At 40.0% G+C, this 59,110-nt stretch overlaps 3 protein-coding genes across 3 annotated transcripts; 1 reads left to right on the forward strand and 2 right to left on the reverse strand.

Annotated features, from left to right (window-relative positions):
- Window positions 1-1,456: 1,456 nt before the first annotated feature.
- LOC146645635 (PAN2-PAN3 deadenylation complex catalytic subunit PAN2-like) lies at window positions 1,457-9,245 on the reverse strand. Its single transcript, XM_085393411.1, has 22 exons — window positions 8,918-9,245; window positions 8,655-8,824; window positions 8,449-8,566; window positions 8,250-8,327; window positions 7,917-8,172; window positions 7,487-7,775; window positions 7,215-7,311; window positions 6,977-7,087; window positions 6,726-6,845; window positions 6,504-6,632; window positions 6,191-6,390; window positions 5,923-6,065; window positions 5,638-5,744; window positions 5,443-5,541; window positions 5,217-5,345; window positions 4,823-4,960; window positions 4,676-4,735; window positions 4,337-4,585; window positions 4,049-4,192; window positions 3,771-3,950; window positions 3,566-3,659; window positions 1,457-3,233 (listed from the first exon to the last, which is right to left on the reverse strand). Exons 1-22 carry the CDS (start codon window positions 9,182-9,184, stop codon window positions 3,049-3,051), a joined length of 3,363 nt encoding a protein of 1,120 aa, XP_085249537.1. The 5' UTR covers window positions 9,185-9,245; the 3' UTR covers window positions 1,457-3,048.
- A 25,342-nt stretch (window positions 9,246-34,587) lies between these two features.
- Window positions 34,588-47,103, reverse strand: LOC146645636 (uncharacterized). The gene is made up of 6 exons (XM_085393564.1): window positions 46,946-47,103; window positions 46,332-46,536; window positions 45,716-45,881; window positions 35,962-36,579; window positions 35,758-35,825; window positions 34,588-35,247 (listed from the first exon to the last, which is right to left on the reverse strand). The coding sequence occupies exons 1-6, from the start codon at window positions 47,047-47,049 to the stop codon at window positions 35,155-35,157; spliced, it is 1,254 nt and encodes a 417-aa protein (XP_085249690.1). The 5' UTR covers window positions 47,050-47,103; the 3' UTR covers window positions 34,588-35,154.
- LOC146645637 (uncharacterized) lies at window positions 36,550-42,168 on the forward strand. The gene is made up of 10 exons (XM_085393563.1): window positions 36,550-37,567; window positions 38,904-39,003; window positions 39,309-39,455; window positions 39,688-39,869; window positions 40,113-40,249; window positions 40,371-40,464; window positions 40,729-41,061; window positions 41,250-41,424; window positions 41,514-41,638; window positions 41,837-42,168. Exons 2-10 carry the CDS (start codon window positions 38,919-38,921, stop codon window positions 42,161-42,163), a joined length of 1,605 nt encoding a protein of 534 aa, XP_085249689.1. The 5' UTR covers window positions 36,550-37,567; window positions 38,904-38,918; the 3' UTR covers window positions 42,164-42,168.
- Window positions 47,104-59,110: the final 12,007 nt, after the last annotated feature.

Consider the following 59,110-nt stretch of genomic DNA (forward strand, 5'->3'; position numbering starts at 1 on the left):
GTAGGGCCGCTTGAGTGGCCCGCCAAACTCGACAACACCTGTGTAAATTCATTTCTTTTGAATTAATCCCTTCTTCTGAAAAAGAACCTCTCCTGGTTTAAATGGCACTTTGGATTTCCTTACTTTCTGTTCCGCTCCCAACCCCAAATAGATGCTGACAAGCTGACACAGTAACATGGAAGAGGAAAAGAAGTTGGAAGGAAAAAAAAATAAACCTAATGCCTAACAATGAAAAATGTAAAATAAGATCAATAATAATAATAATGATAATAACGGTAAAAGATGAAGCAACAAGTTTTTAGTTTCTTGTTTATTCCAAATGATCATCCAGATGTATGTGACATGTGATGACAAACACCATGTTTGTCATCACATGCTTAAACTCATCATATATTTTTACATATGCTGAACAGGCAGTCAGACATGCTGTCACTGTGGGGTAGATAACTGCATGAACACCATACGGCAGGGGTCTCAAACTCCAGTCCTCGAGGGCCGCCGTCCTGCAACTTTTCCATGTGTCCCTGTTGCACAACCCGTTCTCACTCCCGACGCGTAACACACCTAGTAGGTCATTAGCAAGACTATAGAACTTGACTGCATGCTGAGTTGGAAATTCAGCCATTTGATTCATGTTACAGCAGCTCATGAGTGAATGAACATGGTGCAATAAAAGTATTTTTAGAAGTATATGTTTCCAAATACATGCATTTACTTACTCGATGTTACAATATTTCTGAGAGCTCGTTTTTAAGCCTCCCAGTTATCAGTTTTGTGATCACACTATTGCTTTAACATTATTGAGACTACACAACACATTCATCCCTGACCTCCTCATATCCAGCTGAACAGGATTACTATACTGTGTAGATTTACAAATTCTTTCGTGGAACATCGAAATCCATTGTGTTGTGTAGATTTTTAACATATCTCCTGGATCATTACTAACTGTATGTTTGGTTTTCCTTGTAGAGTTGTTGTAAGACCAGACAAGGAGCTCGAAAAATTTTATGGTTCCCAAAACAAAACAAGCCAAAAAAAAAAAAACAATGAAAATAATGACATAAACCTTTAAAAACAACTGTGTGGAAACGGTAAGAGTATGCAGATCATCCAGCAGAGGGCACCATTATATCAAAAAATCGTTCAAATGTGACTTAAAGATTTATTAACCCTCTCAGGCTCAAATTAAGTTTTTGTTGCTAATGTACAAAAGAATACCTCCAGTGGTACTTCTGAGGGGAAAAAAAAAAACTCATAAAATATGTATGTGGGGTAATCAGGTTGTTTAGCTTTTACTTGTTGCAAATCTGCAACGCCTGCCTTGACAGGGTTAAATTAAACACATCTATTAAAGTATAGTTACTACTTTTCAAAGGTGGTGGCTGTAAATGCTGCACTTGAAGCACAGTCCTTACCAGTTAGGGCTTTTTAAAGAGCTCGAGGTGAAATATTGAGGACATTTTTTTCCCCAAAAAATGTTACATGTGTCATTTATAGAAGAGAAATAACAGCTTTTGAAAAATTAAAAATCGATCTGAATTCTGAGAAACCTAAAAAAATAAAAATAAAAATCCAGCTGTAAAATGAACAGTGCAACAGATTTCACAGAAGCTGGTGAAACAAACAAACTAAATTCATTGTGGTTGGAATCTGTTTTAATCAAGATTTGCATGGATTCATGCACATTCTCCACTTCCTGGTATCAAACAACAAACATTTTACAGTTGTTACACCCCAGCCCAGGGAAAACTGGCGTGCAACAGAAGAAAAATAAAAATAAGGAGAAATGCCCCCACACTCCCTGCTCTCAAGGAAGACGAACCAACAAAAAACAGCTACCACGGATTTCACAACAGCCTGTCAATTTATCAAGTCCCAAAAGGTAGCAGGCGTCAGGGTGAGCATGGCCAAAACAACAAACAAAAACTCTAGAAATGAAATGCAGCTGGCTTACCTTCACAGAAAACCCCAAACGAAAATTACAGGTGTCTTACCTGCCTCCCTAACCAAAAACAGGAGAAAAGGTTCCCAAAGAAAAATGGCTTCTCACCCCTACAGCTACCAAGTAAGACAAAGTATCGACAACTATTTACATCTATATACAACAAACTATTTACAACACAGGGGGAGATCGCAACAATCCATCCATCCATTCGCTACCGCTTATCCTTTTCAGGGTCGCGGGGGGTGCTGGAGCCAATCCCAGCTGTCATAGGGCGAGAGGCAGGGTACACCCTGGACAGGTCGCCAGTCTGTCGCAGGGCTAACACACAAGGACAGACAACCATTCATACTCACATTCACACCTAGTGGCAATTTGGATTATCCGATTAACCTATCCCCACAAACTGCAAGTCTTTGGACGGTGGGAGGAAACCGGAGTACCCGGAGGGAACCCACGCAGACACAGGGAAAACATGCAAACTCCACACAGAAAGACCCGGCCTGATGGTGGAATTGAACTCAGGACCTTCTTGCTGTGCGGCAACAGTGCTAACCACCGTGCCACCGTGCTGCCCACAACAGCAACAATGACAAACTGAAATATAGGGCTTAAATACATAGAGGGAGCTATCAGGGAACAACAGGAGGGAAACACAGCTGGGGCAAATCAGAACTGACGAGACAAGGAAGCGTAAACTGAACACACTGAGATAAGACAGACCTTCAAAGTAAAGCAGGAAACACATAACAGTCACGCCTAAACAAAACACTGACAACATTGGATTGTAACACAGTGCTCAGGATGACTTCATTTACATGCAACAATTTTGTTTTTTTCTTTTAAAGAAAAAAAAAAAGGTTCAAATTCATATTTTGAATGATCACTTTCCCCCCTGTAAACCTCTCTGAAATAAAAAGCTTATATTTAGATATGATAAAAACAACTGAGTCACTGACTCAAAGCAAATAACTATAAAATATGATACAAAATAAGCAGCCCGAGCATCTTCAGGTCATGGTGTTGCTCACAGTCCCATCACAGAGGGAAGCACAGCAGCACCCGTGGATGGAAGGAGAGTGCATTCAGTCCACTCAGACGGACTATCTCATGTCCGAATCCGGGACTTTCCAGTTCAGCTGGAAGCCTTTGTCGTAGACTTCGTAGAGCACCTTCATCACGTAATGATTCCCTCCTTCCTGATACAGCTCCAGGTACTTCCTGTAAAGCTTCAGGGCTGTGCATGAGTCCTCCGTGCTGTCGTGGGTTTCTCCCTGGATGTTGAGGCCTGTGGACATGAAAAAAAGGTCAGGAATGATTAAAATGAAAGTGTTAAGCTTCAGATTACAGTGTGGATATGAGGAATTGACACGTACGCTTTAGTGCATGAACTCAAAAAAGCCTCTAAATACTTTGTTGTTCAGATTTAATTCCAAGATGAGTTTGATGACAACTAAAACATCATGAACTATACTGACTTCGGTAATATGAGCGGATTATCCAGTTTACATATTTGGATCCTAATCCCTCTCACTGTAATAATGTGATTTAATTCGATTAAAGACTCATATTTGGATTATTTGGATTAGATTTTTGTTTTTTTTGTTTCTACTAACTTACCAAGAAAATACCAAGCAAGGAATTTCAGAGAAATCATCCTCTTGTAGGGCAATCGGAAGAGGTGCACGGTGTCGATAACTTGATCTTTGGGAACCTTAAGAAACAGAAAATAAAAAAAATTAAAATCAAAGCACATCTATAAAAAAAATCACATCTTGAAACTATTTGAACTAATTTGAAATTTAAAACTGATGAAATAACGTACCACTAAATTAATGACACGAAAGTCATTCTGCAGGCCGTGGCCGACGAAGCGAACTCCTGCATCGATGAGGAAGCGTAGCTTCAGGTAGGTCGACTTCAGCGTGGTCACGTGCTTAGAGGATACTGTGGCATCCAGGTCTCCAGGTTCGATTCCAGAGTATTTTGTCAAATAGTCGACCACCTGGAAGAACAAATTGACAAGTTAGCGGGTGGATCCTTGAAACATTATATATTCATTCTTTTAGGTCATCGTGGTCTTTTCTCTCTGCAGCTTCTCACCTGCTCCTGAGTGGAGATGTAGTCATCGATGAAGGGGACCCCCTCGTTGGGCCCCTGACCCCTCACACAGGTGATCCTGGCCACAGACATCTGACTGGGCGTGATGGTCGATTTGGTGCCGTCACTATGCAGCACTGCTTCCTCCTGCAAACGCACACATTCAGGGGTCAAATTTGTTTTAAATACTTGAGTCAGATTAGCTGAACTACTGAAAATATGTATTAGGAATATTTAAAATTGTTTTCGATCCTATATTATAATAAATGATGGTATCATAGCCAGACTTACCTCACTGAGTTTTACAAACTCAGCGTCCAGCCCCACCAGGTCACCAGCCTGCGGCATCTCACTGACTGTGAGTGGGATGAAAGTGGCGTCTGTCTTGCTCTGCTTCTGAGTCCGATATAAGTCGGATTTGACTTCAGACTGATTGTGCTGAAACTCACTGCAGAGGTCGTATTTGGTGTGGTAGTTTCTCTTGGCGTAACACAGGATGGCTGGCACTTTCCAGCTCACATCAAACTGTGCAGCCTCAGTCTGAAAACAAAAGGAGAAACATTTTTAAATGACTGCACACATTAAAGTTAGCATGAATAAACAAGCAGGAATCTTATCTAGGATCCTTACCTGCTCAATCGGCTCAATGAGGAAGTCATTGAAGAGGTACCACTGCTGGCGAGAGACTCCCTGAAATAATAAAATCATTTTGAATGTTAAAAATGAAACTTTTTGTAGTCAGCAGATGTCAAATTTTCTTATCTAAGCGTCACTCACCTCTTTTCTTTGATGGTAGGTCTCACCCACTTTGATGTGTGCGACCATATTACCACCCGCGCCAGCGTCCAGGATGTGCGGCACCGTGGCCACCAAGTCATACAGAGAAGCTCCCTCCGCCTGTTCAGCAGCACTTAACTAGTAACAGAAAGTGCAAATAATTGTAAGATAAACTTTTTTATTTCACAACAGTTGAGAAATTCATGTGTTACAGAAACAAAAACACTAAAACCAACCTATAGTTCAATATCTACAGATTAGTGTAATAATGTTTTAAAAATATTGCTCCTGGAAATATGGTTTTAATCTTGAAGTGAAATTTTAACTTGGTGATGAAAAGTTACTCAATTATTTCTTCAAGTGCAAAGATCAGCTGAAAATCTAAAGTCCTCACCTCCTCGCCCTCAGGCCAGCTGCTGATCTCCAGTCTCTGACTTTTGCTGAGGGACATCTTGAGAGTGGCGGGGATCCACACGTGACGCTGATCCTGATCTGTCTTCTGCATGGATTTGTTGAAGGCGTACTATAAAAACAGAAACATGGGCAATCATGTAAATAATGAACAGATAAATCATTACTTTCTTTTAACTGTATTTAAACACGGTGAATCAGTGGCTTACCTTGGCCTGAACCTTCCAGAATTCAGCCTCTTTGCTGCTGTTCACCTCACAGTTTATCACCAAAACATCTGGGAGACGTCGAATGTTGCGTGTCTGCACCTACAGTGTAACACAAAGAAATGATTACCCTGCACAACAGGTAACAACCAACCATAAATGAATTGTCATTATGAGTGAATGAAAGCTGTAACTCACTGTGGGCTGATACTTGTCACAGTTTCCACACCATGTGTGAGATCTCTGCTGCAGGCAGATGCTTTTCTTCAGGATCTCAGCAAAGTCGTGCTCCTTTATTCTTTCTCCTGAAGTGTCAAAGTACAATGAATATCAGTGTATACATCAAATCAAGCAGATATTTCCCTCTGCTCATTCAAAAACTAAATTAATTCAAACCATTATGTAATCATTAATAGTTCAAGTTTCAAAGACAGAGTAATTCACAGTCACAGATATCCATGCTCTCAGTGCTCTCAGACTCACCTTGAGAGTTGGGGTAATGCATGTTGAACAGCAACATGAGGGAGGAGTAGACTGTTTCTATGCCACAGAGACACAGGCTGCGGTTCTCAACTTCAGAACAAAACAGCTCTCTAATGACAGAGTCGCCAGGGGAGCCCAGAGAACTGCAACACAAACACAAATCACAGTTTCAGAAACCAGAAGGAAAACTCTGCATTTATAAACAAACATAATGATAAGACTGGGACAGTGTCCAGTAAGAATGCAGGTCAACAACGATGTGTTTTACCTGCTCCTGGTCGTCCTGTAGGCCCGTGGATCCTCCTGCTCCTGTGTCTCCTGGAAGAGCTGGTAGAGGATGAAGTGATTCCATCTCTGGATTAAGCGACCTAGCTCGACTGTTCCTGTCGTCTCCTCACAGTTTGAGAGGATCAGGCCCATCTCTTTGGCTTCAGGGACGTTTCGAAGTGCTCTGAGGAAGTTGCTGGCCTTAAGGAAGAAGACATTAGAGGTTACTTTGGGCAGTCACAACAAAATGAGATTTCAAAGTAAGAGCCTTGCAATCCCCAACAGATTGAAAACAAAGAAAGAAAGAAACTTACCTGACATGGATCTCCTTGTGACAAATCCAACATGTGGAAGAGGAAGCCGAGTTCACAAGCCAAACAAAACTCCTTGTGGCACAAATGATTCTGAACAAGGCAGCGAACTGGCTCCAGGAAGTATAACACCTAAGATGCAAACATAAAAGACCCATGGAACATTTGACAAATTGTCTCATATTAAAAATTAAATGTACACATTGTGAACCTTCAGCTTCTTACCTGGATCATGCAGTTACAGTAGGCGTTGGGAATCTGCGGCTCCAGGCCAGCAAACAACGTCCTGTTGTAATGTTTGAAGTCAAAATCTTCCCGTCCACGTTTAGAGTATTTAATTGTCACCTGAAGCACAACAAACACATCTTCGTCACATGTTTGGGAAATCAAAGCTTGTAGCAACACTCTAGAAATTGTTACATCTTAAAATTAACTGTATCTCTATGAACACCAGGGTGAAACGTAGCAAGTCCAACCTTTCTGTACTTTTCGGGAACAGTGTGAAGGAGCGGCTCTTCATCACTCTCTGTTGGAGATTCAGGGATGTGGTTGTAATAACCAGGTGACCCTTCTTTATTTGCAGGGACCTGCAAACAACAAACAGGGAAAAAAAACTTAAAATACACCACGTGGAGATGGGTTTAACTTTTTTTGTAAATTTATTACAATATTGTAAAAATTACAGTTTAAAACAGCAATAAGTTTTTTACATACCTGGTTACAGAGGCAGGCGGAAGGATTTTCCACAAAACTGTTGAAGCCAACAGTTTCAATAGTTTGTGGGATTTCTGGGTCCATCCCAGGAGCCCACCTGTTGAAAAGAAACATGTTTTAGATGGAAACCTTTAATGGGAACTACGTGAGACTAACCATTTATATCAACTGGGGAAGACTCGACATTATCTTACAAACTTTTATTGAATCTGAAAACAATATTTATGAACGCTCTAATGCAAACTCTTCAGTCTCGTTAGTGATTGTGTTACCTTGAGCTGGGTGTAGCCTGGGCAGTGGGGATGGGAGAGCAGGGCTGCAGGTTATGATTCCAGGCCAGCTGAGGCTGTGCATCCACAACGCAGGGCTCTCTGGAGTAGACGTTAAACATAACGTCCCGAGTATCGGACCAGAGACGCACACATCCCCCCGAATCTCCAAAGGCTAAGGCTTGTTTGCTGGATGAGACCTCAAAACTTGTGAGAAAGTGGCCGTTTGTGTTGACGTGGAAAATATCCGCCATGTTGGCGAGGCCAGTGGGCTCACAGAACTGACACTCACCTGGAAAAAGACACAGAATGCAGGCAGTTATAGCAAAGCCACAAATCACACAAAGAAATTGTGTGTCACATTTATTGGCCAAACATAGTAAGACTATGCTACAGAAAACTGGACTAAAGAATCCTGAAGCCAGCTTCATACCTGTCTGTGAGATGATTGCGAGCCGTGACGTGTAGGTAGGAAGGAAGCGCACGAAGAAAGGATCCACATGCACCCAAAGGGGGGTTGCAGCTCGCATCATGCGGAGGTCATACACCATCAGGAAACGTTCATTCAGCCCTCGGCTGGAGAACCCACTCACAGCCAAAAGGTTTCCGTGAACATCAAAGTCTGACAGGCCGCCAGGAAATGCGTCAAACTTTTGTGTCCTAAATGTGCGTAAGTCTCGAAGGGTCACCTGTTATCAGCAGAGGGTCAGTGTTAGAGAGATATAAACCAAACCTCATCAAACTGATCCAATCAGGTGATACTTACTTTGCCAGAAGGGTGCCCAAAGACGAAGAAACGATTGGTCTGACGCATTATTGTCACTCCAGGTGCCTCCACTCTGAACTGAAAGGACAATCAAGACAGCAGACAGTCAGACACTCGCTGTGAAGTCAGTTGTATGATGTGCCAGTGGTGTAAGCATAGATAGTTGTGGATTTTGATAAACATAAGCCTGGTGTCTTACTTTTTGAGTTTCTTGAAGTGTGTTCATGTCAATTTCAACCACATAGTTTTGTAATCCCCCCATGAGCAGCATGTTATCAGTCATGAGGAGACTGTGCATATCAGCTCCTTCTTCCATCCTGCAAAGCACCAAAAATGGCCATTAATTCAATAACATAAGGAATAATTTCACAGCTTCAGGTCATCAACAGTCAATGTAACACTTACCGATAATCAAACATGACGAGGCCTCCACGAGTGTAACATCTGAGGTTGCACTCAGAAAGGAACAGCATGCCTGTGTCCAAACTCTGTATGTGTCTGATGGCATCAGTTGCGTGCACTTGGAAAGAAGAGTAGTGTGCCATCGTAGGTCCAAGGAAGGATTTTACATGACCCTAAGAGAAGGGCACAAATATTATTACAGAGTGCAACGTTTAAGGTGAATGTAGAAGAAACAAACTCTGCTGAAGCATCATTTTGGCTCTTACCGTGTAGTTTCCCATCCAGAGCATTTCCCGCTGCAGGTCAAAATGTGTTGCAGTGACGGGGATGCCAGCTTCTGAAACTTTACTGTGCAGCTCAGAAAAAATCCCCTTCCTTACGTGCACAGGCTCAGGAACGGTCACAGCCAGCTCCTGTGTGTACACTCCCACGTCTTGGTGGAGGTTTGGATTCAGATATGAGTTCATGGAGGGCTCCAGTCCCCCAGGAGTCCACTGAGGAGACCAGTGAGGAGTCCAGTGAAGAGAGTTCATAGTCCTATGATGGTTGGCCCAGTATTCACCTAATCTTGTGCTGAGAGCTTCAAAAATCTTCTTCAGCTAAATCAGCCTGCAGAGGAACTGGAACTTCTGTAAATAGTAGTACTTGCAGGTTTAATCCCAATCTCTTGAAATGCAGAAAACTGGAGTCCAGATCTAAAGTCTGATGGATAGAGCCACGTATTTAACCTCCACTGGGATTCAAGGCGGTCCTAAGAGTCGTTGACTGTCCCTGCATTAAACGTTAGGCTCACAGGTTTCAGGGTCTGAATCAAGGTCAGTGCGGCTGAGTTTACATGAATACAGGTGTGAATTCTTTGGGAGACGTGGGCATCGTGTCATCATTAAGCCCACATTAAGGTGTCAGAGGGGGGTCGACCCAGTTTTTGCCTGAGCGTATTGTTTCTGAATTGCACCAAGATAATGAGTTTGATCAGACTGGGAGGACCTCGTTTAGCACGCTTAATCCACACCTTGATTAACAGCCGTCGTCAACAGGTCGTCAAAAGCACCAAATTCCTTGATGTCCGAGATGCACCAGATGTTGAGTTTGATTCTTCTGAGCTTCTCCAACAAATTTGCTGCATGTTGGACAACAGTTATGTTACACATATTGTAACAAACTAACCATGATTTAATCAATTAAATGGTCCTTTAGCGTGACTGTTGTTAAAATTCACTGGATTAATGTCAGAGTTCAGTCTTGATCCTGTGTATCCAGGTAGTTGTTGTTCTGAAGTGGTGATCAAAAAGTTGTGGAAATGGATCCATATAGATGAAAAACATTATCATCAGTGGTGAATTCAACATTTCAGTAACAATTAAAATAAAAATTGACTGGATTAATCTCAGAGTTCAACATTGATTAAATGAAATTAAAGTTTTAAACTTTACAGGCTTTATTTTCTCATCCACTTAATGAAAAATACAACTTTTGGTTTAGTCCTAGCTGAAACCATATAATCCAAATTTGATGCTCTCATTGGTTGAGTCAGTTTAATTGAAGCTAATAGTTGACTGTTGATTAAAGATAGTTTCAGCTATTGTCTGTTATCTGTTTCAGTGGTATTGATTAACCTTGGAATGGTGATTGTTTGGTTTTAATTAACAAAGGACCATCAGCACTTATCCAAACTGCATTTGTGTGAATAAAATAAATGACAACCAACATTCAAAAACACAAAAATGAGCACTTTTATTGATTTCATCATGTTCCTGTTTCCATCAGCTTATTCAACAAACTAGCTATAACAAGTTTATGATCTTACAATAAAGACACTTAAGTCATTTTCCTCAGCCTGTGCTTTTCTGAGTCAACTTCCTGTTTCATGTTTGACCCACTCACCTGTGTCACAGCAATAGAACATGAAAATTTAAGCTTTTTAACTTTTTTAGCAAAGAATTTAACTCAGGAAAATAAACCCTGCCTTAATTCAGCTTTTAACATGTTTAGTGTTACTAACAAAGAAAAGATCCACAGACATGATTTGGGCCGAAACAAAAGAAAAACTCTTTTATGGGGCAGGCTTGTTGGAGACCAGGCGGGGCTCATTTATGATTCACACCTTGATACCAGCTTGAAACCTGTGACCCTAAAAACAAAGACAAGCTCAACGACTCTCAGGACCACACCAACCATAAAATTAAACAACAGTTTGTCCCAATTTTTGGAAAACATCTTTTGCTTCTGGAGTAAAATAAAACAAATACTATAAAGATTAGTTTGAGTTTCAAACACAATTTGTCTAAATGTTGAAAAAGCCTGAATATTTAAATACTGTTTAAGTCTTCTTTGATCTTTTATTTCACAGTCTGACTTACACTGCAGCTGCCATCTTGTTGCCCTCCAGGAAAAATAAAATACATAAATTTGTATTACATGAACATTGCCAAGTCATTTACTGGCTAATAACTTATATTTATCAATTACATTTAGTACATTTAGGATCTCTGAAGGGTAACATCCTCTAGTGTCTCAAAAATGTTTTTACTTGCTGGTTTGACACAACCTGAGCTGTGATCTGATGAATGTTAACATTCAGTTCAACCTTTGTCCCATTTATCTACATTATATTTCATCCATATGCACAATGAAACAAATTGTTTATACTTTTCTCATTTTACTCAGCTTTTCAATCAGGTCCCAATCAGATATTCTTTCATTGATGTTTTGAATATGAGAGAGGGATCGAAATAATAATGATCGAAAGGTTGCGCTCCCGCTCTGTCTCTCTGTTTCTGCTCATCAGGAATAATTCTGATCAGTTATGGAACAGCAAAACTGAGCTGAACTTGTCGATCTTGCATTCACTGTAATGTACGGTTATGTTGGTTGTTGCTGTAGTTTCCCTGCTTTGTTGTTCTCTTCTTGCATGTTTTTCCCCTGGCAGGTGATCCAGTTAATTTTAGTGTCTTTTCTCTCTGTTCCATCTATTTTCTTTCCATCTCCTTTGTGGAGCCTCTTCCCAACTTCTCTCGTCTATTGAAACTGTTGGCTTCAACAGTTTTGTGGAAAATCCTTCCGCCTGCCTCTGTAACCAGGTATGTAAAAAACTTGTTTCTCTTTTAAACTGTCATTTTTACAATATTGTAATAAATTTACAAAAAAAGTTAAACCCATCTCCACGTGGTGTATTTTAAGTTTTTTTCCCTGTTTGTTGTTTGCAGGTCCCTGCAAATAAAGAAGGGTCACCTGGTTATTACAACCACATCCCTGAATCTCCAACAGAGAGTGATGAAGAGCCGCTCCTTCACACTGTTCCCGAAAAGTACAGAAAGGTTGGACTTGTTATGTTTCACCCTGGTGTTCATAGAGATACAGTTAAATATGATATGTAACAATTTCTAGAGTGTTGCTACAAGCTTTGATTTCCAAAACATGTGACGAAGATGTGTTTGTTGTGCTTCAGGTGACAATTAAATACTCTAAACGTGGACAAGAAGATTTTGACTTCAAACATTACAACAGGACGTTGTTTGCTGGCCTGGAGCCGCAGATTCCCAACGCCTACTGTAACTGCATGATCCAGGTAAGAAGCTGAAGGTTCACAATGTGTACATTTAATTTTTAATATGAGACAATTTGTCAAATGTTCCATGGGTCTTTTATGTTTGCATCTTAGGTGTTATACTTCCTGGAGCCAGTTCGCTGCCTTGTTCAGAATCATTTGTGCCACAAGGAGTTTTGTTTGGCTTGTGAACTCGGCTTCCTCTTCCACATGTTGGATTTGTCACAAGGAGATCCATGTCAGGTAAGTTTCTTTCTTTCTTTGTTTTCAATCTGTTGGGGATTGCAAGGCTCTTACTTTGAAATCTCATTTTGTTGTGACTGCCCAAAGTAACCTCTAATGTCTTCTTCCTTAACAGTAGCATCCCCAGGCTTCTACCTTTCTACCTTTAAAACCCGGAGAGCAGCCAAATGGCTGGTAGGCTTTTAGCTAAGCTTTAGCTTCAGCCAAGTGGAAGCTAAATTGGCTAGTCATTCATATGTATATTAGGTTGTTACCTGGGAATTCTGGAGGGAGGGGAGTGGGGGTTTGAGTGGATTGAGGAATTTCCCCGCGAATCTTGTTGACTGTGCCGAGGATGGTGGTTTTCCGTCTAAGAAGTTTTTGCGCAAGTGAAAGCGATGTGAAAAAATTGTCCGTGGTAACATTTCTGCCCTTGTCTACTCCTCTAAGAGTCGTTGACTGTTCCTGCATTAAACGTTAGGCTCACAGGTTTCAGGGTCTGAATCAAGGTGAGTGCGGCTGAGTTTACATGAATACAGGTGTGAATTCTTTGGGAGACGTGGGCATCGTGTCATCATTAAGCCCACATTAAGGTGTCAGAGGGGGGTCGACCCAGTTTTTGCCTGAGCGTATTGTTTCTGAATTGCACCAAGATAATGAGTTTGATCAGACTGGGAGGACCTCGTTTAGCACGCTTAATCCACACCTTGATTAACAGCCGTCGTCAACAGGTCGTCAAAAGCACCAAATTCCTTGATGTCCGAGATGCACCAGATGTTGAGTTTGATTCTTCTGAGCTTCTCCAACAAATTTGCTGCATGTTGGACAACAGTTATGTTACACATATTGTAACAAACTAACCATGATTTAATCAATTAAATGGTCCTTTAGCGTGACTGTTGTTAAAATTTACTGGATTAATGTCAGAGTTCAGTCTTGATCCTGTGTATCCAGGTAGTTGTTGTTCTGAAGTGGTGATCAAAAAGTTGTGGAAATGGATCCATATAGATGAAAAACATTATCATCAGTGGTGAATTCAACATTTCAGTAACAATTAAAATAAAAATTGACTGGATTAATCTCAGAGTTCAACATTGATTAAATGAAATTAAAGTTTTAAACTTTACAGGCTTTATTTTCTCATCCACTTAATGAAAAATACAACTTTTGGTTTAGTCCTAGCTGAAACCATATAATCCAAATTTGATGCTCTCATTGGTTGAGTCAGTTTAATTGAAGCTAATAGTTGACTGTTGATTAAAGATAGTTTCAGCTATTGTCTGTTATCTGTTTCAGTGGTATTGATTAACCTTGGAATGGTGATTGTTTGGTTTTAATTAACAAAGGACCATCAGCACTTATCCAAACTGCATTTGTGTGAATAAAATAAATGACAACCAACATTCAAAAACACAAAAATGAGCACTTTTATTGATTTCATCATGTTCCTGTTTCCATCAGTTTATTCAACAAACTAGCTATAACAAGTTTATGATCTTACAATAAAGACACTTAAGTCATTTTCCTCAGCCTGTGCTTTTCTGAGTCAACTTCCTGTTTCATGTTTGACCCACTCACCTGTGTCACAGCAATAGAACATGAAAATTTAAGCTTTTTAACTTTTTTAGCAAAGAATTTAACTCAGGAAAATAAACCCTGCCTTAATTCAGCTTTTAACATGTTTAGTGTTACTAACAAAGAAAAGATCCACAGACATGATTTGGGCCGAAACAAAAGAAAAAGTCTTTTATGGGGCAGGCTTGTTGGAGACCAGGCGGGGCTCATTTATGATTCACACCTTGATACCAGCTTGAAACCTGTGACCCTAAAAACAAAGACAAGCTCAACGACTCTCAGGACCACACCAACCATAAAATTAAACAACAGTTTGTCCCAATTTTTGGAAAACATCTTTTGCTTCTGGAGTAAAATAAAACAAATACTATAAAGATTAGTTTGAGTTTCAAACACAATTTGTCTAAATGTTGAAAAAGCCTGAATATTTAAATACTGTTTAAGTCTTCTTTGATCTTTTATTTCACAGTCTGACTTACACTGCAGCTGCCATCTTGTTGCCCTCCAGGAAAAATAAAATACATAAATTTGTATTACATGAACATTGCCAAGTCATTTACTGGCTAATAACTTATATTTATCAATTACATTTAGTACATTTAGGACCTCTGAAGGGTAACATCCTCTAGTGTCTCAAAAATGTTTTTACTTGCTGGTTTGACACAACCTGAGCTGTGATCTGATGAATGTTAACATTCAGTTCAACCTTTATCCCATTTATCTACATTATATTTCATCCATATGCACAATGAAACAAATTGTTTATACATTTCTCATTTTACTCAGCTTTTCAATCAGGTCCCAATCAGATATTCTTTCATTGATGTTTTGAATATGAGAGAGGGATCGAAATAATAATGATCGAAAGGTTGTGCTCCCGCTCTGTCTCTCTGTTTCTGCTCATCAGGAATAATTCTGATCAGTTATGGAACAGCAAAACTGAGCTGAACTTGTCGATCTTGCATTCACTGTAATGTACGGTTATGTTGGTGGTTGCTGTAGTTTCCCTGCTTTGTTGTTCTCTTCTTGCATGTTTTTCCTCTGGCAGGTGATCCAGTTAATTTTAGTGTCTTTTCTCTCTGTTCCATCTATTTTCTTTCCATCTCCTTTGTGGAGCCTCTTCCCAACTTCTCTCGTCTTTCTCTTCCTTGTCCACCGATCTAAAACATGTTTCTTTTCAACAGGTGGGCTTCTGGGATGGACCCAGAAATCCCACAAACTATTGAAACTGTTGGCTTCAACAGTTTTGTGGAAAATCCTTCCGCCTGCCTCTGTAACCAGGTATGTAAAAAACTTGTTTCTCTTTTAAACTGTCATTTTTACAATATTGTAATAAATTTACAAAAAAGTTAAACCCATCTCCACGTGGTGTATTTTAAGTTTTTTTCCCTGTTTGTTGTTTGCAGGTCCCTGCAAATAAAGAAGGGTCACCTGTTTATTACAACCACATCCCTGAATCTCTAACAGAGAGTGATGAAGAGCCGCTCCTTCACACTGTTCCCGAAAAGTACAGAAAGGTTGGACTTGTTATGTTTCACCCTGGTGTTCACAGAGATACAGTTAAATATGATATGTAACAATTTCTAGAGTGTTGCTACAAGCTTTGATTTCCAAAACATGTGACGAAGATGTGTTTGTTGTGCTTCAGGTGACAATTAAATACTCTAAACGTGGACAGGAAGATTTTGACTTCAAACATTACAACAGGACGTTGTTTGCTGGCCTGGAGCCGCAGATTCCCAACGCCTACTGTAACTGCATGATCCAGGTAAGAAGCTGAAGGTTCACAATGTGTACATTTAATTTTTAATATGAGACAATTTGTCAAATGTTCCATGGGTCTTTTATGTTTGCATCTTAGGTGTTATACTTCCTGGAGCCAGTTCGCTGCCTTGTTCAGAATCATTTGTGCCACAAGGAGTTTTGTTTGGCTTGTGAACTCGGCTTCCTCTTCCACATGTTGGATTTGTCACAAGGAGATCCATGTCAGGTAAGTTTCTTTCTTTCTTTGTTTTCAATCTGTTGGGGATTGCAAGGCTCTTACTTTGAAATCTCATTTTGTTGTGACTGCCCAAAGTAACCTCTAATGTCTTCTTCCTTAACAGTAGCATCCCCAGGCTTCTACCTTTCTACCTTTAAAACCCGGAGAGCAGCCAAATGGCTGGTAGGCTTTTAGCTAAGCTTTAGCTTCAGCCAAGTGGAAGCTAAATTGGCTAGTCATTCATATGTATATTAGGTTGTTACCTGGGAATTCTGGAGGGAGGGGAGTGGGGGTTTGAGTGGATTGAGGAATTTCCCTGCGAATCTTGTTGACTGTGCCGAGGATGGTGGTTTTCCGTCTAAGAAGTTTTTGCGCAAGTGAAAGCGATGTGAAAAAATTGTCCGTGGTAACATTTCTGCCCTTGTCTACTCCTCTAAGAGTCGTTGACTGTTCCTGCATTAAACGTTAGGCTCACAGGTTTCAGGGTCTGAATCAAGGTGAGTGCGGCTGAGTTTACATGAATACAGGTGTGAATTCTTTGGGAGACGTGGGCATCGTGTCATCATTAAGCCCACATTAAGGTGTCAGAGGGGGGTCGACCCAGTTTTTGCCTGAGCGTATTGTTTCTGAATTGCACCAAGATAATGAGTTTGATCAGACTGGGAGGACCTCGTTTAGCACGCTTAATCCACACCTTGATTAACAGCCGTCGTCAACAGGTCGTCAAAAGCACCAAATTCCTTGATGTCCGAGATGCACCAGATGTTGAGTTTGATTCTTCTGAGCTTCTCCAACAAATTTGCTGCATGTTGGACAACAGTTATGTTACACATATTGTAACAAACTAACCATGATTTAATCAATTAAATGGTCCTTTAGCGTGACTGTTGTTAAAATTCACTGGATTAATGTCAGAGTTCAGTCTTGATCCTGTGTATCCAGGTAGTTGTTGTTCTGAAGTGGTGATCAAAAAGTTGTGGAAATGGATCCATATAGATGAAAAACATTATCATCAGTGGTGAATTCAACATTTCAGTAACAATTAAAATAAAAATTGACTGGATTAATCTCAGAGTTCAACATTGATTAAATGAAATTAAAGTTTTAAACTTTACAGGCTTTATTTTCTCATCCACTTAATGAAAAATACAACTTTTGGTTTAGTCCTAGCTGAAACCATATAATCCAAATTTGATGCCCTCATTGGTTGAGTCAGTTTAATTGAAGCTAATAGTTGACTGTTGATTAAAGATAGTTTCAGCTATTGTCTGTTATCTGTTTCAGTGGTATTGATTAACCTTGGAATGGTGATTGTTTGGTTTTAATTAACAAAGGACCATCAGCACTTATCCAAACTGCATTTGTGTGAATAAAATAAATGACAACCAACATTCAAAAACACAAAAATGAGCACTTTTATTGATTTCATCATGTTCCTGTTTCCATCAGTTTATTCAACAAACTAGCTATAACAAGTTTATGATCTTACAATAAAGACACTTAAGTCATTTTCCTCAGCCTGTGCTTTTCTGGGTCAACTTCCTGTTTCATGTTTGACCCACTCACCTGTGTCACAGCAATAGAACATGAAAATTTAAGCTTTTTAACTTTTTTAGCAAAGAATTTAACTCAGGAAAATAAACCCTGCCTTAATTCAGCTTTTAACATGTTTAGTGTTACTAACAAAGAAAAGATCCACAGACATGATTTGGGCCGAAACAAAAGAAAAAGTCTTTTATGGGGCAGGCTTGTTGGAGACCAGGCGGGGCTCATTTATGATTCACACCTTGATACCAGCTTGAAACCTGTGACCCTAAAAACAAAGACAAGCTCAACGACTCTCAGGACCACACCAACCATAAAATTAAACAACAGTTTGTCCCAATTTTTGGAAAACATCTTTTGCTTCTGGAGTAAAATAAAACAAATACTATAAAGATTAGTTTGAGTTTCAAACACAATTTGTCTAAATGTTGAAAAAGCCTGAATATTTAAATACTGTTTAAGTCTTCTTTGATCTTTTATTTCACAGTCTGACTTACACTGCAGCTGCCATCTTGTTGCCCTCCAGGAAAAATAAAATACATAAATTTGTATTACATGAACATTGCCAAGTCATTTACTGGCTAATAACTTATATTTATCAATTACATTTAGTACATTTAGGACCTCTGAAGGGTAACATCCTCTAGTGTCTCAAAAATGTTTTTACTTGCTGGTTTGACACAACCTGAGCTGTGATCTGATGAATGTTAACATTCAGTTCAACCTTTATCCCATTTATCTACATTATATTTCATCCATATGCACAATGAAACAAATTGTTTATACATTTCTCATTTTACTCAGCTTTTCAATCAGGTCCCAATCAGATATTCTTTCATTGATGTTTTGAATATGAGAGAGGGATCGAAATAATAATGATCGAAAGGTTGCGCTCCCGCTCTGTCTCTCTGTTTCTGCTCATCAGGAATAATTCTGATCAGTTATGGAACAGCAAAACTGAGCTGAACTTGTCGATCTTGCATTCACTGTAATGTACGGTTATGTTGGTGGTTGCTGTAGTTTCCCTGCTTTGTTGTTCTCTTCTTGCATGTTTTTCCCCTGGCAGGTGATCCAGTTAATTTTAGTGTCTTTTCTCTCTGTTCCATCTATTTTCTTTCCATCTCCTTTGTGGAGCCTCTTCCCAACTTCTCTCGTCTATTGAAACTGTTGGCTTCAACAGTTTTGTGGAAAATCCTTCCGCCTGCCCCTGTAACCAGGTATGTAAAAAACTTGTTTCTCTTTTAAACTGTCATTTTTACAATATTGTAATAAATTTACAAAAAAAGTTAAACCCATCTCCACGTGGTGTATTTTAAGTTTTTTTCCCTGTTTGTTGTTTGCAGGTCCCTGCAAATAAAGAAGGGTCACCTGTTTATTACAACCACATCCCTGAATCTCTAACAGAGAGTGATGAAGAGCCGCTCCTTCACACTGTTCCCGAAAAGTACAGAAAGGTTGGACTTGTTATGTTTCACCCTGGTGTTCACAGAGATACAGTTAAATATGATATGTAACAATTTCTAGAGTGTTGCTACAAGCTTTGATTTCCAAAACATGTGACGAAGATGTGTTTGTTGTGCTTCAGGTGACAATTAAATACTCTAAACGTGGACAGGAAGATTTTGACTTCAAACATTACAACAGGACGTTGTTTGCTGGCCTGGAGCCGCAGATTCCCAACGCCTACTGTAACTGCATGATCCAGGTAAGAAGCTGAAGGTTCACAATGTGTACATTTAATTTTTAATATGAGACAATTTGTCAAATGTTCCATGGGTCTTTTATGTTTGCATCTTAGGTGTTATACTTCCTGGAGCCAGTTCGCTGCCTTGTTCAGAATCATTTGTGCCACAAGGAGTTTTGTTTGGCTTGTGAACTCGGCTTCCTCTTCCACATGTTGGATTTGTCACAAGGAGATCCATGTCAGGTAAGTTTCTTTCTTTCTTTCTTTGTTTTCAATCTGTTGGGGATTGCAAGGCTCTTATTTTGAAATCTCATTTTGTTGTAACTGCCCAAAGTAACCTCTAATGTCTTCTTCCTTAAACAGTAGCATCCCCAGGCTTCTACCTTTCTACCTTTAAAACCCGGAGAGCAGCCAAATGGCTGGTAGGCTTTTAGCTAAGCTTTAGCTTCAGCCAAGTGGAAGCTAAATTGGCTAGTCATTCATATGTATATTAGGTTGTTACCTGGGAATTCTGGAGGGAGGGGAGTGGGGGTTTGAGTGGATTGAGGAATTTCCCTGCGAATCTTGTTGACTGTGCCGAGGATCTCCGTGGATCGGGTTTCCTCCGAGGCGTGGGCACCTATAAGCAGAGTTTTGTCTTTACCCTATAAGATTCAAAATTATTCAAAGTAACACTCAGGTTCAGCAGGTTAGTTACAGCGCCGGGAGTAGCTTGGGAGAACAAGGAAACACAGACTGCTTCAGGTTGCTTTCCCAAAATCAACTCAAAGGTTTATTCATCAGACAACAGTTTATATAGAGGAAAAAGGTTCGTGTGTCAGCAGATTCTCAGTTCAAACCGGTACAGACCAAATAAGGAAGCGTCTTCCTGCCCTCTGAGCAAAGAAGTATCCTTTGTATAGTTTATCAGTTCAGCTACAATTTATGATTATCCCAGCAAAATACACTCCTAGACATAGAATACAGAGTTCTTTCATTAGTGAATTCTGAAACAAACCACCTGGCCTTTAACAAGCTCTTTTCTAGGAGATAAAGAAGGGAGGATGGGAATAAGGAAGTGATCTCTGTGGTATTTTCGACCTTGGTACCAGCCTGTGATTCTTACACATTAATTCTTGGGTCACAGAGAAAGAGAAAAACAACTAGTAAATGGGCCTTATTGAGTAACAGTTTTCCTGTATAATATCACTATAAAACAATATCCTGTAAATGCTACCATGGTATCAAAATATCACAACAGTTCCCTCCTTTTATCATGAAATGATAACATAGTATAAAGACAGAATGTAATAACATAATCTAAAGACAAATCATAAACATAAAACAAATCATAAATGTAACTGGTCCTTCTTTGCTCGATCACTGCGGGTGGACTTGTCATCAAAGCGTAGGTGTTGCATGATGTCTTGGAAGCGGTTTCGTGCCATAGTTCCAATTATCTGTGGGTTTCCCAGGTTTGCTGACCAGCAGTCATTTAGAGATGGAACCCTGTTAACCCCCCGCAAGATGACAATTGCAATAAATGCCATTAGTTCAGGGAGGTCCATGAACCAATGAACATGCTCCATGCACCACTCAGCAGGCCATTTGTAAATATGTGTACAAATGGTTGGTTTTTTGTACTGTTTTTATCAATAAATCTCAGCAACAAAGGACATACACCCATGTGTGTTGATTTCTCCCTAAGATGGCAAACTGAAACACTCCAAGTTGGTGACTTTTGGAGATTTGTTTCCCTGGATGATTGAGAATGCATCAAGATGAAACACAAAAGGAAGCTCACCGCTTTTAGCAGCTCCCCCACCCCCTCAATCACACACCCCCACTCCCCTCCCTCCAGAATTCCCAGGTAACAACCTAATATACATATGAATGACTAGCCAATTTAGCTTCCACTTGGCTGAAGCTAAAGCTTAGCTAAAAGCCTACCAGCCATTTGGCTGCTCTCCGGGTTTTAAAGGTAGAAAAGCCAAATGGCTGCTCTCCGGGAGTTTAAGTTATGGCCAGCAACTTCCTCAGAGCACTTCGAAACGTACCTGAAGCCAAAGAGATGGGCCTGATCCTCTCAAACTGTGAGGAGACGATAGGAACAGTCGAGCTGGTGTTAGATTATAACTTAACTTCAAAAAAGACACTGGTCTGACCAACCAGTGAAGACACAACAAATTTAGTGGTAAAAAGAGTCAAATTGTGACATGTTTTCTGCTGATTGATTAATACAAGTGATTACTGAATGAAGGAAAATCCCATTTTTGGGCTTTTAAACATGATCTTAAGAATTTTAACATGTACCTGTGTTGTCCTGTCGACTTGGCGGGTCATGAGTGGATTATATGGTGAGAAAAAACAAAAAAGGGGGAGAGAAGGCTGACACAGGGCCTGGTCCCGTTGTTTCGCCCCTATCTGAATAACGCAGCCAAAATAACATCATTTTCCTGTTCGTTTGTTTTTGTTTTGTTTTTTCTCTTTATGTTTGATTACAGGCTGCTTTGTCGGCCCGGAAAGCCGAGGCTGACCCTGGACTCCTGCTCCCCCCCCCCTACCATCTTTGCTCTCTCCTCTACCATCTTTAATGTGACCCTGACCAAATGCTACAGCAGCTGGACCCACAACAACAACCTGAAAATGTCAACAGTGCTGCAGGAAAACGATCTCATGCAGCGGAGATGGAGAGCGTTAAATCCAAGGCCCGTTTCACTACACGGGGGAGATTTCCAGACAGCTTCAGCTGACAGAGCTGTGACGAGACGCCCATTAAGCCCGGAGGAAAAGTGAGGCCAAGCAAGACAATGCTGACCTTAACAACTCTGCATTAAAACTGTGCAGGACAGTGACGGACCAACACGGATGATCGGGCAGCAAAAAGGGCGTGCCAGAGACAGGAGGAGTAACTGAGGTCAGGAGGCACCTCGGAATGAACAAAAGCACCAGGAGAAAATAAGCTGAAGGCACAGGTGTCGGGGCTCGGCCAGGAGCTGACCTCTGAGAAGAGCCGAACAGCAGAGCTGTAGAAGGCCGTGGAGCAAAGCAAGGGAAACATCAATGGACTTCAATCTGACTTGTACGGAAAAGACTCTGAGGTTTCTGCCCTCAGTAAGAGCTCAAGGCATCAGAGCAGGAACTGAGCATGGCTCAGAAGGAGCTGGCTGATAATCGAACCAATCAGGCTTGGAGTCCCAGAGACAGGACTTGAAATCAGGCCGGAGCTTGCTGGAGCAGGAGGTCGCAAAAACCTGACGAAAAAGCTCCAACAGCAGGAGCAAGCCCTGAAGGAGGTACAGAAGCAAAAGGGTCAAGTTAAGGAGGAGCGGAACAAGGAGAAGATGCAGGACACTGGAGAAAAGCACTGCCTCAATTGGGGCCAGAACCAGTATGGACAGAACTTTGAGCAGCAGCACCAACGGATGCAAACGGACTGAAAAGGAGGAGGGCAGGACCCCAGGGCACGCTTCAGGCCGTGGTTTACCCAGAACACCAGAACAGGAAAGTGATGAACACAAACACCCACACAAACACACACATCCACATGCACTGACTCAGAATGAAGTGAAACACACATATGCACTCGTTGATTGAGTGAGAAATGACACACACACACACGTGCACAAATCGAAATGCTGATTCAATTCACTGAGAAATGACACACACATTCACAAGCTTGTGCAATGAAGAGTGATACACACACACACGCTGATGCAATGAAGAATGCTTTCCTAACAAATGCTGCACACAAACATCCAAATACGGAGTCGGTTACAACAACAAGAACCCATTGATTGTTTATTGGTTAAATGCATTTCATGCCACCCAGAGGGCATTTGTGTAGATTTAGGGGACAAGGTCTAAAGCAGTTGGGTTGTGAAAACAATGTCTGTGCGTGATGTCTGTTTATGGCTTAAGGCCTCCACTGAATTGTTTACTGTGCTTCACACAGCCTGATAAGGAGCAGTGGTACAGAGTGAAAATGATGAATTAACGGGGTGAGTTTTATTTCGGAGAGAATATGAAAAGGTTGTGTTGATTTGACTCAGTTGTTTACGTTTCTGCCAAAGCAAAGCATTTGTGTGCAACCAGTGTCCACTATTGAATTAAGTCAATCCAACATGTTTTTGTCAGTGCAAAAAGGAGTTACGGTACCTGTATGCTTACACAATATTGTCCCGGGAGGGAGAAAAACTTTCTGGTGAAGTTTTGGTTGATCTTTGGGTTTTGTTTGACACTAGGTTGATTCTATCAGTGAGGTTTGGATTGTTCTCTTTCTCTAAGAGAGAGAAGGATGGTTTTATGCTTGGACATGTTTGCAATGGGCCCCAGTATTTGTTACTATATGAGTATTTTATTGTTTACGTTTGTTTTTGCTTTTGTTACAGTGCACTGAGATAAGAACATCAGAGAGGTGTGATCCACCAGTGATGATATTTTGGTATTTTGTGAGTTCCTGATTTAACAAATCAGCTCTTTAATCCAGGCCTGAGAGATTGAACTTTAAAGCGCTATAAAATATTCTTACTGAAAACAGTCGCAAAGTATTTTTCTCCATGATTATAATGGGCTTGGGAGAAATTCACTTATATGGGACACTGATCGAATGAGAAGTCCTGAGCTTAAAAGGATTGCAGCGAGTCAATCCAGTCCAAAGAAGGAAAAAACAAACAAGGAACTGTTTCCTTTAAAATGATGACGTCATCTTGCTGGTGATGGAGCCTCGAATAGGTTGTGCGTGAGACTCCATTATCAGCAATATCTGGTATGAATGTGTGTGGATGTATGCATGTGACTGGACTGTGACGGACTGACGACTAAAAGTTTTAACTGACTTGGTACTGAGACAAAAACGGTACTGACTTTAGGATTAGTAGATGTCCACAGACAATTCACCCAGCCTGTAAAAGAAGGGTGGATGTTTTGTCTTGCTTTGTTTTGTTTTTGCAAGGACAGAGGGTTGACAGAGACTAAGGGGGGAGGCTGTAGCTTCACAGGAGTGTGAACTGCAGACTTAACCCTTTGGTTGCTAAAGTGAAGAAAAGGTTTGATTCCACTCATGACTGAGCATGTTATTATTAACTATGGCGGGCCACTGTAAAGAGTCAATCAACTTTTATAGAGGTAAAAAAAAAAACTAAAAAAAACCCTCCATTGAGGTCTATGAATAACAGGGGAATGATAGACTTGCCACACTCAAAATGGAGATATGTAATGATAAACACTGGTCCCCGCCTTTTGGGTGCTTTCTTGAAATAGTCAGCAATTTAAAAGTAAGATAGAACCGACAGGGGCATGTGCTGAGGGGTGGTGCTGCACAAGAACAAGAGCAAGATAAAGAAAAATATTCTGTTTAGCTTTGAGAAATTCAAATTAAAATGTACCATTACACTCAGAGGATCAATATGAAGTTCGATATATGCTAATTTCGTATGAAGTACATGACTGGTGACTGTTCTGTCCTGAGCTTTTGTTTTTACAGCACCCGCTTGACCACACCAACAGTTTCTCACCACCGAAAAGGAGTACTTGCAAAGAATAGAGAATGGGGAGGAATATCATCAAAACTGGGAAAGGTAAGCCCCAAAGGGGGTGATAACGACATAACTTTCACTTATGGTCAAATTCTTAAAATTTGGCCCCGAACTTGAAAAATTCTTCAAACATTTAGAGACAGAGTGGAGGTTTAGATAAACATAATGTCACAAACCACATAAGGATGGAGCACTTGAATCGATAAGATGGTGCATTGACACGCAGTAAAATGTGGATCATGTTGATTATGTTTATTCCAGTGTGCAGAGCAAGGTTATTATTATTAAAGAAAACAAATGAAATAAAGAAAACTAGAAGTGAAAAAACATTTGCGTTAACGGAAATAAAATCAAAACAAAAATGGAAAACTAACTAAAACTGTAATGAATGTTCACAAAACTAACTAAAATTGACTGGATTTATAGCAAAATGTGTTTAGTTTCATTGATGTGTGCGTGCCCTGCAATAGAAGTCAAGGCAGTACGTTAGTCGAGTCGTCTGTGTTGCTGCTCCGTCCACGCGCAGAATCATGTCAGGAAAAGTCGGGAGAAAGCGCCAGAGTCCAATTTGGGATTACTTTGAATATGACTGTTTTTTAGATATAGCAAGTGTCTTGTAGTGGAAAGAGACACAATGTCCTCCTGAGGCCCAGGGAAAGAAGAAAAAAAAAAAAGGAAAAGTATTTTCATTTTTTCTTTTTCTTTTTCTTTTTCTTTTTTCTTTAAGATAAATCAAATGTTGGGACGGTAAAAAAAAACACATTACAAAAACAAAATTGTTTTTAACTAATTTTATTTAAATTCTACAACATGTGCACTACAGTGCACAAGGGGAGTTCATTGATCACGAATGTGAAACTAACAACATTCAAGAGCTATTTAAGAAAATTAAAAGCTCCACTGAAATTTTTGTAAGCAGGATATTAAAACGTATTTATATAACAATATCATAAAAATGTAGATCAGGGATCAACTTAGTAGTCACTGACACTTCACTAGCTGTAAGCCATTGGTTCAGGAACAAGTGATTGCACTGGGCTTTCTATTTCACAAAAGTCAATTCATTTATGATATCTGAGGAAGTACTGTGATTTTTTATTTGGAGACACAAAGGAACATTTGGCACTTCCCACATCTCACATATGTTTTACTGTTGCACCCAACCATTCTACAACTGAAATGCTTTGGACTGTTAACCATTTCAGGCAAGTGGAGTGAACCATATTTTGCTACACTCTCATCTGATTGGGGCCTCCTTTTCTTGATTTTTGGAGAGAACTCTTCATTACTGGTATTATTCAGGTCTTGTTCACATGTTTGTCCCAGGTTTCTCAGCCAAGAGGAGCTTGAACTCCAGATACTGTGAGTTCTTTTCGCACATTGAGATCACTGATAACCTTTAGCAATGACGTGATCTTGTAGAAACAATTAGGTGTCATGGATTCAGCTATAAATGCGACTCTTATTTTTTACTTTACTGGAAAACATTTCTGCATTTTACCCATATTTTATTTTTAACTCAAAATCAAAAATTCCAGATTCTCCTACATGTTGGTTTTGGACCAGATAGGACGACAGATTTCAGGTGGCCCTGTGTTTTTCTCTATTAGATCTGCCACTGCATCTCGATAATCTTTGTGTGGCTCCTCCTGGGTTCTCACCCTCTCCTATCTGGCTCACATGACTCTCATCTTCTGAAGAATCTATGTCTGAATCTCGCTCAATTATTCTGTTAAGAATTCTCTCCGCCTTTGTTAAAGAGTTGTCTACTAGGAAAAAGTGAAATAAATATAAGTACAAAGTCCTGACGTGCACTAGAGTACACAGTAATAAATTAGTCATTTCCTCTGTGAAACTAAATAAGCTTAATTCTTAAAGACCCCTCAAATTATTTACTAGATGTTTATTTTTGAAAATTAATAAAAATCTGAGTTTAACAAAACATTTTAAATGTAAATATCAAGCTTACCTTTCTTTCTTCCAGAAAATGTGCTTGTGGGCATGCCAGCCATTTTGAAAAACAATTGGCAAGGCCACACCCCCACACATGTGATATAATTTTAAAGGTACTGTTGTCCTCTTTAAGAAACATCAGGACTTAGATGAGTGGCAAGTAGAGTATGAGAGCTACAAGCAAAAACTAAATGTGTACTACAGTGCGCAAAAATGAAGTACTGGGTCATCAGGGGGTTATGAGGGACATTTATAAAACGAAAAATCCCACAAACCTTGAAGTGCACTTGAAAAGCTCACACAAGAAGGTTAACTTATCTTGAAGAGCTCATCAGGGGGAGCACACTCCCCCTCCTTGAAGAGCTCCCCCACTCAACCCGCATCCCAAGACAACAGGACTGGGACATCTAAATAACTGTGTGAGTCAATCGCCTTCAAAAAGTTTATCAATTCACTTGAACCAAAATTAGGCGCACCCAGTGCTGCAAGAGTTAATAGTCTCAATACCCAAGGATAAGCAGAAGAGCATGACTGATATGATGGAACTGGGATTTGGTTACACTTAATTTTTGCAAGACACTACTAAAACTATAACTGGCACTAATCAAAACTAAGCTGAAAACTAATGATTTTCAGAAAATAAAAAAAACTAGACTAAACTAGCAAAGAATTGGTAAAAACTAATTACAACTGGTATAAAATTGAAAATCTGGAGTTGAAACTAAATAAAAATAAAAACTAATGAAGATTGCAAAACAATTAAAACCCTGGTGCAGAGATTGGCAAATCTGACCAGGAAACGTTATAAAATGGATTGTCGGAACAGTCAGCGTTAAAGTCACCTTTGACAGTCCAGACTAAGATGGCGTTGAACATCTTCAGGGCGGAAAAGGGTTGGTGTGACCAAGGTGTGGTTTGGCTTGTTGTATGTATATTTCGAGATCATATGGCTCTGGATGGACCAGTTACCAGGGCATGGAAGGAGGACAGACTCAGGGAGTTTAAGTCAATCAACCATGAATCCAGCTCACCAGATTCATCACTGAGCCCCACCGTCACTGGGGTCTGACAGGGTGGCGCTGCATACTCTTCCTTTAATGTCACTATTTTCAACCTGTTAATTAGAGTGCTTAACCATGAAGTAAACTACGTCCACAACAAGTCAATACAGCTGTAAAGGTGGCCAATTATTAATCTATTACCAATCAATAACAACAGATAGCTTATGTTTTATGCATGCTTTCAGTCAACCACACACCCAGAGGATCTCCAATCCCAGAAAATTCCTTCTCCTCATTTAAAACACCTGCAAAGCCAGGCTTCTACCTTTCTACCTATAAAACCTGAGAGCAGCCAAATGGCTGGTAGGCTTTTAGCTAAGCTTTAGCTTCAGCTGGGAGTTTAAGGGACAGTAGGTGGAAGCAAACACATGATTTTTGGGGGGCAAATGTGAGAGTTAAAAATGGCTAATTTGTTTTTGATGTCTTTTCTCAATATGAGTGGTTTTAATAATTTTCAGACACACCTTGCAAATGTGCTTATAATGAGTTGGCACTCGGCCTTTTGAAGGTCATAAGCTTCGTTCGGCGTGATGGTCCGGACTGATAAAGTGTAGGAAATGCCTTGAGTGCAGAGGGCTAAATGCAAACACGCTTACACACACATAGGATATGATTAGAATAAGTCCCTGGGACATTCTGAATATTCTAAACCAAATCTGAATCACTAGAAGGTCAGTAGTTAACAACATTAGATTATTAGGGTTAGAAAGAGAGGTGTTTTGGTTTTCTGTCTCTTACAGAGAAAGGAACAGACACCAGACGAGGTCACAGAGATGCGAGGATCCTTCGCAGCAGAGACAGACACAGTGACTGCCGAGACACCAACTGGGTCCAAGTGTCATGGCGTTTGGGCTCCAGCTAGTCACCTCAAAAGGATGGATCCCATAAACACAGCAATAACCATGAAGGGGTTGGCGGAAATCCAGGAACACCAGACCAACGAGGTTCGAGAGGCTCTTGGGGGAAAAGGGGGACGCGTTCCTGTTCCTTTTTCTGGAGGATATACAGGAGACACAGGACCCGAGGATACACAGATCGTTGTTTGAAATCGGGGCGGAATAATCCCCTGATCTGTGCCACGACTGAAGAGTTGTCTAACCCCTGAGGTTGAAGACAGAAGAGCAGAGGATCACCCAACTGGAAGACACTGGTAGCTGCAGCAATAAAATAAAGGCTAAAAGCTCCTTGGACAGAAGTTCTAGTCTGAGTACGTGTGAAGGGTATAAGGTAGCACCAAATAAAGCTGTGGGAGAACTGGGGAGTGTCATCTGTACCGGCTACTGTTGTAATAATAGTTTTTCTTACATCTGAAATGCGCAAACTCAGAGGTCATCTCGCATGTGGTTCGCCCATCAGGGGGACAAAGGGCCTCAGGAGTGAGAAGAGAGGAACCCGGCCACACTGGATTACAGGGTGTTGGTGAGCTCATTATTCTAACGAGCTCATCAGGGGAAGTGTAAAATTATAATATTATTTTATGCCATGTTATACCCCTAATTAAAGGTTGTGAATTATTATGTAGTCTTAGTTTGCATTATTCTCCTGAATTAGAAGAAGCTGATAACTATTGCATTTGTTAAACTGATTTGCATTACATTAGACTGCTGACTTATTGTGGATGAATGATATTGTTTTATGATGTTATAAGAAATACTGTTCGCAGAAAGTCATCGCCTTATTTGTCTGATTAGAAGAGAACGGAACATGCTGGAGTTTTCTGCCCCATCTCAGCAGGAGCAGATAAACGGGGAGCAAAGGTCGTAGCTTAGGCACCGTGTGAGAGAAAGCATGTGAATGTTTAGGCTTTTATGATAAGGTGGGGGCACCAGAGGCTATAAGAGTTTGATTAATGCTCCACCATTTTGAGATCTGAGGCTGTCTGCATACAGTGTCCATCTCCCACGCGTGTGACTATTAAAATCATCGTTTGACTTAACCCGGCCGGACCAGTGTTGTTATTGTGGTTTTTCCTCTTGTCTCCATCCCCAATTTTGAACTCGTAACAGTGGATATTTATTTTATTTTTCTCTTGGTGTTGTCGTAATACTATTTACTTTATCTTAATGTGTACTTAATTTTGTCACCATGTGTATTTAAAAAAAAACAACAACAACATGATTTTTATTTTGTGTTATCAGTGCTGTCCTGGGGAGATATGAGGTCTCGTGTGACTTAAGGCTAATTCAGCTAATTGTTATGCATTTGTTTTAAAAAGTTTGTCCCTGATAGGGCTTAATCATGCCATGTCTTTTATGTTAAAATCTTTGAGTGTATAGGTCCCAGGGAAAGGGTTGTGCGGATCTTCATCTTGGACTGCAGCAAAGGAGTCGTCCAAAAAGTCCACTGGGAAGTTGGATGAAGAGTGCATGGAAATAGCTGTTTGTCGCCAAGGAGTCCTCTTAGCTGCATTGGACATGTTTCAAGGGGAGATCTTTGCTTACCCTCTTTTTCTCCAGAGGAAGTTGGCAGCTAGCGTCCCAGGACATATTACGTTCCTTTGCTCCAATGTGGCCTGTAAATATTTCCCCTATTTAACCAAGGTGGCTCAGCAGTGCCCTGAGCTGAGGAACCTCTTGTCAATGCGTCCTTTTCTCTCCGTCATGCATGCAAAGGCTCACACTTGGAAATGCGAGGTATAACAAGTAAACAGTTTCCTGTCTAGGGCGGCCATCACAACGAAGTACATGTCTAAAGCAGGTATGTGTCCGTGTCTGAGATTCCACTCAGTCTCCTGCTCATTAATTCTTATTTGTATACTAACTGAAATGCAGGGCGAACAGACATGCTGACCCTCCTGGCTTTGGGCTGGAACAAAAGGAAAGTGGAACAACTGGGCCGCACTTTGAGCCAGAGATATCTAAAGGTGATTTTTTTTTTTCAAAAACCATTTTAATGTGTGTGGTAATGGGGGAAAAACACCAGTACTCTTTTAATGTCAATATGAATGACATTTATGAATGTATTCTTAGATCATAAGGATCCTTAGAGAACAAGTGGAGAGCCTGAATGCGACCAAAAATGAGCTGGGTGTGGATGACGACACACTGCAGCAATGGGTGGCCGATGTCTAGAAATGGGCTGAAGGTGATTCTCAATATAATACACTCGTGTATAACAATAGGACCCACCATGGCCTCATTAAAGAACTTAAGGAAGAATTAAGATCTTTCTGACAGTGTCAACAAACAATGAAAAATAAGCCTTGTAAAAGCAGAATTTATGGCAGAGTTGTTGCGTTTCATCAAATTGGGTTGAAATGATGTCGTACTAGTTGGTTTTATAAACCTGAACACCAACATACTTGTTATCTAATGATAATGCAGCACATGAAGGCTACAGATGTGAACGTAAGCTCTTGATTTATAAATATCCTTTTTAAACAAACTCCCAGTATCTGAGCAGTAGTTGAATGTTTTGTTCTTGAATCATAATATGCTACTATGTTTTCCCATCTGATGTTGTTAAACTGTAGCTGCTGCTGACCTCCGGACAAAGAGAAAGGTCTTTGAGAAGGTGATGGCTGTGAGGCGCCCGAGAGAGGAGGAGATGATCCTTTGCAGAGAGATGCGGTCTCACTGGACAGTGTTGCGAATGTGATCTGTGGTGTTGGGGACAATCTCCTCAGACTGTAAGCACATCTTTTATTTATTAATTTTTTGATGAATCGATTGAAAATAAGAGCAGATGCTAAAGTCTTACTGGATCTTTTACCTATATCTAGATTGCTAGCTAACACTGCCTTCTCCCTTTAAAAACTATTTTTAATTACAGGATCCTAATTCCTTGTGTTTATGAGGTGAGGTTTTTTTTGTTTGTTTGTTTTTTTTACTTTACTCATAATTATTATTTGTTTTGTTCTTTTTACAGCCTCCTTTGTTGGCATGTCGGAGGATGCACAGAAGGGACTCTGTAGCCTGGTTTTAAAAAAACAAAGTGAACTGAAAGCTGAAATGCTCAAAGTAAAGGACGTGTACAAGAGAATCCTCAGCCACCAACCACTCCTGGAAATGGACTCGGAGGAGGAGGAGGACATTCCAGACGATGCCACTGAGAGTGATTTGAGCACTTCTGATGAAGACCGATTGTGTCATCATTGATGTTATGTTTGATACAATAAAAAGTTAATCACATCTCTGTTTAATGTGATTTTTCAACAGACATTTTACATTTTGAGAAGAAAAATGGAATTTCCTTGGTGCAGTTGTTTACCCTGAATCATTCTTTCCCATCTAATTTAATGACTAGTGTACATGTTCAGATACGATAACATAATTTAATTTATGGGATGCTTTCTGGGCTGCTCAAATTATCACAAAATTTAAAAGCACCAGGCAGCACACTCACAAGTAAATTTTTTGTTCAGTGTTTTGTCGAAGAAATCAACAAGTACAATTGAGATGTTTGCTGTAGTGGTGTGTTTGTTAAGAAGCATGCCAGCACACTGGTGAACTGACAGTCCCAGAATGCACCCGAGCCAGTGACTCGCCCCAGAGCAAATGGAAATTGCTTATCTAGAAAGACAACCGTCATCAAAGAAGAAGTAAAAGAGTAGGAAATGAATGGTAAGGAAAGGTACTGTGGGGTAGGAAAGAAAGGCCAGAGCTGTGCAAAATGACCTCCAGCAGGCCACAAATGTGCACGTCTGCTCAAACGGTCAGAAACTGACTCCATGAGGGTGGTATGAGGGCCCGACGTCCACAGGTGGGGTTGTGCTTACAGCCCAACACCATGCCGGATGTTTGGCATTTGCCAGAGAATACAAAGATTGGCAACTTTGCCACTGGTGCCCTGTGCTCCTCACAGATGAAAGCGGGTTCACACTGAGCACTTATGACAGTCTGGAGACGCCGTGGAGAACCTTCTGCTGCCTGCAACATCCTCCAGCATGAGTTTGGCAGTGGGTCAGTTTTGGTGTGGGGTGGCATTTCTTGGGGGAGCTGCACAGCCCTCCATGTGTTCGGCAGAGGTAGCCTGACTGCCATTAGGTACTGAGATGAGATCCTCAGACCCCTTGTGAGACCATATGCTGGTGCAGCCCGCCCATTCCCCAGACCTGAATCCAATTGAGGACATCTGGGACATCATGTCTCGCTCCATCCACCAACTGCACCACAAAATGTCCATGAGTGGGCAGATGCTTTAGTCCTGGAGTCTGGGAGGAGATCCATCAGGAGAGCATCTGCCCAGGTGTTGTAGGGAGGTCATACAGGCATGTGGAGGCCACACAGACTAGTGAGCCTCATTTTGACATGTTTTAAGGACATTACATAAAACCAGATTAATGATTCTGTATCGCATTGATCAAGGAACCAACCCAATAGGAGCTAAAGGAATCCTCTTGACATTACTTCACTCAGTAAGTTTATGTTATGTTTAATGTGCATTTTCTTCATCAGTTTAGAACATAACATGTTAGCGCTCCCTGGTCCTTTTTGGAGACAGATCCTGAGACAGCAGGCAGCTATGGAGAACTCGTGTCAGCTGTGGTAATTAAGGAATACTTTGATTTAATATTGATTTCATGACAACTATCCTCAGGCACATATTCCTGGATATATATAATGACATAAGTAAACTCCCATTTTAGAATCATTGCCTTCTTTGATCTGACTTATTGCCTCAGACTTTGGCCCTGTGTCCCCAAAAGTATAGAAAATCCATGACACTGAGTAAGAGGCCTTTATCATGTTATAAGTGAGAGAGTTTGGTGTAACAGTGGTTGAACATGCCAAATCAATCCACAACATACTGCCATTCCCCAGCTGTAACCTGCATATGCATCAAACCAAAATCCAGTATCATAGCCACATGATAGACATACAGATGAGGTTAAAAGGGTTGTCTCATTTTGCCAGATAGCTTCATCCCAAAAAAGATAAACATTCTTCAAAAACAAAAGTTTGTGAATATTTCCAGTATTACCAGGCCTAAACAAACCTGTTAAACTTATCAAATTATTGTCATAGATACGAACCTATTGATTGAAACAGAATAATCCATTGAAGCCTCCATCATCATCCAAGATCACTGTTACTGTTCAGATTATTTTATCTGTTTTCCTCTAGAATGTTTTGAAAATCAGCATTTGATCAACAGACTTTTTAAAAGTTTATTTTGATCCTATTGTTTACGTGTGTAATTGCATTTGTATTGAAATTATGACAGGAAAACCCTTAATCAAATTGTATCTTTGATATCTAATAATAATATTAACAATAATGTTACATATGTAATATGTACACAATAATAATGTGCAAACAAACAAGAAAAATGGCAAAAAATGTCAATTTTCTCTAATACCCTGTATATATATATATATATATATATATATATATATATATATATATATATATATATATATATACATACATACATACATACATACATACATACATACATACATACATATATATATATATATATATATATACATATATATATATATATATATATATATACACATACATACATACATATAAAAACCACATATGACCACAACTCCAAATGTGAAATTGTCACTGCATGTAAACATGACATATTACAAAAAGGTAGAAACATATAATATACAATATGTTCTGAAGCTGGTACTGGTGCAGTTAACTTTGCTTTAGGCTCCCATACACAGTAGGTGTTACTTACTATACGTGCAGTGCAGTATTACTTTAACTTGTAACATGTTATAGTAAGCAAGTCACTTCTATATTTATGAGGATGTAGACAATAATGTTGGCTGATACAGTATGTAAAACTATGAGATATCGAGTGCAGGGAAGATATTATTGATCGATCAGATTCATGAATGTGTTAGGTACTTAAGCCACAATTAGAGAGTGAAACAGAGACTGACACTGGTTGAAATGTATAGTAAATATTTTATTTTGAACTTTTATGCTGAACTACAAACTGTGAACTGTGCGATCTCTGCAACCTGTGGTGCCTGGTTTACTGTGTGTAAAACTGCGCAGGTTCCCATGTGTCATCTCACACTTTGCCACTGTCAGGAGAAAAACATAACAAACAACAACGACAACCACACACAAAATAGGTGTAAACATGTATGTTTACAGATGGTGAGGGAGAGGGGGAGAGTTTTCAGTAAAAGGAGACGTGACTGCATCTTCAACCAATACTGAGCCTGCATAACCCTGAAAGAGACAGACAGAGGGGGGGGGGGGGGGGGACACTAACCCCCAGCAGTCTGGTCCTATTACAGCATAACTAAGGGCTGAGCTGAACCAGCCCTAACTATAAGCTCTATAAAGAAGTAAAGTCTTATGCCAACTCTTAAAAGTGTTGACCATGTCCACCTCCAAAACTCATAATGGACTTTGGAGGTGGACAGCTATCAAGCTCCTCACAGAAGCTCCCAATTTACTTTAGTCCAAATACATGAATTCAAATTGAGTTGATAACTATTTATCAACAATATGAATGTCTGTTCCCGTCCAACAAAGTTGTTACTACATACCATGTTGAGCAGGGCTTCCACTTGACTTTAACTTCTTCTTTTTCCTGAAAAACATGACATAAACAAACAATTAATTCAGAAAGACATGCAAGTTGCAAACAAAAAGGAGCTTATAAACATTTGTGTACTATTGAATGGCTCAATATATTATACAATTAGTTTACAAAAACACAAGAACCACTACAATGCTTGTACTGCCAGCATCGAGTGCATGTCAGCAAAGCAACACTGCTTACATTGTGGCTCACAAGCAAAACTAACTGAAGCAGATGTTACTGAATGGGAAGGAGCACCTCCACATCAATCACTCCTTCTGAGCATGATGTCAGGAGGACTTTAAAGAACGTAAACATCAGGAAGGCAGCACGACCAGGTCGTATCAGGTGGTATGTTCTTATTTAATGTCCTATTTAGAGCGAAATACAGACTCAGTGGCTGAATTAGTGTAGATTCATCAAATACAAAAGCTTATGGATAGTCAGTCAGGCACAGTTCAAATCCGGGAAGTGCAAAGACGCAAACAAATCTGCACAGCAGCAGGCTAAATTACTTACATTTACAACTCTCCTGTCTACTATCTCTTCATATTTGAAAATCTCCTGTGTGCGGTGTTTTCGGCTTTCTGAAAAATAACAAATGAAATATTTACATGAGGTCTGTAAAACTGGAGAAAATGCAAAAATTAAGAAAAAGAAATCTTAACAAACTTAACGAACCTGTCATGTGTTTCGTACATTTACAGTACCATAACATCTAACCTTTCCTTGTCCTTTTTTTGTTTGGGACATCCGAGGTGTACACCGTAGAAATTGAGGGAGATGCAGGATGTGGAGATGGAGAGGAGGATGCAGGAGGAAGCAGAGACAGAGAGGAGGATGCAGGAGGAAGCAGAGATGGAGAGGAGGATGCAGGAGGAAGCAGAGATGGAGAGGAGGATGCAGGAGAAAGCAGAGACAGAGAGGAGGATGCAGGAGAAAGCAGAGACAGAGAGGAGGATGCAGGAGGAAGCAGAGATGGAGAGGAGGATGCAGGAGAAAGCAGAGACGGAGAGGAGGATGCAGGAGGAAGCAGAGATGGAGAGGAGGATGCAGGAGGAAGCAGAGATGGAGAGGAGGATGCAGGAGGAAGCAGAGATGAAGAGGAGGATGCAGGAGGAAGCAGAGATGAAGAGGAGGATGCAGGAGGAAGAAGAGATGGAGAGGAGGATGCAGGAGAAAGCAGAGACAGAGAGGAGGATGCAGGAGGAAGCAGAGATGGAGAGGAGGATGCAGGAGGAAGCAGAGATGGAGAGGAGGATGCAGGAGGAAGCAGAGATGGAGAGGAGGATGGTCCAGCTGCTGGTGTAGAACTTTTAGCAGGAGGTGAAGCTTGTAATTCTGCAAAATTGTAAATATTAAATATTCATTAAAATGGGTTGAAAAAATGTACAGTACACATAAACATATAATAAGTAGTGATTTGCATGTTTTCAGTTAAGTTTTTACTAAAGTTACAACTTGTAAATATTGGCATCAAATATGTCATCTCACACACTCACTGACCCAAATCATTCAGTACAAGTGCCCTCTAGGGTAGTGTGACATCTGTAGTGCTTTTCTACATTGTACATTAATAAATTAATGAGTGTGACTATAAATCCAGATAGCTAATGACTTTTTTCCTCTGATGACACTACTTTCCTGACTTTGTAGTGCATAACATTTGACACACCTAGTGACAATTTGTATTATTATCCAATGTGAATGTGAGTGCGAATGGTTGTTTGTCCCTGTGTGTTGGCCCTGCGACAGACTGGCGACCTGTCCAGGGTGTACCCTGCCTCTCGCCCTATGACAGCTGGGATAGGCTCCAGCGCCCCCCGCGACCCTGAAAAGGATAAGCGGAAGTGAATGGATGGAACATTTGACACTTCAAGCTAGTACTATGACTTAGGAGTTTTGTACAATGGTGATGCTAACTACCTCAGGGAGGTAATCAGGTAACCTCTTAAGAAGTATATAAGTTATTTAAGAATCTTGGTGTTCATATTGGTAACATTATAACATTTGTTATACTAGAAAGTCTCGAAGAGAATTATCAGGTCTGGTTTTCGTGAAGATTTTTAAAATTACATTTGTACACAGCAAAATCCGAAGTGTTGATGTGAGTTAAAATTACTGGTGTTAAAAATTTCGAGTTGAAAAGTGTTGGTTTGAGAGTTACAGTAACACTAACGGTGCTGAAAAAGCTCTGTAGCCGGAGTTATTTCAAAGAGTCAATACTATAACACTCATTTGGAGTTGATTTCCACATCCGGGTTTTTCGCGCTCATGGGCATGAGGAGTCCGCCAGAAGTTTGCTGTCAAGATCGAGGAGGTTGTTCAGGTAAGAACTATACAACAAGACCTATGTTATTTTATCATTATTAAATATTGTAACTAACTAGCCTATAACATTATTTATCAGAAGCATGCAATATTTTCCTAATGTGGAGTGTATTCATCTGCGGTAAGAGATGGGATTCGTTAGCTTAGGTAGCTAAACTATCCTCTATAACAAGTTAATATTGCAGCGAAAATAAATGCGTGCTCAATATAATTCTCAATTCTAGTTAGTTCTAATGTCATAAGAGAAATGCTTTCCAGTGTTCAATGCTTATTAAATGAAACGAGGGAGGAGTTAGCTATCCTCTGGATATGTTAAATGTAATGTTAAAATTTGAATTTGTGGTAGCCTAGCTGGCAGCTAAGACAAATGCGTTTAGCCCACTGCTTTTAAGGGAAGCGAACATTCGCCTCAGAAATATCCTATTTAAAAGTGAACTAAACAATCACATGGAGACGTTCAAGTCAAGTTTTGGAAAGCGTCAAGATAGGCTAATTACACGTGCTACCAGCGAGTTTAGCAGTAGCCTAAGCCTACAAATCTTTGAAGTGGCAGGGGGTTATGGAATTCTGTTAGATGTTAGTGACCAAGCAAGGCGCGCTGCGTTTGTGCATGGATTGCTTGCTAACGGTTAGGATATATCATACATGTTGTAGTAGGCCTAATCTAAGGGAACATTTTCCCCTTTTCTACAGTTTTAGTGAAATAGGCTACCATCCAGTGTTTAAGACAAAGCGGTATAACGACTGAGGGTCGTTGACGTCGCCTCCACTGATAATCCTAGCATGTCGTGTCACAAAACAACCACCACAAAGTAGCAACTAGCCAGACGGCTGTGCATGTGTCAGAAACTCCCGATATAAATGTAAGACTTGCACTCATTAATTTACAGTATAAGGGATATTTGTTGTCATAAGTGAAAGCGTGATGAAGGCAGGTGTGCGTTCAACAGGAAATTTTATGTGGATTATCATCCTGACATGGTTTAAACAGAGATGCTTTTCCCCAAGTAGGCTACAGCGATTTACTCGCAACATAGCAGAACTAAGTATCTAGCCTGCGTGCAGACGAGAAGATCGCCGTTGTCGTCTTATAAACATGTGGATGGGTGGATAATTCATTGGATGCTATTTCTGTGTACCCAAGTTCAGCTATTTTAGTGCGCAGGGGGAAGCCAAATTATGTTCCTGAGGTTGAAGTGGTCTGTCACCCCTTCACAGATCATCACACAATGTATAGCCTAATATTTTCTTAAAGTTGTCCGGATTTGTTGCCACTTAAGCTATGGTTTAAATATATGGTAAAAAAATATTCTGTGCCCCCTTCTCTCCACCAGGTGCTGTTGTAAGACATGTTGCTGAAAGTGAAATACCTCAATGTAAAGAAGTACATTAAATTGCACGCAGGATTCACTTATCTAGAATTCATCAGTGAAGGTAAGATAACCTGGCAGAACAAAATTTGTTGCACATGTATCAGTTCATCATGTTTGCATCTCATCTATTTAAAAAACGAATTAAATGTTAACACGTTTTATTTTAATGTGTGACATTAAAAACAGTACAGAGCAGTAGGCCTAGGCCTAGGCCTATATTGTTGCTGCAGACTTGTCTAATTTAACCATTTTAAAGACAGGTAAAACAGCTGTTAATAAATATTAGCTAAATAAAAAAGTCAAAATTAGTTTTTAAAAAAGTTTTTCAGGCGTTTTAGGTGACATTATGCTTATCTTTTTGTAAAGCCAAAACCAAGTTTGGACTTCCGGATGCTGCTGACCTTGATATTTTCGATGAAACTGACACAGCTGTCGAAGAAGACATTTTTCTGGAGTTACTGGAGGCCCAACCAGACCTATGCCTGACAATACGTGAAAAGATTTCAGATGAAGGTAAATGTTATCATAACTTAAATTTTCATAGTATAGCCCACTCAATGTAGAGCCAAGTTCTTTTGCTCTTGATGCAGATGACATTGACCTGTCTTCATGCAATATACATGACAGTGGACAGGGCTGGGCCATATTTGTATAGAATGTTGTCTGAACATGAACATTGAAATTGTGTTATTAATGGCATTGTGGAGTAGCCTAAAGAAAGTTAACCAAATCATCTCTCCCAAAGATTTTTGTCCTTTAGCTCATTCCACACCATCCTCCTCGGATACATTATCTTCCCTCACGGACACTATATCACTTTCATCAAGTGACAGTGACCTCAGGGAAAAGGGCATTCCTGCAGGCCGCAGTAGATCCAGCAAAGACAGTTCTGCACCAAATGTTTCTGTGTCAGAGGCTGCAAAAGAGGTAATTGAGAACAGAAAATGTCTTTTGTATTTTTGAGTTGACACCATTTATACTGTAGATTGTTATACAAATTGAAATTCAAAACATGGTGGTTCCCAACTTGCCCTGTATGAAAAAATGTTAGTAGAAGTTAGTGCTTCTTGCTAGATATGTCTTTCACAGGTTTGTTGACATTCCTCTAAACTTTCACCTTTACTGACAAACAAGTTTTTATTGTTATTATTTTCCCTTTTATATGAGCAGATGGTTAAAAATGCCTTGACTAGGAAACCTGGTGGAGAGGAAATTCTTGAAGAATACAATGCCGAAAATTCACTGAGCCACCGCACCCGGCGGCAGCTTGTTAACATATTGGCAAGTGATATGACTGAGAGACATGGGTAAGAGTAATAGTACCTAATAAAAAAGTAAAGATGGGCCATATGGAATATTCTTGTAATGTATACTGCAGTAAAGACACATACTTCTGATTTAACATTGTCAATTGTATTTCCTCTATAGCAGAATTCCCTCCCGTAAGCAAAAGGAGAAATATGCCCTTGGAATAATTACACTCTTTCCCTCATTGAAGGATCCATTTTCTCCAAACGGCTATGTAAGTCATGCAGTGATTGTAAAACAGCACATTATTTAGTTTTCATCATGGAATAATTACATCAGCTAAATGATTTAAAAGAGAAATCTTAATTCCTCTTTCGTAATAACTATTGTCATAAAACTGTATTGAAATTGTGGATGTTGTTTAACATGTATTGCACCTGTTACATGATAATAGTCCTTGGGTTTCTTTTTGCTGAATCTGCAAAGTCTGTAAGATCGCATTTGATGTTTATTTTTCATCTATGTTTAAATGTGACAGGAGCATTTCTACGACGGAGTGAAAGGCACTGGATATGTAGCGTGGCGCCTCAAAACCATGTCCAGGTCTACAACCAAACGGCCAGTGAAGGAAGTCCCAGTGCATCAAGAACAAGGGCCTAAGCGCAGAAGATTAGCAACCACATTGCCTCAGCAACTTGATGGAGATGCCTGCAAGGAGGCCATCTCATTTCTTGTTCACTCTCCTGATGAAGCAAGTGTATTTCAGAAGATGAAAATGACGTTCCAACATCGCCAGGATCTGGTGCATGATCCACAAAGAACTGCAGATGTCTTCAAAACATTTCCACGCTTTTTGGATGTCAAAGGACTAGTAAGTCAAATCACTTGATATTTTCAACTGTTAATCCTTTTTTTTTTGTTTTGCTGATGTGGATGGCAACAGTAAAAGATGTGATCATTGGTCATCCCAGTCAGGCTATATCCCATATTGGTCAAAATCACATTGCAATGTAAACAATGTTGAGCACTGTCTTTATGTCCTGTGTGTATGATGAACAGGTCAATCAAGACTTCCTGCTGCTGTTTGGTGCTGAAACAGCCACCAAGTTGCTTGAGAAGTGGGACATGTCATTCAAGCCAAAGGTTATTAAAGAAGCCAAACAGCTGACTCAGTCAACTGACCTGTGTCGTTTGATAAAAGCTGCTGAGAAACCAACAGAGAGTGATGCAAATGGTAGGCGTCGCACCATGCTTGTTTGATTTTAATAATATTTATTTTTACCTGTCATTTTGAAATTGTTTTATAAATTCAACCATACACAGACTGGGACAGTGACATGGCCTCTCTGCTGCTACTCCTTCAACTTTTGCCACCCACAGCTGGACGAAAGAGGAGAACCAAAATAAGTCCAACTGATGCAGCACACAAAATGGTGCACTTTCACAAGGTAAATATGTTGTCTCACTTTTTAAAATCCTACAAAACACTTTTTCAGTTTTTGCACTTTTTAGTTTTCCTCTCCATGAAGTATGTGTCTTAGTATTTTGTAATAAGTTAGCAAGGCACATAATGTCAAACTGAATGAATGGTTCATAGTCAGCAAGTATAAGCTAGGCCTATATGTCAATATCTCATTTGTTTTTAGTCATGCTGCAGCATTGATGAACACTTGCAAGCAAGAGATGGTAAACAACCATACATCCTCGCTGTTGGTCAAACCCAGAACAGCATTGACACCTTCTACATCGCAGTGGACAAACAGCTCATCCCCTGCCAAGCCACCAGCTCACTCAGTGCTTTTGATGAACTTTTCAAATCCCACTACGTGTTCAACTTATCTTACGACGAGTCACTGGTTCATCTCTACAGTTTTGTGCAGACCACCATATTCAACATTGATGCCACCTCAACAGATGAGTCACCACGTGTTCGTGAGTTGCGTGCCAAAATGTTGAATGAGAACCATGTTTAAATGTTTTATCTGTCAAACTCTGCATAGCACCAGTCAGGCTTTGATAAGTCATTTGCGACTAGGTCACAGTTTTTATCCAAGCACCAAATTTAAGTTGGCTTGTTCACAAGATGGTTGCAGCCGTCAGTTCACTACATATTCTGGTTTAAAAAAACATTTAAATAGTGTTCATGATGAAGATTGTTGTCAAAGTGGTGATGCAGAACCCTCAGAGTCATTTCAAGCTGATTTTGACAGATTACAAGATACAGACATAGCAGTTGCAGGAACAAGTGTTACTCAGAGCCTAGAGGTTGGGTGTTCTGAAAACAATGGGTCAGGTCAAAGAATTAAAAAAAATTCTGAAGCAATTTGCACTAAAATTATTGGTAAACTCAATGGTAGTGGTTTGGCAAATAGTTTTGTGTCATCACTTGTTTGTGATTTGGAAGATTTTGCAGATGGACTGCACTGTGAGTTTAAACATAAAGTACTGAACGTTGTGCCAACAGAAAATCCTGTTAGATCTCCAGTGGAAAAATGTCTTGAGACTTTTGACAATCCAGTTGAGAAGTTCGACACTGAAGCTAAAAGAAAGTCATATTTCCGTGAAAAATGGGGAATTGTGGATCCAGTGGAAAAGACTTTAGGAATACGCTATGATACAAGGTTAAATAAAAAATCAGGCACTTATGACCAGGTACCAGTAAAAGACACTTTTGTGTACATTCCAATTTTGGAAACAATCAAATTTATATGTCGCAATTCTTATATTTGCGAGCTGCTTGCTAAACTATGTGTATCAAAAGAAGACAGATATGAAGACTTTTGTGATGGGAGTTACTATAAGTCTCATCCATTGTTTTCAAAACCACAGACTTCTTTGCAAATTCAGCTTTATTATGATGACTTTGAGACTGCTAATCCACTTGGTTCCAAACGTGGTGTTCACAAAGTTGGTGCAATCTATTTTGTCCTCAGAAATCTGCCTCCAAAGTTAAATTCTGCATTGATGAACATTCATTTGGTTGGATTGTTTCATGCAGAAGATGTGAAAAAATACGGCTTTGATCCTATTTTACAGCCTCTGATTGATGACATAAAGTTTTTGGAGAGCCATGGCATTGATTTACCCTTCTCATCTGAAAAGGTCCATGGCACTATATGTCAGATAACTGGGGACAACTTGGGGATGCACTCAATTTTGGGTTTTGTTGAGTCTTTCAGTGGACGTTACTTTTGTCGTTTGTGTTTAATTGCAAAACAGGATGCACAGAGTGTGTATACTGAGGATGATCCAAAGATCATCTTACGAGGGAAAGAACTTTTTGAAATGCACTGCAGTGAGTTGCAATCTGATCCTCAAAAGCTACATGTGTTTGGCTTAAGAAAGAATTCTACACTGAACACTCTTCAATTCTTTCATGTTTGCCAGAACTTTTCCTTGGACATTATGCATGATATTCTCGAAGGGGTAGCACAATATGAGATAAAGTTACTGTTGGAATATCTGTCAGACAATTTTCTGCCGAAACCTGCTCTTTTGTCACGGATCTATGCTTTTGACTATGGCTACTTGGAGACCAAAAATCGTCCAACAAGGGTGAACTTAGACAGTAGTGGTAATAGTATAGGTCTTAACTCCATTCAGACTCTTTGTCTGATAAGAAACATTCCTTTAATTTTTGGTGATATTGTGCCAGAAGGAAATCAGAACTGGACTATGCTATTGCTATTGTTGCAAATAATTAACATCATATTCTCTCCATCTGTTACACATGGCATGACTGTGCTTCTAAAACATTTAACAATGGAACATCATGACTTGTTCAAATTGTTGTATCCAGGTAGGAACATGATTCCCAAACACCACTTTATGTTGCACTACCCAACTTGCATCAGAAAAATTGGGCCATTATTGCATGTATGGAGCATGAGAGGTGAGGCTAAACATAGGGTGTTCAAAGACACCCTTAAGAACTTTAAGAACATCACAGTGTCACTTGCCAAAAAACATCAAACATCCATAGCATACAAGTGGGAGACATGTCCTTTAAGCCATGTTGAGTATGGGCCCTTGAAATCATTTGATGTTGATAGTGAGGAAAATAGTGAAATGATCTCCCTAGGCTTGCCTGCTGTTGCAGAAGAGGCTTTCTCTGCTAATTGGGTTAACATTAATGGGACTGAGTACAGAACAGGATTGGTCATTTGTTGTGGTTCTGAACATGAGATGCCGGTGTTTTGCAGAATAAAAACAATAGTTTTGGTCAATAGTCACACCTACTTCATAGTTCAGAAGCTTGTGGTTGAAAATTTCAGTGAACATTGCCATGCTTATAAAGTGTTTAAAACGGATGAAAAATATGTTGTTAAAGCAGACTGTATTGAAATATACAAGCCCTTTGATTTGCAAAGTGCTTATGGTGATGATAATGGTCTGTACATTGTGCCATTATTTTTGTTGTGAACGTATGCTGTATGGTGCTTGGAATTTAATGTTTATTAAAATGCTTATGTGACCAATTTTATGTTTTCTCCTTTTATCCTGTAAAGGGACTTAACAAGGATTTTCACTGAATGTAGCACAGTAGTCATACAGTAATTGCACTTTAATGCATTTTTGTATTCAGACAATTAATACAGACTAGTATTTAAAAGCTCATATATGTCACTTTAAAGTGCCAAAATAACACTGTAAAAGTTACAGAATAACACTCTAAGTGAAAACAGTCAACACAATCCAGTGTGAAAATAAACACTTAAAAGTGTCATAAATAACACCATAGTTGTTGTGTAGTAACACCCTCAGTGAAAAGAGTTAACCCAAGCCAGTGTAAAAGTGAACACTTATCAGTGTCCTAAAACAACACTATAAATGTTAGGTAGTTACACTCTGAGTGAAGACACTTCACACCATACAGAGTGAAATTCTAACACTATGGGTGTTATATTTTTAACACTACAATGGAGTTAAAATAATAACACTTTGCAAAGTGTTACTTTAACTCTAAACCAGTGAGAATTATATAAACACTGGAAAAGTGTTAACTTTAACACTATAGGAGTTGAATTAACACTGGAGATTTTGCTGTGTATATACATGAGTGTGAAAGACCATAATATACACACACACACATACAAAATTGTTCAGGTGGGTAACACCAGAGGTTCAGTATGGCTAGCTTTGGTGATGTGAACGCCACATGGGGAGGTAATAAGGCATATATAACACTATTTTATTTTAGCAACAGGACATGTAGGGCAGCTGTCACCTCACAGCAAGAAGGTTACTGGTCTGAACCTTGGCTGAATAATAGAATAGAATAGAATAGAATAGAACAGAATAGAGTAGAGTAGAGTAGAGTAGAGTAGAGTAGAGTAGAGTAGAGTAGAATAGAATAGCTGGTGACTGTTAACTATCCTCATCCTCACCATCTTGTTTGTCTCTGTGTACCCCGTGGTGATCTGCCTTCTTATCTAGGGTGTACCATGAGTATCACCCAAAGACAGCTAGGATAGGCTACCTGATAAGGACACCTGGTTACAGATAATGGACAAAGCATATCTTACTTCTCAGAAGGTGTTCATAAAGCTTCCTCATCTTCATGAGGATGTCACGTGCAGCACCTTCCGCTGGTTCGATCTGAGTGATCACGTCCCCTACTATACGGCCCTTACGGTCAAACTGTCCAAGAAACAGAATTGGCTGGTAGCCCAGGGCATGTAGTTTTGAAACCTGCAAGAACAACAAAGAAAAACATGCAGCCAGTCTTTCATGTAAGCAAATTGATGTATAACAAACCTTTAAGTTTCACATCTTTGTTGTTTTATTGTTGTCGATAGTTAAAAAGTATTTATGGTGACCAAACCTGTAAATGTATGATAAAATCCATCTTGAAATGTTTTGTCTCTCAGTTACTAGCCGATTAAATTAAAAATCAGAAGTAGCTTAAATAAAAATAGTTTTTAACAAGTTTTTTCTAGTTTGATGTCTTTAGTGTGATGATGTTATTCTGATGTGAATAACTTTTTTATTTATGCTCTTTTATAAATTAATATTTTATGCGTATATACATGCCTTGTTAGTTTCTTACTTCATGATATACAAGAAAACATTGACAACTGTGATTAATAAAGAATTGTCTAGCAGACCAACCACTTATTAGATCAGAACTTTTAAACTTACTGACAACTGGGCTGAATTAACCACCCTGCTCGCATTTCTGTTGTTTTTAACAGAGGCAGCCCAGTTACTGTTTTTAAACTGTTCTTGTTTTTTTTCAATCCCTCCTTTACGTTCAGGCTGCCCAGACATCCACTGCATGTCTTCCTGTTGCAGGTGTTTGGAGCCTGACAGGAAGGGCATGGTTTGGTTTTTGGCTTTGTCATTTCTGCAAATGAAAATGGAACATGTAGGGATTATTTCAGGTCTGTTTTGGTGAAATGATTACAAAAATAATTTATGACCAAAGAAATAACTTATATTACGAGGCAGTATTACACCATATTTAGAAAAAAAAATCAATTACGATATTAAAGTCGTTAATATTGAGTTAATTACGTGAATAGGGTTAAAAAAAAACTGAATTGATTACAGAAAAGATACATTGCTAAAATAGAGCAGCACTAACATTAGCTGGGTGGCCAAGCAAGTGTCTTACACATGAGAATACATCACCAAAAAAAATTAAATAAACTTTTGCAGAAGTAGTTCTCTTGGTACACAGACTGCTCTGTGAAAACATTTCAAGTTTAATATCAGTTTAACATGCAAATTACCCACAGTTTATCACAACTTACTTAGCTAGGATCTGCCTCGTGTCGAGTCGAAAGATTCGCTGCAGGACCGTGAGTTGAAAGATACATTTACTACGACTCCCAAGATGCATTGCAGTAAAAACCATCCAATCGCCTTGCTTAAAGACGACCGCGAGTCACTTACTTAGACATATATAGCTTAACTTTAATTTTGTGGAAATGTGCGTCATAAAAATCGCACGTATAAAATCATGGGTCCGATGTCATTAAAAAGGAAAAGAAAAAATTATAGATTGCTATAATTGTAGATAAAACATCTCTTAAACAAGGGCAGGTTTTTAAACATTACATGGCCTGATCCAGTCAGGCGGTGATCAGATCCCAGCAGCGACCTGCTTGGAAAAACTCCCTTTTGATTGGTGAAGCGCTCTAAATCACATTTAAATGTAACGGTGCCCCCTGCTGGACAATCTGTGAACTCTTAACGTTTCCACAGGGGTGTTTTAAAATATGGATTTATTGAATGCCAAAGGATTGTAGGACATTTTCTCAAAATTTCCTCATTCTTTAAGAGCCGTTTGGCATCTTTTAAAAGGACCTGCGGTTTGTAGCATAAGAAAGGTCTATGATGTACGTCTTGAAATTCCCCAGTCACTTTTATGTTGCAGCTGAAGCCATGGGCCGGGCTAAGGAAAGTGAGGTAAAATTCAGACTTTTTAGTCTGAAAACCCCAGTGCAGTGGTAACACTACAAGGCACCATGGTTATTGCTGAATATGCATGTTTTACATATTTGGGTGTTGCACTTTGTAGATGGTCCCTGCACACTATTCTCGCAGTGAGCAGCAGATGAGCTTGTAGCTTGTTGTCAGCCTTAATTTGTGGGTGTTCTATAAAACTATATTTACTAATTATTTCTACTAGCAGTTCAAATGTCTACATTTTTCCATTATAACCTTGAAAATAAAATACATAGATCTTACTCCTTGACTTAAAATGTTTAGACTTTCCAAAAGAATTTTACAGATATTTGTCATAAATTTCCAAACTGTCTTTTCCCCCTAATATAGTATAAATTAGACACCGTTTTGTGAGTGAGTTGATTTTTTCAACGTCGTACACACACTCACACGCCCTGTGTGAGTACGGGGAAACTTGTGAACACAAAAAATAAAATAACAATAATAATATTTGAAATCCATAAATGACAGCCAGTGACAAAAATAGAAACATGATGATTTATTTATTTATTTCTAAGCCACACTTGCAGACACATGTTCTCATTGTTAGAGCACAAAATATAAATGTTTGTACAGGAAAGATAAAATTTAAGGCACGTTTTATTTCCCACGCACAAACCGCAAAACTACAGAAGAGTGTGAAGCTGCTGAAACTCAGAACGAACGATAAATTATATTTACAGAGCCACAGACTCACACCAGACTTCAGAACAGTCCTCTTTATTCACAGGTTTAAAACACACACACGGCTGCAGGTCTAAATCTGAGGCGGACCTGCAGTGTGTTCATGTCTCAGTTTTGTCTTCCAGGCTTTTTGCAGAAACATCTGTGAACCCGCAAAAGCAGAGGACATCACGTGCATTCAGGTGCACCTGATGTCTGTTTGCTCACTGACGCCATCGTTAGAAGGTTCATTAGCTAATCGCTGACCTTTGTTTACTCACAACGATGCAGCCATACTCAGCCCCCTAAGCATTTTCCCTTTCCAATTCACAATCAATTCCACCCCTAGGTCAAAAATATGTATAGGACAATTGGCCTCATCTAATATTTTGTATGAACCTGTCCAGCTGTCCAGTGATTAAATGACAAGATGGAGGCAGGACTCCACAGCAGGGGCATACTCCATAATGTGCTGTGCATTCTCATATGTATATTATATATATTGCTCACTTATTGTATTTACCAACATCAATGAGTTATGAGCAAAGAAAGGCCACACCATAGTGCATGTTTAAATAGGGAACGTTTATTGATCAAAATGTATTACGCAAATACGCATTACATTTTTTTCAGGCCCCCAATCGAGAAAACAAAACCAATTACATGTTCAAAGCAACGGAACGGTGGCCCAATATCAGAGAGAACTCTACTCTTGTGTGAGCAGTGATAATTGAGCAGTCCGTTTTATTTTGCAGATTCAAGCTGCTCTTCAACAGTTTCACCACCAGATGTCACCAGAGAGGACTGTGTTGAAAAGCTTCGAGTAATGAACCGTTTTTCAATACAAGCTTCAGTGCTTCGGAAAGCTTCATTTGGCCATCACTAACCGCTAGTACTCATCATCAGCGGTGATGCAGTCAGCCTCTCTGACCAGATCATATAGACCAGGGGTAGGCAACGCCAGGCCTCGAGTGCTGGTGTCCGGCAGGTTTTAGATGTGTCCTTGAACCAACACAGCTGATTCAAATGGCTAAATTACCTCCTAAACATGTCTTGAAGTTCTCCAGGGGGCTGGTAATGAACTAATCATTTGATTCAGGTGTGTTGACCCAGGGTGAGATCTAAAACCTGCAGGACACCGGCCCTCGAGGCCTGGCGTTGCCTACCCCTGATATAGACAGTGCTTGAAGCAGTTATGACCTTCTTGCCATATTGGCAGAATAAATGACCTGGAAGCTGTTGCACTGTCTGCACCTGTAAACTACAGGACACGTTTACAAACAATTTTCGTTGTTATTTGCGCTGCAGCTGGAGTTACTGTGTGTGTGTTTACAAGTAGTTTTAAACCTTGTGATCCACAAAACAGCATAACAGTAAAAGAAGAATTGACTGCGTTACAGTCAGTGCGGGAGCGGCGGCTTTGCTCGTGCGCGATTCATTTGCAGTTTGGACGCACGTGAACATCTCCTGCCCTGATAGCGGCTGGAGGAGGACTATCCTCCGCCTGTGAGCGCTTTGGCACGAGCGATGTGCCCACGGCAGCACCCGCTGCTTGTTGAGAGTAAAAGCAACAAGCGCTTTCACGTCAAAAGTCGTCATAAATAAGCCTCCAATAACACCAGAAAAAGTCGCCAGATTGGTCGCTAGTCGCTTTTTAGAAGAAAAAAAAAAAACGACGCTAAGGGGGGTTTGAAAACTCCCTAAATATAGCGACAAAATCGCTAAGTTGGCAACACTGTTTGGACTGTTTTCAGGGTATTAAAAAAAATTCAAAACAAAACAAAACCGTGCATCACAATGGGTATTCTCTGAGCATGCGCAGAATTACGCACAGCTGTCATGTGATCCTGTGACCGAACAAAAGATCAAAGGCTCAAAGAGCGCTGACGTCAAATTCGCAGCCACGAAAGTCTATAAATACCCCCTCTTCACCTTTGCAAACAGTTTTACTTGGAACATTTTCAGAAACAGCGAGTTGTGTTTAGCAAACCAGAAACCTTTCAGAAAGGGACTATTTTTTAAACTTAAACAATTAAGCAAACATTTTTTCTTGTCGACACTTTGCATTAAGAGTTTAAAGAAATGTCAAACGAAGCATTTAATAATTCACAGTCTGACGGAGAGATTCGAGAGGAATCACAAAGACTGTATGGGTTGACGGAGAGACAAATACCTGACCCTATGGAGCTTCAAATGAAAATTCAACAACTCCAGTTGGAGTTGAGCACCCTAAAGCTCAAAAAGAATTATTATAAAGATAATTTCCATGAGTCAAGAGATGAGCTAAACAAATTAAAAACAGCGAACACAACTCTCAAGAAATCTTTAGAAAATCTTCAGCATCAAGAAAAGACAACAAAAAGTCTGACGCAGCAAATATTTTGGCTGGAAGAAAAAGTCAAAAAGCAAAATTTCAAGATTGTTCATAACGAAGATCTCATAGATGAACTTTATGAACATCTTAAAATGAAAAGAGAAATAATTAATAGTCTTAAGGATCAGCTGAGAAGGCAGGAGGAAGAAGAAATATTAGCTGCTGTTCACAACATCACTGGTGAACCTCTGCAGCTGGAGAATCTTGCTCCTGAACCCGAGGAGCTTGTTTCTCCCGTCTCAGAACCATCTCCTGACATGGTTCCGACTAGTGGTTCATGGCGTCATGGTGCTAAACGCCTACTTAAAATAGGTTTAGGTGTTGCCGCAGTAGGCCTTATTATACCTGCAGCTTACTGGGGCTTTTCAATGCTTAACAGTGATTGCCTATTTAACTCTGTCTATGGCCTCCTTGAGTCATATTGCTACCTTGATGATCGATTAGTCCCTTTTTAAAGACTAGTAATGATGGACTGCTTTTCATCCACAGTCCAGAAAACCATACGTTGTTCATGTTAGGCTCTCATTTTTCTTTTCTTTTGCCTCTCACCCCCCAGCCAGTCGCGACAGATGGCTGCCCCTTCCTGAGCCTGGTTCTGTCAAAGGTTTCTTCCTGTTTAAAGGGAGTTTTTCCTTTCCACCGTGCCTAGTGCTTGCTCACAGGGGATCATTTGATTTTTGGGGTTTAATTTGTTAAAAAACATAACAAATTAGGTGAGGGGTTCACATAATAGAGAGCACAACAAAAACTACAAATTTTAAAAAAATTTGTTAGTTGCAAATCAAAATAAAGACAACAGTTTCTGAAAAACATCTCTTACGGCTCTGTTTATTTGCTTAAATGAACACAGGTTCATTAGCTAATCGCTGACCTTTGTTTACTCACATCACTGATGACAAGCTCCTGATGTTAAGCATGAACTAAAAGCTGAAACACGGCTGAGACTACACAAACTCCTGCTGCAGCTTCTTTTAAACCAGCCACAGATTACCGATTGATCAGTAAGTAGTTATCTTTTTGGTGCGTGCTGACCGTTCAAACGCTCCTCCGTCATGTCTCGCCGTTTCTAAAGGATGTCAGGGATCCTCAGGGAGGCCACGCTCACATCCTCACACTCCCTCTCCTGCTCCTCTTCCTCTGGAGGCTTGCTCATCACTGTGAACCGGATTCTGTTGGGGAAAGGACGGTCCTGTTAGCATAGCTGACAAAAAGTCAGAGCTCTTTTGAGCCAACCATCCCTTTAACGTTAACTAGTAATGACTTCATGAACTTCTTCACAAATAAAATTTTTATCATTAGAGAAAAAATTACCAATAATCATCCCACAGATGTAATATTATCTACAGCTACTCTTAGTACCATTGATGTTAAGTTAGACTCTTTTTCTCCAATTGATCTTTCTGAGTTAACTTCAATAATTACTTCCTCCAAACCATCAACGTGTCTTTTAGACCCCATTCCTACAAAACTGCTCAAAGAAGTCCTGCCATTAATTAATTCTTCGATCTTAAATATGATCAACCTATCTCTAATAATCGGCTATGTTCCACAGGCCTTCAAGCTGGCTATAGTTAAACCTTTACTCAAAAAGCCATCTCTAGACCCAGCAGTCTTAGCTAATTATAGGCCAATCTCCAACCTTCCTTTCATATCAAAAATCCTTGAAAGAGTAGTTGTCAAACAGCTAACAGATCATCTGCAGAGGAATGGTTTATTTGAAGAGTTTCAGTCAGGTTTCAGAGCTCATCACAGCACAGAAACAGCTTTAGTGAAGGTTACAAATGATCTTCTTATGGCCTCTGACAGTGGACTCATCTCTGTGCTAGACCTTAGCGCAGCATTCGATACTGTTGACCATAATATCCTATTAGAGCGATTAGAACATGCTGTAGGTATTACAGGTACTGCGCTGCAGTGGTTTGTATCATATCTATCTAATAGACTCCAATTTGTGCATGTAAATGGAGAGTCCTCTTCACACACTGAGGTTAATTATGGAGTTCCACAGGGTTCAGTGCTAGGACCAATTCTGTTTACATTATACATGCTTCCCTTAGGCAGTATCATTAGAAGACATAGCATACATTTTCACTGCTATGCTGATGACACCCAACTCTATCTGTCCATAAAGCCAGATAACACACACCAATTAGTTAAACTGCAGGAATGTCTTAAAGACATAAAGACCTGGATGGCCGCTAACTTTCTGCTTCTTAATTCAGATAAAACTGAGGTTATTGTACTCGGCCCTGAAAATCTTAGAAATATGGTATCTAACCAGATTCTTATTCTGGATGGCATTACCTTGGCCTCCAGTAACACTGTGAGGAACCTTGGAGTCATTTTTGACCAGGACATGTCCTTCAACGCACATATTAAACAAATATGTAAGACTGCTTTCTTCCATTTGCGCAACATCTCTAAAATTAGAAATATCCTGTCTCAGAGTGACGCTGAAAAACTAGTTCATGCATTTATTACTTCCAGGTTGGACTACTGTAATTCATTATTATCAGGATGTCCAAAAAACTCGCTGAAAAGCCTTCAGCTAATCCAAAATGCTGCAGCAAGAGTCCTGACAGGGACTAGAAAGAGAGAGCATATTTCTCCTGTTTTGGCTTCCCTTCATTGGCTTCCTGTTAAGTCCAGAATTGAATTCAAAATCCTCCTCCTCACATACAAGGTCTTAAATAATCAGGCCCCATCTTATCTCAATGACCTTGTAGTACCATATCACCCTATTAGAGCACTTTGCTCTCGCTCTGCAAGCCTACTTGTTGTTCCTAGAGTATTTAAAAGTAGAATGGGAGGGAGAGCCTTCAGTTTTCAGGCCCCTCTTCTGTGGAACCAGCTTCCAGTTTGGATTCGGGAGACAGACACTATCTCTACTTTTAAGATTAGGCTTCAAACTTTCCTTTTTGCTAAAGCATATAGTTAGGGCTGGACCAGGTGACCCTGAATCCTCCCTTAGTTATGCTGCAATAGATGTAGGCTGCCGAGGGATTCCCATGATGCATTGAGTTTTTCCTTTCCAGTCACCTTTCTCACTCACTATGTATTAACAGACCTCTCTGCATTGAATCATATCTGTTATTAACCTCTGTCTCTCTTCCACAGCATGTCTTTATCCTGTCTTCCTTCTCTCACCCCAACCGGTCGCAGCAGATGGCCGCCCCTCCCTGAGCCTGGTTCTGCCGGAGGTTTCTTCCTGTTAAAAGGGAGTTTTTCCTTCCCACTGTCGCCAAAGTGCTTGCTCATAGGGGGTCATATGATTCACTTGATTTTCTTTTAGGTTTATTTCAGCACGTGGAGGCTGAATTGTTTGTACTCTGTGAACTAATCGAACGTTCACACACAACTGGAGACACGACATGAAGTAAAAAATAGAAACACATTTTCATGTAAAAACTCTTTTAAAAATATAATTATTCTACAAATACATCACATGAAACTGATGCTGCTTTCAATGATGTCATTAGCATGTTCAGTGTTTTCGTATCCTTCATGGATTTCATTTTCTCGCAATCTTTACTTTGGGATGATCAGTGTGTGCGGTCACTGTGTGAGTAATTATTGAGAGGGAATTAAAAATGTCAACAATTTTAAACTGATATCTTTATTTCTCATTAGGCAATCGTCACAAGCAGGTTAATGTCAGCATTGCTGTAACCAACGGCTGTCAGAAGTCAAAGGTCATTTTTATTTGATGCTATTGCACTTAATTATGTTTTATTTTCCCTCGAAATAACATCTGCCTTATCAATAACTTAGAGTGATCTGATCAATAAACACAAGTTTGAAAAAGTTTGTTTTTGGATGAACTTCATGAACAGGAAATCTAACTCACAACCGGTCACAGTGTGTAGCAGTGAGCACAAAGTCTTCAGTGATGAGGAATTCTCCACAGACATGTTGACCCTTGTTATTCTGAACTGATCCCATGTAGGGTATCGAGTTGTCCGGAGCTTTTGTTCCATGAATAATTCCTGTTGAAAACTCTGGTAAATTAAAAAAAAAAGAAGATGATAAAGTTAGTGTGCCGTTTACAGCCGTAAGATAAATCAGGTATATTTGATGTTCACACTGATGCCTTGTAGACATGGTAGAAAACAAAGAAGAAACTTGTGAAGACAGTGCATGGTGCCAGCAGGAAACTCAAACTGTCCTTTACCCAGTAGAAAGACTTTTATACATCACGCGTCTTAGTTTGAAGGCTGGTCTATCGTTATCATCTCGACTTCCTGTCATGCCAACCTCTCTGCAGTGCAGGTTTGATTTACCATTATCTAATGTCAAAAGGGGGGTGGTGCATTACAAAGCAGCGAGAGAGACAGAAAGGCAGGAGAGTTCAGGGGCCCGTTCTTCGTACCTCGCTATCCGGTTAGCCGGATTAGATTGTTGACGATTTCGCGTGATCCTGGATCAGTCGGTTCCCCGAAGCTCATCCGGGACTTGCTGTCATAGCAACAGAGCCGTAAGCGTAAACCTGCTCGGGAGCAGGTTTACTTTATGTAAACAGGATTAGATCGCGGCCACGCAGGTATGTCCGCGTCATCATACGAAAGCAACAGCGATATTCCACCACTGTTTCACCATAAATAAATAACATCAATGTAACTAAAGACAATGCAGCACCTGATCCATTTATTGATTTCACACAGGTCATTTCCTAAAAAAGGGAAATGTACTATTAACATTCTATTACATGTATGTGATTATTACAGATTTAATTCATATTTCAGAGTAGCAATTGTAAATTACTTCGTGTAATCAAGATGAGAGACCACGGCTATAAAAGCGAAGGTGGATTTGGGAAGCCTGTCGCAGCCATGTCCTGTCCGTATACGCGAGCCACCCATTGCGGAAGGTGCAAGATTGATAAGGAGAGTCCTCAGAATTCAGCGTATATTGCGGGATAGACAGGATCCTTTAGCTCAGCGCGACAGTGTGCTCATAGAGAGATATCGATTTTCCCGTGAGGGTATTATTCACTTAACCAACTTGTTGACGAGGGGGTGCAGGACCACCACCTGTCTTTTTTTCCTCTGCCCTTTTCTTGGTTGCTGTTATAAACAAACAGATTATTCCAGGGTCTCTTTCCAAGAGACTAAAAGCAATATAAGTGATAAATATTACCATTCTGTAGGATATTCTTATATTTCACTTTTACCTGTTCCCATGTTCTAGTGGGTCCTGTCGTGGCTCTAATGTGAAAGAGGATAAAATATAACATATTATAATATAATGTAATATAATATTGGATAATATAGTGTAATATAATAAATCTACCCTACCGCCTACTGGTGTTGGCCAGAGGGGCCGATGGCGCGATATGGCAGCCTGGCTTCTGTCAGTCTGCCCCAGGGCAGCTGTGGCTACAACTGTAGCTGCCTCCACCAGTGTGTGAATGTGAGAGTGACTGAATAGTGGCATTGTAAAGCGCTTTGGGTGCCTTGAAAAGCGCTATATCAATCCACTCCATTATTATTGTTATTATTAAATTACTTACGAGTTTAATTTGTCAGCAACTTCCTGCCAGCCCTCGCTCCTTGCTTTTGCAGCCTTTGCAGTGTTCCCTTGCGTTCTGATTAAACTCTGAAACTCCTGAAATCCCTCACTCAAGAGTTCTTGCTCTGCTGCCGAAAAATACCGAGCCGAGCGCGCTCCGTCGACATTTTCGCCGACCAATCAGAGGGTTGCCGATCAATGTTTCTACTATCGATGCGTGGCCCCTTTTACGACACCCAGTGATGTCACATTACTGCGTCCAGCTGTACTAATCGTCAACAGCAGGTGTGTTCGGGGAACCGGATTAGCGAGCTCACGGTTAGCGCGATGATTTGATCTTGGATGTGTCATTTGATCTTGGATGTAGTAAGCGACGTACGAAGAACGGGCCCCAGGTAAGAGTTGGATTTTAAATAGAGGGCTCTGTGTGCGGGCAGGCGGAGATGAGGATCCAAATGCAGGACTCAAACACAGAATTGTAACTCAAAACCTCAGCTTTATTGCTGGAGAAATTAAAACATGAACTGAACAAGGGTAGTGAACACGAAAATACTGAACACAGTACAAAACACACAGGCATAATCCGACGGTACGATGCAGCACTGAGCAAGGGCAAACACAGGGCTAATATATACAGGGAAGTAATCAGGGAATGGAAAACAGGAGGGAGACACAGCTGGGAGAGATTGGGGCTAACGAGTCAGGGGATCGAAGCTGGACACACTGACATAAGACACAATCCTTCAAAATAAAACAGGAAACAATACACACTAAACTAAGACACGGACTGGACAGAGAGAGACAGACTAGACACTGAACTAAACCAGCAAAAAACATGAGAACACAAAACCTAAGAACTAATCCCTAAACAAGAATAACTAAAACATAGATTAATAATCACCATCATCATCATCATCATAACCAACACAAGCACCACAAGAGAATAAGAAAACAATCCATAATGCAAAAACACACCAAAACATAACAACTCAAAATACTGGGTCAAACTGACCCAGAACCGTAACAGGTAAGGAGATGTCATTTCAGGACTTAAACCAGACTCTAAGAAATTGCTGTGTCTAATTTTGCGATGCTGCGAGTAACAAACTGGGTTCAGTTTGGAGGTTGAAGAGGAACTTTCCCTCGCCAGGCCGACAGCTGTCTGTGTTTATCTCATGCAGCGCAGGGCTAAATTTAAAATTATTAAATACTTAAGACAATGTATATTCTTCTATGACAAAAAATACATGTGTTCATTTAAGCAAATAAACAGAGCCGTAAGAGATGTTTTTCAGAAACTGTTGTCTTTATTTTGATTTGCAACTAACAAATTTTTTTAAAATTTGTAGTTTTTGTTGTGCTCTCTATTATGTGAACCCCTCACCTAATTTGTTATGTTTTTTAACAAATTAAACCCCAAAAATCAAATGATCCCCTGTGAGCAAGCACTAGGCACGGTGGAAAGGAAAAACTCCCTTTAAACAGGAAGAAACCTTTGACAGAACCAGGCTCAGGAAGGGGCAGCCATCTGTCGCGACTGGCTGGGGGGTGAGAGGCAAAAGAAAAGAAAAATGAGAGCCTAACATGAACAACGTATGGTTTTCTGGACTGTGGATGAAAAGCAGTCCATCATTACTAGTCTTTAAAAAGGGACTAATCGATCATCAAGGTAGCAATATGACTCAAGGAGGCCATAGACAGAGTTAAATAGGCAATCACTGTTAAGCATTGAAAAGCCCCAGTAAGCTGCAGGTATAATAAGGCCTACTGCGGCAACACCTAAACCTATTTTAAGTAGGCGTTTAGCACCATGACGCCATGAACCACTAGTCGGAACCATGTCAGGAGATGGTTCTGAGACGGGAGAAACAAGCTCCTCGGGTTCAGGAGCAAGATTCTCCAGCTGCAGAGGTTCACCAGTGATGTTGTGAACAGCAGCTAATATTTCTTCTTCCTCCTGCCTTCTCAGCTGATCCTTAAGACTATTAATTATTTCTCTTTTCATTTTAAGATGTTCATAAAGTTCATCTATGAGATCTTCGTTATGAACAATCTTGAAATTTTGCTTTTTGACTTTTTCTTCCAGCCAAAATATTTGCTGCGTCAGACTTTTTGTTGTCTTTTCTTGATGCTGAAGATTTTCTAAAGATTTCTTGAGAGTTGTGTTCGCTGTTTTTAATTTGTTTAGCTCATCTCTTGACTCATGGAAATTATCTTTATAATAATTCTTTTTGAGCTTTAGGGTGCTCAACTCCAACTGGAGTTGTTGAATTTTCATTTGAAGCTCCATAGGGTCAGGTATTTGTCTCTCCGTCAACCCATACAGTCTTTGTGATTCCTCTCGAATCTCTCCGTCAGACTGTGAATTATTAAATGCTTCGTTTGACATTTCTTTAAACTCTTAATGCAAAGTGTCGACAAGAAAAAATGTTTGCTTAATTGTTTAAGTTTAAAAAATAGTCCCTTTCTGAAAGGTTTCTGGTTTGCTAAACACAACTCGCTGTTTCTGAAAATGTTCCAAGTAAAACTGTTTGCAAAGGTGAAGAGGGGCTATTTATAGACTTTCGTGGCTGCGAATTTGACGTCAGCGCTCTTTGAGCCTTTGATCTTTTGTTCGGTCACAGGATCACATGACAGCTGTGCGTAATTCTGCGCATGCTCAGAGAATACCCATTGTGATGCACGGTTTTGTTTTGTTTTGAATTTTTTTTAATACCCTGAAAACAGTCCAAACAGTGTTGCCAACTTAGCGATTTTGTCGCTATATTTAGGGAGTTTTCAAACCCCCCTTAGCGTCGTTTTTTTTTTTCTTCTAAAAAGCGACTAGCGACCAATCTGGCGACTTTTTCTGGTGTTATTGGAGGCTTATTTATGACGACTTTTGACGTGAAAGCGCTTGTTGCTTTTACTCTCAACAAGCAGC

The sequence above is a fragment of the Rhamphochromis longiceps genome, linkage group LG20, assembly GCF_057381845.1.
Source record: "Rhamphochromis longiceps isolate RC_006_pf linkage group LG20, R_longiceps_female_GT1.1, whole genome shotgun sequence".
Taxonomy (NCBI): domain Eukaryota; kingdom Metazoa; phylum Chordata; class Actinopteri; order Cichliformes; family Cichlidae; genus Rhamphochromis; species Rhamphochromis longiceps.

Coding starts and splice junctions, on each gene's coding strand:
- LOC146645637 (XM_085393563.1), top strand. CDS start 38,919: ATGTTGCTGAAAGTGAAATACCTCAATGTAAAGAAGTACATTAAATTG. Junction 39,004..39,308: donor TCTAGAATTCATCAGTGAAG/GTAAGATAACCT, acceptor CTTTTTGTAAAG/CCAAAACCAAGTTTGGACTT. Junction 41,639..41,836: donor AAATGGTGCACTTTCACAAG/GTAAATATGTTG, acceptor ATTTGTTTTTAG/TCATGCTGCAGCATTGATGA.
- LOC146645636 (XM_085393564.1), bottom strand. CDS start 47,049: ATGGTTTTTACTGCAATGCATCTTGGGAGTCGTAGTAAATGTATCTTT. Junction 46,537..46,945: donor ACGAGGCAGATCCTAGCTAA/GTAAGTTGTGAT, acceptor TTTCATTTGCAG/AAATGACAAAGCCAAAAACC. Junction 45,882..46,331: donor TTAATTCAGCCCAGTTGTCA/GTAAGTTTAAAA, acceptor TTGTTCTTGCAG/GTTTCAAAACTACATGCCCT.
- LOC146645635 (XM_085393411.1), bottom strand. CDS start 9,184: ATGAACTCTCTTCACTGGACTCCTCACTGGTCTCCTCAGTGGACTCCT. Junction 6,391..6,503: donor CACAAGGAGATCCATGTCAG/GTAAGTTTCTTT, acceptor TTCTTCCTTAAG/GCCAGCAACTTCCTCAGAGC. Junction 3,234..3,565: donor CCTTGCTTGGTATTTTCTTG/GTAAGTTAGTAG, acceptor TCATGTCCACAG/GCCTCAACATCCAGGGAGAA.